The sequence below is a fragment of the Rattus norvegicus genome, chromosome 4 (genome assembly GCF_021556685.1).
Source record: "Rattus norvegicus strain SHRSP/BbbUtx chromosome 4, alternate assembly SHRSP_T2T, whole genome shotgun sequence".
Classification (NCBI taxonomy): domain Eukaryota; kingdom Metazoa; phylum Chordata; class Mammalia; order Rodentia; family Muridae; genus Rattus; species Rattus norvegicus.
Genome location: NC_141537.1, coordinates 36649095 through 36710042, shown reverse-complemented (window position 1 = coordinate 36710042; position 60948 = coordinate 36649095). Strand labels below are relative to the sequence as shown.

At 41.5% G+C, this 60948-nt stretch overlaps 1 protein-coding gene and 1 long non-coding RNA gene across 2 annotated transcripts; one reads left to right on the top strand and one right to left on the bottom strand.

The window, feature by feature from the left end:
- The first annotated feature begins 1281 nt into the window (after window positions 1-1281).
- On the top strand, window positions 1282-49944 carry LOC147994742 (uncharacterized). Its single transcript, XM_087659535.1, has 5 exons — window positions 1282-1512; window positions 3666-3735; window positions 5033-5086; window positions 46890-46973; window positions 47937-49944. The coding sequence occupies exons 1-5, from the start codon at window positions 1282-1284 to the stop codon at window positions 48092-48094; spliced, it is 597 nt and encodes a 198-aa protein (XP_087515661.1). The 3' UTR covers window positions 48095-49944.
- Window positions 39701-45159, bottom strand: LOC147994743 (uncharacterized). Its single transcript, XR_015685944.1, has 3 exons — window positions 44921-45159; window positions 41652-41728; window positions 39701-41520 (listed from the first exon to the last, which is right to left on the bottom strand). It is a non-coding gene; the product is annotated as an uncharacterized LOC147994743 (long non-coding RNA).
- Window positions 49945-60948: the final 11004 nt, after the last annotated feature.

Here is a 60948-nt window from a genome sequence, read left to right as displayed (position 1 = left end):
AATTGTAGTCTAGAGTCATGGAAGTATTTTAAAAAGAAACCTGGTAAAACATATCTTATTCCAAACAACAGTTAATTGGTTATTACAAAATACTGATATTTGGCCTATTACATATACAAATTTTTCAGACAAAATTAATAATTTTACTCTTTACATGCTTTTGTACTTCCTGTATATTTGTGCATATAACCCATAGGAAATGCGCTTAGTGTATTTATAGGCGGTTCATCTAATGAAAAGGCTACATATATGATTGGATCACTTGTTTATTCTCTTGAGTTTCCCCTGCTTCAACACAGACTATTAAATTACGTGCTGTAGCCACTGTTTTAAAAATGTTAAAAAATCAAGCCTTCAATTCATATACTGATAGCCAATGTGTGGCTTGTGGTTTACAATTGATTTCAATTACTTAATGCTTTATTAAAGACAGGTTTTCTACTTAAAATCAATGAGTGATTTCAGTATAAATTGTCTGACAACTCACTGTCCTTTCAGTGCTCTGGCTCAGACAACTAAAGAAAACCATAGACCCAGTTCTTTAAAAATGGTAATGGAGTTGATAACACACCCTCATGAAAAGAGGAAGACTCCATTTGCTTACTTTCAACTCCCAGCCTCACACTGCCAGTTCAGGGATTTCTAGTACTACTAAATCTGGACAATATTTACAAGATTTGACATTTCTAATTAATGCTTATGTTTAGGTAAATAAAGTTTGTGAGGTGCTAGAGAAATGGCTTAGTGGTTAAGAGCACTAAATACTGTTCCTTAATAGACCATTTAAGAACTCAAACTGGATTGCCTGGGCTCCTTAACAAGGGAGGACAATGATACCAGACAGATTGTAGGCCTTACATAGGAACAATTAGTCAAAAAATCTCATTCTTTATATATCCAAAACAATAATGCTGGAGACAATAATTTGATATACAAGTCAATTTATAAATACAAGTGCTCAGTGTCCTCAATTTAATCCTCGAGGACTTACCTTAATTAATAATATCTTTAATATATCTTAATAAATAAAAAGGGGGAGTTATCCCTGTACGCTATATAATGCTCCTTTTATTTCAATTTTAAAATTTGGATGCCAAAGTTTATGGCACCCTACAACTAGGCATACTTCTGCCTAGGTGAAATAGAGAGATCCACATATTGACATGATCCTGTCCAGATATTTTATATGGGGAAGAGGGAATGTTTGTGTTTTTTCTACAGGATGCTACAAGAGTGTGCCAGCTGCCTGAGTGGTTGCTGAGACTTGCTGATCCTGGTTACATGAAGATTCAGCTCTCGTGGTTCGGGTCCCTGGAGTCATTCCTCTGCCCTGAGAGGAAGATAGAAGATTCCCCTTCACCTTTTGTCATCACAGAGATTTTGCCGTTGCTGCAGTCAGTGTTACTGCTACGTGTGTCCCGTCCCACTGTGGTCCGCTCTCTGACTCTCTGTGCACTGCTGCTTGCTGGAGAAGACTGGACTCCAGCTGTTGCTGCCTCCCTCATTTCCCTGGTGACTCTTGCTGCCTTAACTGGTCATTTTACAGACTGTAGCTTCACAGGAATGCTACCTGCGTAAAGCTGCTGTGGACTGGGGAACTCTGCCCTGGTTGTACAGATCTCAGAAATGGTTCCATTGTCTGCTGGTTGTTCCAGAGAAAAATGACTGATCCTGAACTGTCCTGGAAAAGACCTTGACACTTTCGCTGCTATTGTAGCAGCCATTATTGCTGCAGACATTGTGTCTGCAGTGTCTGGAGTTATCCTCCCCCAATCTATTGTTAGACAAGCACAGTGGGTAAACTTTCTGGAGTAGTTACTAACAATTGGAAATTCTAAATTCTATTATAGGAGCGGCTTGACTACAGCCCTTGGTGGTAACAGCTGAGGTGAACCAGATGAGGTGCCCACTACTTATTGGGAGTGGCTCCGTTTGGTGCAGCCCTATGCTGTGGATTAGTATTCATGCTATGGTTGGTTTGCAAACTCAGATCTCAACAGAAACGTGACAAGGCCGTTATCACTCAAGCACTTGTGGCCATTTGAACAAGGGGCCTCCCCTAAAATTTGGTTATCTATCTTCAAGAATTAGTTGGTATCTGAGTTCTCTGCTCTTGCACCCCATGGATCTGTGGATCCATTGCACTGGGATGAGAGAGACTCAATGATCCTTTGATCAGCCCTTCCACATCGCTGAGGTTTCCTCATTGCATGCGATAGGGTGATCAGGACTGTTATAAAATAATATAAAATAAATCAAGACTGTTATAAAATAAATAAATAGGGGATGTAGAGGGCCGCAATAACATTCGCCACCACTAGATGGCGCTGGCTTCCACTGCGCCCCACGTGGAAGGCCGAGCTAGACAAGATGGCTCTGGCCTCCGCCGCGCCAAGCCAACTTCCTTTCAGGAAGTTAACTGTGTGCGCATGTGCAAGAGTGCCTTTGTGCCAGGTCTTTGCCCATTCTGGGGCGTGCCTTATGAGATCATGGGTAAGCGACCAATCAGGTGTGGATGTGCCGCGCTAGGGTGTATATAGCCGCGCCATGTTGGCGCACTGGGGCTTCTCCTTAAGATATTAATAAAGTTTGGTCGCAGCTAGGATTCCTATGTCCCTGCGTGTTTTCTTGCTGGTGAGAAGGAGCACGAGGGACAATAAGTGGATGCAAGAAATTAATTAATAAAAAAATGTCAGGTGGAAACCAATGTAACAACATGATGTGAAAAGGCAGCAAACAATTGAAACTATCAAAGGACAGCAGTGTCAGGGGTAAACCTCAATCAGGAATTGCCATAATGTAGAACTGGACTGATTCACTGTGTTATGACATTGCTTCAGTTTCCCTTTCCTGAAATACCAGGGTGTTTCATGGACCCCACCTCTTTCCTGGGTTAAGCAGAACTTTTCTCTCAGCTTCCTGAATCCATCAAACGTTCTTTTCGATTTCTTGCCCTTTCATTTATTGTTTTCAAGTAGGCAAGTGCCTCCAGAGTAAAAACAACAAACCCCTGTTCATTCTTCTGAATCCTGGCCCTATACTCCCACACTGCCTGTTTATTCAGTACTTTTGCATTGTTCTTAAACAACCTACTCTACAACCATCAGGGGGAAAGGTGTTGGAAATCCATTTTAAAGAGAAGGATAAATAAATAAATCTCAAGAGGAGAAGTGACAAAGAAGACAGGGAAAAGAAAGCCTGGCCTTGTGTATCTTACAGTGGAAAGGGGCAAAATGGAAGCAAAGACCAAAACAGACACCAGCCTGAGTGCCTTGTGAGATAAAATAGAGCAGCTGTACCACAGGATCACTAGTGACATGGGGAAACACGAATCCAGCACGCTAAGGGCTGAGACATACTTGACCAAAGCTGAACACTTCAAACAAAAAACAACTCAAATGAAACCTCTTTGTGCATGTAAGCATTCAAGACCGCCACTATCAAAATAAATAAATCATACTAACATCTGACTTCCTTTTCTCATAAAACAGTGGGACAACATGCTTATGATGTTAAAGAAAACATGAAGCCATGCATTATGCATGAACTACTTAGAAGTATATGTTACGTGGAAAGCAAAGCTGTTGTGAACATGCAACAGCACGTGGCCTGTAATTCCCGAGAGAACTACCCTGGAGGGGATGTGAAAGAATGTTACTTTTTAGAGCAGCTTCCTTGAGAAGACCGTGGAAGAGGCCCCAGCTGAACTTCAGACACAGATGAGCCTGCTGACAGGTAAAAGATCTTTGAACAATTGGACAGCTAAACGAAGTTATATGTGGAAGGAGGTTAATGCATTTCCAGGTACAGATAGAAAGAAAAGGAAACCCGAACATTGTCACTGACCAGCATAGAATTGAGAACGTGGTGTGAAAGAATGTTACTTCTTAGAGAAAAAGCTTAGATCTAATAAGAAGACAGTTTCAGAGTGTTGTAGCTAGGATGTGCACATGGTCCATGGCTGAGCCAGGAAGGTGATCTAGAGGGTTTTGGTGCTTGGTGAAGTTTGCTTTAAAAGATTATTCAGTGACATTTAAGTACCATTACTCACCCCCCAAAAAAACAAAAAGTCCTGTTCCTTGTATCAAATACAACATAAAATCATTTCACGTACTTAAAATTTGCCCCAACTTAGGTCTATTAGAGAAACATTAGAAATACGGTTTATTACTTATAGTCCAATGATCTAGAAAAAACTAGTATCGATTATAAACTTATTTTCTATAACTTTTCTATCTTTAAACAGCTATATACTCATGTTCAAAACAAAACCAGAATTATATGACATATAGGTTGGCCATTTTTTTCATTATTCATTTCTTATTTTTCATCTTTCATTATCAATAAATACTGTACTATATCCCAGAGACCTCAAAACAGATTTGTTATCAATAGAAACGGAGTTTTGTATGTTGCCTTGTATTTTATTGTCTTGATGCTTCTGTACCTTCATTTCATTCAAAGCATTTTTAGGTAATCCTCTCTTATCTGTCTCCGATTGGTCTTTGGATTTGGATGACATATTAGCGTAAGTTTAGACTTGCCAAAATGATCAGTTGCAGTCTCTCCAAGCTTCATAGAATCTGGATATAGATTTTTTTTTTTTACCCTTGAGTGCAGAAGAAAGAGAGGAGATGCAAGGGTCAGAAAGGGAACGGTGGATGCTGAGAAGATAGTAGCTATTAGCAGGTGAGTGCGACATGAATGTATTGTATACACGATGTTCTCGTCCTCTGGAGGAGAAAGGTCATTTGTTCATGACTAAGGATGGAGAAGGCCCACTAGGAGCGGCCAATCCCTTATTAGGAAGCTGAGCTGGCAGAACCTTCCTTTCTCCAGTCTACATCATATCAAGCCTGTTAAAGGGCAATCATTAATCACAAAAAATACTGCTTCTGTTTCACCAAATGAAAGTTTAGCTCCAAATGACCACATGGCTTAATGCAATATCCCCTTAGGCATTTAACTGTATGTGGTTAATTTTTTTCCAATTTTTTTGCAAATGGTCTCCATGATTTGTTTCTTTTTTCAGACATCAACGTGTTTTGCAGGCTTAAAATTGGTGACTACATTATCACATTAAAAGGTAACAAATCATTGCCTGGACTCTAGAGTGTTTTTTGATAAGAAATAAAGTGATGAAAGTAGAAATCTCCTTACGGATGAGAACACTGAAAAAGAGGCTGAAGATCTAAGCATCATAGTTGAATTTCTGGTGTCTACTGTTCCGCAGCCATGACTTTCTTATTTATAAAGTAAGAACGTCAAGAACATTGACCTTGAAGGAGTACTGTGATCAAATGATGTGACACTGCTAAGTGCTCAGTGTTGGTGTCTCCATGTTTTAGCACAGGTTAGCTGCTATGCTGGTGGGTTTATTTTTGCTATGACTGTGATCCTAGAAGAAATATGGAGGTCCCATTATTTTCTCACAGCTCTGCAGGTGACTGTACAATGGGTCTCACCAGTGTCACTCACAGATGGTGGCTTACTCTTTTCTTCTACTCTGTTCCCTGGGTGGGAAAGATTCCATTGTTTCTTCAGGGATCTTTGTGAATAGGGAAGTGTCCAGCTAGGGCTCTCTTTCCTCTTGGAACACTGGTCAGAGCCATTTTGATAGACTCTTTGACAGCTTGTGTTCTGCTCTTGCTTGGTGTCTGATAGGTGATTATCGTCATTGTTGCTGTTGTTTCTTGATAGTATTTTTGTAATCTCCAGCTAAAAACTCATTGTTGTTGCACGTCAGATCCAGGCTCTCAGAACCGTGCTCAACCACATTTCTGTTATAGGAGATCATCAAGTAGAATAAACAAGGTCTGGAATTTAGGCCAATGTGAGTTCAAACCTTAGTACTTGCTGCTGGTTTTGTGACGAGGAGCTCTTATGGGACCTCTCTGTGGGGCACTCTTGTTAGCAATTAGATGGATAAGATAATGCTGTCTTATTAGTAGGGTTGCAGTAAAACGAGAGAGGACAATTGATATGCTTGGACTAAAATCCTTTCTTTTGATGGGTTTTTTTCACTTATACTTTATGTATTTAAATATATATGTGCCTAAATTTGTACATTTCCTTCTCTTTCTTTTATTATTCCAGTCTCAAGTTTGCATTAGAGATATACACAACACTGATTCAAATGTGCTCTCCAGGCATCTTTGAATACAGAGCTTTTTTTAGCTTAGGTAGGTAAGACTCTGAAAACTCATTTTTTTTAATACTCCTTAGGCAATTGCTTTCCTTGGAATAATTTGTTTCTGCGTGCTTGACCTTGGCTTTACTTTCTGATTTTATTACTTAATATAACTATTAGATTGTTTGATTACCTTTAATTAAGTTGAATTGGCACCTGAATACGGAAATACCCTTGTTTCTTGGTTGGCCAAGTTTCTCATTTGCTGATTGTGACAATTCTGTCTTCTAATTTTGCCTTTTACAAATAAATGTGGTACTTCTGTCCTGATAGAAATCTTAGACGTGTCAGTTATAAAATATTTCATTGGGATTAATGTTACAGTCATGGTTATGTATATGTATATGTGTATGTATATGTATATAGGAGTTTTAAAATAGGAAATACTTTTTCAGTGAGTAAAGAACTCACTTGCCTTAAAGTTATCAGAAACCACCATGTTTCACTTGTTACTACAAGTCTCCATCTGGTCTACCCACTCCTAAAACAGAGCTGTATAGATTATGATTATTTAAACATGCTCTTCTTGATCATCCCTTAGGCTCTTGTTTAAAAGCCAAATGTCTCATTTGATTTATATTGCTTTGAATATACTTTCTTATACATATCACTTTGACTTTTAACACTATTTCAATCTCCCCCAGTATTAAAACAGTAAAAGATTAGTAAAGTCATTGCACGTTGAAGAAAGATTGGCAAATGAGTCAATAAGAGGAATCGTAGGGGTATATACATATGAGTAAACATTCTCTGTCTCTATGACTCTCTCCCCCTTCTCCCTTTCACACACACACACACACACACACACACACACACACACACACAAAGAGGTGGAGAGAGAGAGAGAGAGAGAGAGAGAGAGAGAGAGAACTGAGAAAGAGTAAAATAAAGTCTTTGTCCTTTCTAAATTCTGGGCCCTTTCATCCTCCAGGAAGCACAAATTGGCTTTTCTGAATTCTCTGAATTCTGGGCCTTTTTCAGAGGTATTGAGTTCCGTTTTCATAGAAACAGGAAGCTTCTTGTGTTCCAAAGGATATTGGAACAGGGGCCAGGGGTTTAGTATGAGGCACAGAGTGTCTGGAGCAGTGCACAACTAAGATTACTCCTGTGACTATGGCGTTCAATACCCAGGCCTGGGCCTCTGGGACCATGTTGGAGCAGCGGGCTGTCCCATAATGCAGGTTCCCACACACTGCATGAAGAATCTTAAACTGCTGGTGTATGTTTTCTTTGGAATTCAGTGGTCTCTAGAATAGATGTCACCTAGTTGGCTTAATAGCAAACTCCCTGGAGACACATGCTCACAGGAGCCATTGTTTGCTTTGTAACATATAACCCAGGTTTATTGAGTACCTAGCATACATGAAGTTCTTGGTTGACTTTTCAAAGTTGAAGACAAAAATCCTTTTCTTCCTAAAGTTCCTGTTTCTACCTTAAAGCCAGAGGCAGCAATGTTTGTTGCTGGTTTGATGGGGGTGGTAGCAGGGGATATTAAAGGTGATTCTAAGTCTTTTCACCTAAACAACTGGAAAGGTAAGGTTTTATTTATTAGTGGATTGGGGAACTAAGGAAAAAAAAACATGTTTTGAGTAATGTCACACAATTTTTTTAGAGTATGTTAAGTTGAGGTGTCTATTAGAGATGCTGGTTAAGATATCTGGTAGGATATGAAGCTCAAGAAGAAGGAAGATCAAAGTATAGATGCTTCAGTCCTACTTAGAAGGGGGAACAAAATAATCACGGGAGATAGAGGAAGGGAGAAAGCTGGGAGGGAGAGAGGGAGAGGAAAAAGGGGGGCAGGATCAAGTGTAGGAGGAAAGGAGAGGTACCAGAGGGTCAGGAGGGAGGTGTGTAGTAGTGGGGGATGGGGAGCTGGGAGTAGCCAGTAGGAAGCAAGAGGTTCCCAGGACCCAACAGGAATGACATTAGCCAAAATATACAACAAAGGGTAGATATAACCTGTAGAGACCTTATCCAGTGGTTAGGCATGGCCCAGGGTTGAGGGATGGAGCTACCCGCCCATCTCAAAAATATTAAACCAGAATTGCTCTTGTCTAAAGAAAATGCAGGGACAAAGAATGGAGCAGAGACTGAAGGAAAGACCATCCAGAGACTGCCCCACCTAGGGATTCACCCCATCATCAGACACTAAACCCAGACACTATTGCTGATGCCAAGAAGTGCAAGCTGACAGGATTCTGGTATAGCTGTACCCTGAGAGGTTCTGCCAGATGTAGATGCTCGAAGCCAACCATCAGACTGATAACCTGGATCCCAGTGGAGGAGTTAGGAGAAGGACTGAAGGAGCTGAAGGGATTTGCAACTCCATAGGAAGAAAAACAATATTAAACCAACCAGACCCCCTAAAGCTCCCAGGGACTAAACCACCAACCAAAGAGCACACACCGATGGCTCCAGCCGCTTATGTAGCAGAGGATGGCTTATCTGGAATTAATGGACTGGGAAGTCCTTGGTCCTGTGGAGTCTCAATGCCCCAGTGTAGGAGAATGCTAGGGCCATGAGGCATGAGTGGGTGTGTAGACAGGGGAGCACCCTCATAGAAGCAGTGGGGAGGAAGGATGGGATAAGGGGTTTGTGAAGAGGTAACTGGGAAGAGGAACAACATTTGAAATGTAAATTAATAAAATAATCAATTTTTAAAAAGCCAAAAGGATATCAGGGTAGGTAGCTAAAGTTTTGACACAGACGTTTGCAGTAGAAGAATGTGTTCTAAGGGTAGAGGCTTCCTAATGAGTGATTAGATGGCAGTTACAGCTACTTGAGGGGACATAGCCCCAATATTCCACCCATACTTTGGCACAGAACCATGGACATGTTACAGGCAAGATCAGGACTGTGAGTGTAAGGTGTTGAAGTTAAGTCCCAGTTCTGCCTCCCAGCCCCATGCTCCCAGCAATAAGACTCAGACTCAAATTATGCTTATAAATACCTTGACATATAGCGAGTCTCCACTCTGAGAAGATCATGATACCCATTTATTTTAATCTACATTTTGCCAGTGGCTGGTTCCCCGAGCTCAGGTACCGTGTGTTCATGCATCTGTCTCCTCTTTTTGGGCTCCTTCCCCTGCCTTCCCTGAATTCTTTCCCCACCTGAGATAGAAGGTCCAACCTCTATTTCCTGCCTAAGCTATAGGCCATAGTCTTCTTTTTTTTTTTTTTTTTTTCCGGAGCTGGGACCGAACCCAGGGCCTCGCGCTCGCTCACAAGCGCTCTACCGCTGAGCTAAATCCCCAACCCGGCCAAAGTCTTCTTAATTAACAGGTAAAACACCATACAATACACAGAGGATTTCTCTACAGTATGGCACCCATTTGCTATCGATATTGCTCTAATTTAGATGCATAATGAAATTTGAACACTTCCTATAAGACATATTCAGTGAAAATCCCACTGACATTTAATGTTTGTTGTGGCAAATTTAAATCCCCAAGGAATTAAGCAAAAAAAAAATGTGGTGAGCATGATTAGAGCAGAGGAGAAAAACATCTCAGCTTTAATTGAGTGGATTGTGTGGCGTGCCCACTCAGTAGGAGTAGTGGAGAATCTGTGAGCGTCTGTGAGCCTCCTGTGGACTACAATGGGTATGCGAACTGCTGCCCAGAATAGCAGTAGCTGGAACATTGGACCCAGGAGAAGTAGTTCTGAGAGAACTTGCTCAAACAGTCAATCTCTAAGTGCAAAGGAATTCGGAAGTGGTAGTTTCTGATGCTCACGGCTGATCCAGACATTAGCACTGCACAGCACTGAGTTCTTCCGCAAACCTTCTCAAAGTCAGACTGTGATTGCTCGTTTAATGTGACCATTACGGTTAAGGCAAATGCTCGCGGTTGGACGGCAGTAAAGTGTGCGTGTTTGTGGTTAGCGTTTTACCTGGTCTTAGAACCCCTCTTTCTCCACTTCCACTGTGCCTGCAGCCAAGTTTGCCTTGGATGTAGGTACTGGGGATCAAGCTCTGCTTCTCACAGCAATTTCCGAAGCCCCCAAACTTTCTTTCTTTTTAAATAACGAGCTTACATCACGGTTCCTACCTATTTCTCGTACTCATCCCTGGCTGAGTTCTTCTGAAGTTTGCAGTCGTGAAGACACTGCAGGAGCTTTACAGACCTGAGTGGTAGGCATGATGGTACCAACCTGACAAACCATTACAAACCATATCCATTCTGATAGTTCTTTATCAGAAAGTCTCTTTTTTTTTCTGTATCTAGTTCCATTTTTGTGACAGTTTGAAAATGTCCCCGCCAAAGTCCATATGCTACAAATGGTCCCCAGTGCAGTGCTGTGTAGAGGTTAGGACCTAATACGGGTGCTCAGGTTAAAGACAGCACGAGGTCTTTTTGAGAGTGGCACAAGTCACACAGTGCCACACAGTGACTTGTGCCTTTGATCTTGTCATATCTCTACTCAGATGCTCTCTTATCAGGCCCCCTCATTTTCTTTAGGGTTCTTTCCCCCCACCCCTGGAGTTCTTCCCCGAATGGCTTCTCCCGAGATCTGTAAACTCCACTGGGTGTGATGGCTTTTTATGTCTTGTTTATTTTCTGTTTCCATCCCCAGGAATAGAAAACCCAGGAGAACAGGGACTCTGTCCTGTTTGTTGTATCTCTCCAGGCTCTGGATTATTGCCTGGTACACATTACGCATTTCGCAAATGCCTGCTGAATAGATGATTAAGGGAATAGCGTTGCTTCGCCCAGTGAAATCTAAGCAACCTTGTATTTTATTTTTCCTCCCTTTGTAAAATGCTTCTAATACTTAGGCTAAATGGTGCCTCTCTGCCTCTTTTCTAAAGGCAGTGACTACAGTGCTGCGCATTTATAACCCACAGTGCTGCATCCTTAGCAGGAAATGGGAAAAAGAGCTTTGCAGACCTCGTGGAGCCCCACTGAGCTTTGTATAGCAGATCTTCTTTTTTTTCATTTTTTAAAAATGTATTTATTCATTTTACATAACCGCCCCCCTCTCTTTCCAGTGCCTCCTCACTCAGAAACTCCCCCCACTTCCCCTTCCCCTTATTCTCTGAGAAGGGGGAGCCCCCTTCTGGATATCACCTCCCACCCCATCCCCATCCCCATCCCACCACTCCTTACCCTCCTCACTCCTCACCACATCCTTTCCCAACCTCCCCATTCTCCCAACTCTCGCTACCCCCTCAACCCTCTCCGCCCAGCTCCACATCAAGTCACGGAGAACTAGGCATATCGTCTCCCCATGAAGCCACACAAGGCAGCTCAGCTAGGGGAACTGAATCACAGGGGGGCAACAGACTCAGTGACTGTCCCTGGTCCAGTTGTCGGGGACCTGCATGAAGACCAAACTACACATTTGCTAGGAATGCGTAGGGGTGGGCAGTGGGGGTTAAGTCTAACCCATGCTTGCTCTTTGGTTGGTGATTCAGTTTCTTGGACCCCCAAGGGTCCAGGTTAGTTGCCTCCGCTGGTCTTCCTGTGGCTATTCTTTTATGAAAGTCATTTTTTTCAAATGCGTGTATGTTTGTGAGGGGGTATTATTTCAATTTGTCTTTATTATTTGAAGAGAAAGCGTTCCTAGTTTCCTCCTGGGAAACAACGCTAGGTGGTGGTTTTCTGTTTTCTGTTGTATATACATATATATTCTATGAATGTAATGGGCTGGGCTGGCCTCAGGAGCTTATACATTCCTCTCCCCCACACTTAGTTTAGGACAGAGGAGAAGGTCAAGCCACAGTAGAGTCAGGAAAGATGGAAGAAATTTAATTTAAGATGCATCTCTTTGTCTTTCTGCAAAAGTTATTTGCTAATTTTCTAATAAAGGCTTCATCTGTGTGACCCAAATGTAATTATTTAAACAACCCCAGTGACCGTGCCTGGGACTCTCTCATCAGATCTCAGGCACAGCTCACTCAGTGCACCCAGCACCAGCTTCTTCTAATAAAACCTACGTCAATAGGTTTCAAGCCTTTCAGCACTCGGTGCTCAGATATTGATTTCATAACAGCATTCTTGACCCTTTGAAAGCTAGCATTAGCTCTTTAGTGCCCTGGAGTTTGTTTCCTGCCTGTCTCTCTGTCTGTCTGTCCCCCCACCCCTTTTGAAAAAAATTTAAATCGTTTTCTGTTCTCCTCAGTGGTAGTCCGGTTAACTTGAGATTTGCATTGCTTCACGGTTTACCTGCGTTTTCTTTCTTCCTTTTCAAACCTTAGAAACAATTCGTATCTCATCTCTTCACCTTTCATGAAAGAGAAACCCGCCCAAGTGAAATGTTTGTTTGAGCTTCCCTTGACTTGACAATTTTGATTGTTTTTCCTTTACTAATTTAGTTTTCTTTGTATTTAAGATTTCGAAGGCAGACTTTTGTGTAGGGGACGCTTTCACCCTCAGTATAAACTTCATACTTCGGAGGACACCGAGGCCATCTTTCCAGCATTGCTTTGCCATTCTGCTTCCCTGATTTGCATGTGATTCATGTGAAGGTGCATTGGGCACTCTTGTGTAGAAAGAGCTAAGCTCAGCACTTCCCCTGCCCTGTTCTCCCAGAGCCCCACCCCAGGCCTAGGAGAGAGGTGTTATTCTGAAAAGAGATTCAGAGAGCATACCCTCAAGGTGACAACAGTACTTGGCAGAGCTGAAATTAAAGGTAGCCAGTGCCTCCAGGGTTGATGGTTTTAGGCAATATAGTACAAGGCTTCTTTATAATTCTACCTTGGATGGTGTTTTCTTCTTTCACATTCCAAGCCTGTCTTAGCTACAGTTGATTAAAGTCTTACTAAGATAGCAAAGCCTGGAAGCACAGGCTCTGAACCAGATTAAGTAGATCTAGAACCAGGCCCAGCACACAGGAGATAAGTAGAGGATATAACCCTTTGTGTCTCACTGTCTTAGTGTGAAAATGAGAATAATGGTGCTTACTCACAGGGTGGTAACACTTACATAGGTAATACAATGCTTTGTAATATTCACAGAGGTCAGTATGTACAAGGTATGTGAAACAGTCCCTGTCACAAAGGAAGCATGCCACAAACAGAAAATCCTATGAATTTATTGATTCGTTGCACACAGCTACTTAAGACTGTCTTTTCCTTAGAGTGTTCAAGTCTGGTTAGGGGTCATAAAAGCGCTCATGAGGGGCAGAGACCATGCTTAGAAAGGCAGTGTAGGTGCTGGATGGTAAACCTAAGTCTAATTAAAGAGGACATCCTTAATGAGTGGTTAAATGGAACTTTAAAGGCAAACAGGTAGATCTTTCAAATGTGTGCTTTCCCATCAGGGCAGGTCACTGCTCAAGATGGACTCCGTAATCATTTGTCCTTTTGTACTGTCACTCTCCCAGCTCTCTTCAAGAGGAGGTATCTATTTCCTATTCCTTGAATTCTAATTAACCCCTGACATTTTTAAGCCACTGGAATTTGCATAACATGATACAACATGACTTGCAGCCTTAGATCTTAAAAAGCATCGCAGATTCCCTTTTAGTTGTGAGATCAGCCTTTATGAGAAAAGCAACACCTGCATTGTTGCAAGATGAGAAATGGAGTGGAGAGAGATACCTGGATAAGCCCAGGCCATTTCAATCATACTAGCTGGAGTTTTGGGCATGTGATTGAAATGTAGCTCCCTAGATAGTATGATAATATGATAGTGTGATAGTGTGTGTGTGTGTGTGAGAGTGAGAGTGTATGTGTGTTAAAACAGTAAACATTTATCATCTCTGTTTATGTACCCCACTACTTCCAAAGATTACAATCAAGGCATCACCCAGGAATAGGTTTTCATTTGAAGAGCTCTAGGAAAGTGACACACACACAAATGTATATACGTTCAACCAGGTTTTGTTGTATATATTTATATTGGTTTTAGGGCTGAACACTCTGCATTTAACAACCAATAAAGGGGCTCATCCCTTGGAGAGGATAAGTCTCCCTTAGCTACCTGTAGTTCTTTGTCTAAGGGTTGGACCCTGTAAAAAATTTCCCCTTCTGTGTTAACATGTTCATTGATGTTGTCCATTGTTCTGGGTTTGTTTATGCAGCCATTTCTAGGAGAGACTGTTTGGAACAGATTTATTGGTATTTGGGCTCTTATTATTTTCCCACCATCTCTTCGGCACCATTCTCTGAAACAAAGATGCTGGAGCTATGAAGTAGATGTATGGATTGGATCTGTTATGGTTCCCGAATCATAGATGCAAGAACTGTGACATAGATGCACTAATTGGGTCTACTAATCTCTGCATTGTGTCCATTTGTGACTTTGTGATAGTTTCCATCTGATGTAAAGAGACACTTCTTTGATGAGCTATACTTCTTTGAAAAATGTGTCTTGCACACCTAAATTTTCTTTTTTTAAATTATAAGAAGCAAATTAAAATAATAGTGTAGTAAATATGAGCTATACTAGTAACAATCTTTTATCATCAGTATTAAGTACTGTGTATGATAATTATGTGTATGTGTATTATGTATATAAATCTATATGGGTTATTAACTTGAGGAGAAGGGATTCAAGAGAGGAGCTGGAGGAAAAGGAGGGGACAATTGATGTAATTCTATTTCAATTAGAAACATAAAAAAGAATAATGTGCTGTATCACCTGTCAGCACCATATCTGCCACCTGATAGCCCCAAGTCTTCCATCCATCCACAGCCACCCTTTTGAGTAACATCCACACCTTTAAACTCTCTAGTCCTGATCTGCACTGTACAGAAACCCAGTATCACCATCTTCCTCTTCCTTGCCTCCCTACCTCTGTAATTATCTCCAGAGAACTGAGAAAGAATGCAATGGATTAGAAGCAGCCAGGTACCCAGATTGCCTCATGTTCTCACGTCCTACACATCCTGACATGGCCATTCAACATACGCCCATCTTTTTTCTCTAGTGCTTCATTCTGCATATAGTCTGACCTGTTTTTCATTCTCATAAAAAGAAACTATGTTCACTGAAAGATTATTTCCTTTTTCACAGATTTCAGTGTGTTGTGTAGATAGCATATTCACAGAGTCCATGGTTTTTAATAAATGCAAATGTCTATAGTACAAATTCTCATTCCCAGATCATCTGCCCCATTTTGTCCCCTTTCCTGGCTCTAAATAGTTACTTGACTAGTTTCTTCGATATTCCTCTGGGTTTACTTGCACAATATAAGACAATTGAAATAGATAAAACATTTCTTCTCTGTTGAATGTTGTTGGCAAAAACTATGAAGATATGCTGCCTGGACCTACTTTCAAATCTGTGCTGTCATCTGCTCTCTGTGGCTCTCCCCGATGCACAGAAAAGTCCTTTTTTCCCTCACAGAGATGATTTCCATGGTGACAATTGTAAAAATGGGACACAAGGTCTGAGAGGTGAATCATTTTAAAATAGAGTATCAAACCGCGGCATTGCCCTGGTATGTGTGGGCCAAGAATCTGTGTGGATATCCCAGCCTTCCTTAGACTGGACTAGATTTATTTTGTTTTGAGATACCAGGGTTTTGGTATTGTTTAAGTTTAAGGACAGGATTCCAGATAAAGGAAGAGCTGATAATGATTCAAACTTGACTACTCGTTGTACTGATGCAGGGGATGTGACACTGGCCATTATTCTCCCCTTGATCTTGTTGCCATCTGACCAAGTGAGGTCCCTTCAGATTCCTTTCAACTTTTCTTCCAAGTCCTGACATTCTCTCACTGTTACTTCTTCCTTCCCACTGTGCCTTACAACCTCCTAGTCTTTTGCTTATTCTTGAAGCAATTCCATTTTGGGGGTAACATGTGGGGCATTTCTTTGGCAATCCATGGGCTAAATGAGAGACAGATCTTGAACAGCATTTAGCCTATGCAACAAGCTATGGCATAATAATCTGCCTATGGGTGGGAAAGTAGCAGGTTGACACAACCATAATAAAGTGGTATCTCCACTCTTAGATTATCATCTAACAATCATCTCATAGTGCGTTAATGTATTTTATATTCCTATTCCCTTTAATGGCTATGGCAAACACAATTAGGGCTCCTCAGATATTCCATATGTTCCCCTACATTACCTAGACTCTCTTGCAGAATGAGCAGAATTGACACTGTGTCACTTCTGGGTGGAGGTAACTAAAAATCAATGTGCTCTCTTCTATGCCCTTTCCCCCACTGCATATGAAGTATTCCAAGTGGCATAGTTATTAGCTTTACAAGGGACTGACCCATATTAAACTATAATGTGAGTGAAAAATATAACTTTATTGTGATCAGCCACTGGCATTTTAGACATTTGTATTAATGTTTAATTACATATCTATATTACTTAAGCCAACATTCTTAAAATAGACTAATCTAATATATAAAAATAATATATACATATATATTAGGCTATGCAAATATGTCCCTATAAACTGCATTAATTATTCTTCAAATGTCTTTGTTTCTGTTTATACATTTGAAGATCCTAGGGGGTGTATGAGTGAATTCCACAAAGAGTGAGTGAGAACATTAAATATAACTCTTTACTCTGTAGTCCTCTTCTTGCTGCTAAATTCTCAACATTCAGACACAGGTACACTATAGTATCTGGTTCATTTCCAGATTTCTCTAGATCTTTATAGAAAGCTATGTAAATTTTGTTTGAGATTTGTTCTCTTTTTTAGGTGAACTTAGAAATCTGTTTCTGCTGTACAGAAAGTAGACTAAGTCAGAAGCTTTATACTTGACCTGTCTATGGTTTCTAATGACCCACCCAATTATCTGTCAATTAGTACCAATACATACCAGGCCCCTTTCTGGTTGCCTTTCTTCTCAGCAAGTTAGATGTTCTCCCATTGGGTGGTACCGGGTCATATTTCCATCTCTGTCACAGAACAGTATAACAAGTTTCCTGAGTTTCCAATAGCATACAAATGGAATGGCCTTTTGTACTGCAACCTGGAGTCTGAAAGTCCCAGATAAGATGGTGGCCAGGTCATCCCGCCTCAGAAAACACGTGGAAAGAGCTATCCTGGAACCTTGTCATAGCTGGTGATATTTCCTTAGTGTGTGGAAGCAAAACTCCAACCTTCAGAGGGAATTCCTCTAAGCAGGTATCTGTATATAATTTCTCTTTCCTTTTTATCAGTTGTGCTGGATCAGGGGCTCCCTGTCCTCATATCATGCTTTAACTTAGTATATCTATTCCAACCATGTTTCTAAGTACAGCTGTACTCTGAGGTACCAGATCTTTAACACATAAATTTTAGGGCATATAATTCAAGTCCTGTCAGATACCAGTGTGGCCATACACTATGGTGATCAATAACAAAGACCTAAGACTCAGGCTCATTTGTGTTGGAAGCTAAGTTTGCTTTTAAGATGGGGTCCTTCATCTTTCCTTTCCATGGAGGAATCATGTGATCCTTACTCATGTGTAATATGGTGTCACCTAGTCTGTCTCAATCTGGACTACGGCCTCAAAGAGTAAACACAAATAGTAAATGCCAAAATACCTCCACATTCCAAAGTGATTTGTTTGACAAATCATGCCAGACATGTTTAAAGTATACAGAGACATCTGGGCTGGATGCAATCCACCGTCTCTACTGATAAATGACACAATGCTTATGAGGCTACGGAATTTGTTTTAGAGGAAGTTGTTTGGTTTTGCTATCCATAGGAAGAAGAGTGCAGTGCTTTTCTCTCACATCAAGTCAGATGACAGAGACCTTACGGTAACCTTGAGAGAATCATGATGGAATACATGAGTATAAAAGAGTCAATATAGAAGCTGTATGTGGCTGGGAGTGGTCGAGAGAGTGGCTGCAGGGCCTCATGTGCTTTCTCGTGGATAGCAGAACATGACAGAGGTGGATTTCTTGAGCATCCAGTCAGTTAACAAGAAGAACCTACTCTGAGGCCATTTCAAGAATTTCATTCCTCTTGAGAAGGTTTCTTGCCAAGCTGGACCTCTGTCAAAAGAAGATGGCCGTTTTACCCTCTGGTAGAGAAATGGAGGGTATTCATCTTTGGTGAGCGGAGAAAGGAGTTATAGCTGGAAGGCTGAACACTAAACCTATGTTAGGCCCACCATAGAGAGAAATCAGCATCAGGAGTCTTCCATGCCCAGAGGGCTCTAACCCTTGATCACACTCAGAATAGTGCAGTGATTATTATCCTCCCGGTTTTATTATTACTGGCATTCCAAGCACAGAGAATCCTGAGGCAGACTGGCAATGGAGGGAGATAATACAAAGATGGGGAAAGAAGGATTGAGGCAAAAACCTACCATGTCCTAAAATGAATGGTTACATCATCCATGCAAGACATGCCTTGAGAGTCTAAAGGGAGTTTAACTAAACTGGGATTTCAACTAGATGAAGGCATTGTGTTATGATACTGGCTCTGGGCTGAACGTTTTAATTATAAATGTTATAGCATTTTTGAGGTGCTGAAGTAAAAAAAATTAGATGATAAGTCTTTCTTGTTGTCCTTCATAGAATAAGGACAATCCACTCACAACTTAAATAAGACAGGGGAAAAGAATACAGTCCTGTTACACTTTCATGTCACTGCATTCATCCTGGGAGAAAGGCAGAACTCAGTAAAAGTTGCCTTTCATTTTGTGATGACAGTAATTATTGCAGTTATCATTTTGATTGAAGAAATTTATTCTATTGTTTTCTATTCTATTTACTGAAGAGATCTATTCTATCTTTTTGTGGAATGGCTCCAGAGGCATAGAAATCCTCTCAGGAACTCAAGTAGGAAAAGATTTTCAAATAGACGTATTAGATTCTTGGAAAACCTAGAAAGCCAATCCCTAAACCAAGCCTCCAGCAATACTCGTAGGAGACAACCATCAAACTGGTTTGCCTAGAGCTCCAGATTGACTCTAGGGCCCTGTCTCCCATCAACTATGGACAATAAAATATCTACAATAGAAATGCTTGAACTTTTGGGCATTCTATACGGTTGTAGTCTAAGAATGGGAAAGCTACTCTCATGCTGGAGATACTAATTGTAACTCCTCTGAAGCTAGAACAAGAAGCTGAAATGCTTTTGCTTGGAGAATCTAGCACCTACCTGGCCCCACCTAGCAGCAGGGGCAAGCATTCCAGCAGAACCTGCTCTCACTTCTTCCTTTACAGTCAGTTTCTGTCTCACAATCTGAACATTAGCTAAGGAGGAATCTCAGAAACCTAACCACCATAGTTAGGATTCCTATTGCTAGGATGAGACAATTATGACCCTAAATAGCTCAGGTAGGCAAGGGTATATTCCAATTTGCCGTCATCAGGTCAGACTTCATCACTGAGACAGGTCAGAGCAAGAACAAAGACAGAAACTTGGAGGCAGGGTCTGGAGCAGAAGCTATGGAGGGGAGCTCCTTATGACCTGCGCCTCCTGGATTGTTCAGTTTGCTTTCTCATGCAATTTGAGAACCACAAAACCAAGATAGGCATTGCCAAAAGTAAGCTGGGCCTTCCGAAATCAATCATCAATCAAGAAAACTTCTCCACTGTCTTGTCTACATGTCGGTCTGAGGGGAGTGTTTTCACGACTGAGGTTTGCTCTTCTCAAATGACTAGCTAGTGTCAGGTTGGCAGGAAGTCAGCCGCCGTAAGAACTTTTAGCTTTTTAATTTCTTCAGGAAGAAGTAATCGCATATATACTACAAGCCAGCACTTTGGACCTCCTATTCTGATTCCATGCACATGCAAGATTGTAGTTGCCTTTATACCGGATACTGGGTTCATTTTAGCTTAAAAAACATCTTATTCAAGGAACAGTTAGACAATAAAATATGACAATTTTCAATGTATAATCTGAAAAGTTTTGACAGATGATGTATGTATAAACAGCACCACACAAGATACAAAGATTGCTAAGAAATCAAGAGTTTAAGATCAGCTAGGTAACATAGAAAGATCTAGTCTCAGAAGGGAAAACAAACAAGCAACTGTAGGATCTTTCTATCATTCCAAAAATTTCCCTAGTGCTTAGTATTCTGTTGCAGGCAGTCTTCACTTCTCTGATCTACTTTCTGTCACTATCGACTCATTTCCCCTACTCTAGATTTCAATAAACAGAGCCATGCAGTGAGATACAGATGTTTTTAGTGTCTACTTGACTGCTCTTCCTTTCTTCCTTCTTCTCTTTCTTTCTTCCTCCCTCTCTCTCTCCCTCCTCCCCTCCTCCCTTTCTCCCTCCCTCTCTCTTTCTTTTCTGTTTTGTTTGCCAGGAATGCAACCTGGCAGGAACAGCTCCTTAATTTGGACAAACAGTTAAGTCCCAGCTTTGCTTCCTACTAAGTTTGGCCTCGTAAAAGTTGAATGTGCTGAATTCAAATTTCTTGTCGCCATAATGATAATTTAAAGCATTAGAGGAGAAATATGAAAGCACATAGTTGACACTTGGAGCAAGGATGACTGCATTGTTCTTGTTGATAGCCCATCCTTTCCTGTTCATGCTGTTTTTAGTCAAATTTATCTATGCTATTTCTTTCTGGAGGAGAGCTCTAGGGCTGCCTTTCCCACACAGTTGCAATAAAGGTGGCTAGAAGCTAGTCCTCAGAGCATCAGATTGTGTTTCTGGGTTCTTGCTCATACAAATTCTTGCATCTTCTTTTGCCACTAATTTCCCTTATGCAAAATGGGAGTAATGCATAGGCTGGCTGTGGGAATTGAAAGAGATAATACACTTTGTCTAGTGCTCCCTAAGGAGTAGCTATTATTAAAATTGCTATTGTTTCATACTCACACTTCCTGAAGATCTCTCAATGTGGATAAAATGTGCATCAGCAAGTTCTCCCCCTCCTAGAGCATGCTTTTCTTTCATGGCCAATTCATTTTCCTGTTTTAGCCACCTAGGTTCTTTGCCCTCCAACAAAATACACTTGTACCCTCTCACTGGGCCCTTCGTGCTAATCTTTATATTATCAGTGAATCCCAGAATGCGTGGCTTATTAAATGCTTCATTTTGTGACTGGTGGGATAGATTCTCACTAAAGATGAATTGTTTTCTGAAGAGCATGTCTTTATTGGGTAGGCTAAGGTGAAATGTGGTCTCCTCTTCATCAGTTCTGCATCTAGGTCGTGATTAAAGTGCTTGACTGATTTCCTCAGCAGCTTCATTGATCAGGAGTTTGTGAGGTACACAGTACTCACTTGATTTCAAGGGAAATCTAAGCTCTTGCTCACCACCATGACCAAACACCTTATTCTCCAGTGTTAAAGAAATAACACTTAATTCTGTGAATGCATAATTACAGAGTTTTTCAGGAAGGTCATCTGAAGTACGTCATGCATATCACATGGTGTGAGGAGGACAGAGCAGGCCATACCGTGAGGCAGGATATCCTGCCCAGACTCCTGTCAGACTTATAAATTCCTGCTCAGATGGCCTTGGTGCTACAGTGACTGGCGTACATTTAAAATGGCTTTTCATGTAATCACAAAGTACACACCTTTTCTCATCAAACAAATCTTTGTGTAAATATTTTATGAGGAAATTTCAGTGATGCATTAAGTTCAATAGGATACCACCAAGAGCCTCTCACCCACATAAGGCAAACATGACTGGATTCACAGTAAAATGCACACAAACCAGTACTGCATAGATATGCAGTGCTGAAGTTTTACAACTCCTGTAAGCCTAAGAACTGAACATATCATTCTGGACCGTCATGCCCAGGCCCACCGCTGGCGTGAACTTAGCTAGGGGATAAATAAGGAAGGTCTGGTGGATACCCCAGGACTTCCTACACTGCTTACACAATAGGGATGGAATCACTCCCCTGTAGTATATCTCCAGAAAAAAATACCTCCCTAGTCTCAAGTATTCCAATGAGAGAGGCCAGGAATCAGGCATTTTAATCTCAGACTATAGATGTCCATGTCTATGATTTAAAAAATAGAAATGAGTTATTATTAAGGATCAAATAGAACCCCAAACATGATAGTGTCTCTGACAACTTTGTTTTACTTATTACATTCTTCATATTTATTCCATAGATGTGCAGATTTTCAGGACTGCACAAGTCTTATGATAAATAACAGCCATGACTTTATAGCGTGGCGTTGCCAGCAGAACGTCCTCCAGGGCTTCTGACAATCTTCCTTCTCCTTTCCACGATTCCATCTCAACTTTTCCAAGACAGCAGAAAAAGGAAATGAATAAAGGACCTTACTTTTTTAAGCCATTTGGAATTTCTTCCCCATACAGCTCAGCAGAACATTGGGGTATTTTGGGAATATAGATATTTAAGAAATTATTAGGCTGCTCTTAAATGCTTACTTCCTGCTATGCACTATGATGATGCTGACTCTCAAGCATGTGCTAAATTGTTATAGCTTATGCCTTTCTCCTGAACTGGGCTTTCTATGAAAAGAATTTCCCAAAGAATCCTTCCCAACAGGACGTTCTAAGTGGTGTGTTTCCTTCAAATAGACAGTAAACCCAAGTGGTTACATCTCTACCATGTTAGCAGTGCTGGAAGTCTCTGTTTCTGCTCAGAAGCAGTTGAAGAGGATGCAGAAGCATCTGAAAGTCCAGAAAAGAAGGAGCAGGAGAGAATCCTAAATCACAAAATTGGGTGTGGGGATGTGGGCACTGGGGTTTCAATCGGATGTAACCAAGGCACACAGGATGATCAGGATTGCCCCTGCTGTGAGTTATGGAAAATGAGAGATGACAATAAACACCTCATGAAATGTATTTCTCACAGACACAAAAACACACGTGAAGAGAGCAGCCTGGTGATCTGTGATAGCTGTGTGGAGCTGCAGAGAGCCAGCCTTCTATGCCGTACCTCAGTGCTGTGGACAGACCTGTTCACTGCCATATATTTCCCAAGACTGCTTTTTTCAGTGGAGGGCAATCAATTTGAGCCAAAGGTATTAGCTGCCTCCCCAGCTGTTTTATGAAGTTACACAAAAAGCAAGCTACAAAAGAAGGCATTTATAACAAAATACTATTTATAGGCAAGATTAGTAATAAATGATAGAGACTTCTATTTTCTTTTTTTAAAATTTTTATTAATGACTTATTTTATGTATATAAGAACACAGTCACTGTCTTCAGGCACACCAGAAGTGGGCACTAGATCCCATTACAGATGATTGTGAGCCACCATGTGGTTGCTGGGAATTACTTAGGACCTCTGGAAGAGCAGTCAGTGTGCTTAACCACTGAGCCATCTCTCTAGCCCTTTATTTTCAAATAAATGAAATCTCAGCCCTCCGGGCTGAAATTTCACCAGTCATGAGACATCTATCTGAGGCAGGAATGATACCATTCTAGATGCAAGACGTTGCTATCTATACAGTTGGCACCAGATAGCCAAAGACCCCAAGGACTAAAAGTAGAATCTCATCATTTAAAGACAAAGATGAAGCATCTTTTCTTTATGGACAAGACACAGGCCTCGCTGAATTCATTCACTCTATTTTCCAAAGGTACCATGTCCATAAAATATTTTAGCCAATTTTACTATTTAAATATCTTTTTAACTAAGCAAAGCTTCCTGTGCTGTTTTGGTGGTAATTGGTAACCGAAATTTGAGGTTTGGTTGGGGGTTTCTGTTTGTTTGTTTTTGTTTTTTATTTGTTTGTTTGTTTTGGTTTTTTAGACAGAATCTCACTATGCTGCCCAGGCTGTCCTAGAACTTGTTATGTAGACCAGGCTATACTTGAACTCAGAAGAAATCCACCTGCCTCTGTTTTCCAGGGAGGTGACTAGGATTAAGCAACTGGTAGTAGTCAGAGTTCAGAAAGGAGCAACAGGAATGGAGACACCACTTCTCAAACATGAGCTTTTCTACTAGCATATTGGTGCCATGCCTGGAGTGGTAAATTAAATTTCACTTCTGATCTTCAAACCATGCCTTATGTGTGCACACTTCTGTTTCAGTACTGTTTTATTGACTGGACCCTGGTAACAGGGTCTTGTCTATCTTCTAATGAGAGTGGGAAATGAAATGTCAGCTTTATTCTAGGAAGCCTTGCATTTGATATGGTTGGACTATTACCAAGGAAAACAAGATAAACAAATACGTTATGATCTTTGGAAGGGTTCCAAGGCAGACAAGGAACTCAACCTAGTTGCTCAATACTTTCACTTGTACTGCAACAAATAAGTTCTCCTCCACCCCTCAGACTGGGAAACCTTCCAGTAATGAGAAAGAGTCCCATGCCTTCCCAGAAATGGGTCAGGGTTGTGGCCAAGGGGTTTAAGGGTAGGTAGGTAGAAGAAGGCCAACATTTTCTTCCACCAATTTTTTTCATGTTTTAAGTTGCATGAGGATATTGCCACTAGTGCATGTCCTTGGTCTGGCAGTTTCAGCGTAATCTGGGAGCTTGTTAAGATGCTGGCTGTGCATTTTAATGAGCTTGTAAGATGGATCCCATGTGCAGCAAAGTCTGAGAAGCATTGTTTTTGGATGCTTTTCCCTTGTCCCTCAAAACACATGTACCAGAACTTCTGTAATTGGGGCCAAATGGTTTCTCCTAGCAAGTAAATCTGAGAGAAGTCATTAGCAAGTGGTACACTGTTCTTGCAAAAAGTTAACTAGAGTTTCGTGTAGATTGGCTCTTTATCGTGTATGAAAAGTAGTTATATCCTTCAGCTTATTACCAGAAGACTGTGTTAAAAGTGTATCTACTAAGAAATCTAATTTTTGAGAAGTGAATTTGAAAATAGAATAAAAAGAGTTTGAATGGAACCACATTATATGGATGGCTAAGGATGCTCCCAAGTCCTAAGTTATTAAAGGAAAATCCCAAAGCCAAGATTAGACTACCTTCATTAGTTGTTGGTCAGAGAGCACACTGAGGCCCCCAAAACAATACAGTTAATTGCTACTGCAGTTGATTGCCCACCCGAACTAGATAGTAAAATCCTGCCGTTGAAGATGCCAAAGACTTTGGTCACAGAACCTAGAGAAATCAAGCTGGAAGTGGGTTGGAACCTTCTTACTCATCTGTGGATGCTGTATGTAACAATACCAAATGTCCAGGCAAAATGTGCCCAGTGGTATATTAATAGCACCTCTTATGGGGGTAATCAACTACTTTCTCATTGGATGGAATGCAGGAAGGGATTTATGATACTCTAAACCTGGTCCAAAGTCCATGCTCAGAGATATCATATCAAGGCCCTAGTGGGGAAGCTACTGCTGGTAAACACTAAATGCTAAATGGATGTGATGTACCTTTCTGATTGCCTCTTAGATAGCTATGCTTAGACTCATAAAATAGTGCTGATATTAGTTTTGGTTAGAGAGGATTACTTTTACAATGGTCAGTAGTGGTCATTGACACAAAATTGGTCAAAGTAGTGGGAATAAAAGACTTTTTGGTGTCCACCCATAAGTAGGACATCTAAATAACCCCCTCCAAGACCCTGAGAAGAGCACAGAAGACGGGATGCAAGAGACAGAAGAATTAGAGGAAGTAGAACACCACACTGAGTTCTGGCCATGACATGGCTACTGCATTATTAAACTCACTGTACCTGTGATAACATATACATGTTCTGTGCAAGATTGGCCCATCAGTATTCTGCTGTGAAAGTGGGAGGGGGCTCCTGGCCCTTACTTTGTACTGAGAATTTATACACAGTGAATAGTTGATGGGAGTGAAACCTTGAACAATGACGCCACCAGTGGAGATGCTAACATGGAAGGGGGAAGGGTTGTGGGGGTCTCAACCATAGACAACTTTGGTGAACTAAAATGCTGAGAGAAAAATGGTCTTCTACAGGGACGTGCTGACCAATCACTTATCTAATACCAAGGGGTCTGCCCTGGAGTCATATGCATAGAAGTAGCATTGGACTGACAGGGTCTTATTTATGTATTTGGAATGTGTGTGTGTTCCCATGTGTGTGTGTATGTGTGTGTGTGTGTGTGTGTGTGTGTGTGTGTGTGTGTGTGATGTATGTGTGTGTGCATATACGTCTAACAACAATTAAAGAAATAGAGACCATGAATTTGAGAAACAGAAAGGGGGTACATGGGAGAGATTGGGTATAGAAAGGGGAAGCGGAGAAATGAAACATTATAATTTCAAAAATTGTTTAAATTATAAGCAAAAGAATTATGAAGAGAGCACTATTTTCTTCAGTGGTATAATCACTGGTAAGGTTCCCAATATCCTATAAAGAGACTCTTACCTAAGTTTCTATAAAAATGAGCAAACAAACAAAAACTGTACTGTAATTCAATGGGTCACAAATAAAGAGAAACATCCACCTGAAAATATAAGGGACGTACTTAGAGTTCTAAGGAAGGAGGTTAGTGGAGGGGGGGGCTGAACAGAGGAACATGGATATGCTTGAAATACTTTATGTACATACATGCAGGTCTCAAAATGATGCCTATTATTATGCATAATTATGATATACTAATGAAAACATTTTTAAAAAGTTGGACATAGGGCAAGGTTGATGAATCAGTCCTATGATACAGCTATACAGAACAGGAGGCTTCACGATGTCATTGTACAGTGCAGCTGGGGGAGACAGCAGTTACCACAAATTTCTAAAGCCAGCAGAAAGGATTCTGAGTTTTCATTACAAAAAAGTAATAACTATTTGAGGATATATATATATAACCCTGTTAAGTGGGATTTAAACATCATTCAGTGTATGTATCAAACATCACATAACACCCCAATAACATGTATAACTTTCATGTTTTGCGTACTAGACAGAGCTTCGATGAAAAAAAATATAACGAGCTTCAAAAATCAAACTGAGAGGACCCTGTTGATGCACAGTGGGAAAGTTTCTCCCAACTTTCCAACATTTTTCTAAATATTCTTTTGTGAATACAAGCCATATTATAGTGGAAACACTGATATGAAGGTCTATGTTCTTTTGACTTTACCCCCCCACACACACACATTTTTTCTTTTGTTTTGTTTTCTTTACCTTTCATTTCCTTTCTTCCTTTCTTTCATTCTTTCTAATACTCAGTTAACAATCTCAATAAAATGAGATTCCTACCTTCTATGGGAAAGAAACAGTGAAGAATCTGCATGGTTTTGAAGGCACCAGAGTGAAGCTTCTGCAGTTCATTCCACACACTGCTCCACTCCCAAGAGACAGCAGGCCACTCTCATTTGCAAGTATTGGTTTTAATCATTTACTTTTGAAACTCCAAAAAATTGAATGACATTTATTTTGTTTTAAAAGTATTTTCCTATTGAAACTTGGCACAGAATTTTAATAAAGTTTTCATGTGGTAATTGAAATGATTTCAGGCAGTCTGGGATAGGATCCTTTTGGTTTCCGCCTGCAACGAGAGCTGACCCTGTGACACAGCTCTCTGTACCCAGATTCCAGGGTGGGAGAGCTGGATTTTCAGAAGTGCGGACAATCCTGAGAGCAAAGGTGAGACCACCACTTCTGTTCACATTCCTGGCCCAAGAAAAACCTTCCTGGAGCCCTCCGGACACAGGAACCTAGGAACAATCAGGGAAAGGATCCTTCCAGTCTTTGCCTGCACCCAGAGCTGAAAATCAGTCTCCAGGAGCACTGACACACCTGAGAGCAGAGGTAAGACCACCACTTCTTCTCCAAGGGACTCAACTGGAGCCCTCTGGACAAAGGAACTGAGGAGCAGTCTGGGACAGGATCCTTTGGGTTTCCCCCTTCATCCTGAACTGACCCGGTGCCACAGCTCTCTGTACCCAGATCACCCTGGGAGAAAGCCAGTCTCTAGGAGTGCTGACACACACACAGGCTTACTACAGGAGTGTCAGGCCACTGTCATAGACAGCAAGACCAGCTAACAGCAGAGATAAGCAGATGGAAAGAGGCAAGGGCAAGAACCTAAGCAACAGAAACCATGGCCACTTGGCATCATCAAAACCTAGTTCCCCCACAACAGCAAGCCCTAGATATCCCAACATACCAGAAAAGAAAGAGGCTGATTTAAAACCACAACTCATGATGATGTTAGAGGACTTTAAGAAGGACATAAATAACTCCCTTAAAGAAATACAAGACAGCAAGGTAAACAAGTAGAAGCCCTTAAAGAGGAAACACAAAAAGACCTTAAAGAATTACAAGAAAACACAACAAATGGTAAAGGAATCAAACAAAAGAATCCAGGATTTAAAAAAATGGAAATAGAAACAATAAAGAAATCACAAAGGGAGACAACCCTGGAGATAGAAAACCTAGTAAGAAAATCAGGAGTCATAGTCATAAGCTTCACAAACAGAATACAAGAGATAGAAGAGAGACTCTCAGGGGCAGAAGATAACATAGAAAACATCGACACAACTGTCAAAGAAAATACAAAAAGCACAAAGTTCCTAACCCAAAACATCTAGGAAATCCAGGACATAATGAGAAGATTAAACCTAAGGATAATAGGTATAGAAGAGAGTGAAGACTCCCAACTTAAAGCGCCAGCAAATACCTTCAACAAAATTATAGAAGAAAACTTCCCTAAACTAAAGAAAGAGATGCCCATAAACATACCAGAAGACTACAGAACTCCAAATAGATTGGCCCAGAAAGGAAATTCTTAATAGTCACATAATAGTCAAAACACCAAATGCACAAAACAAAGAAAATATTAAAAGCAGTAAGGGAAAAATGTCAAGTAACATATAAAGACAGACATATCAGAATTACACCAGACTTCTCAACAGAGAATATGAAAGCCAGAAGATCCTTGGTAGATGTCATACAGACCCTAAGAGAACACAAATGCCAGCACAGGCTACTATATCCAGCAAAACTCTCAGTTAAAATAGATTGAGAAACCAAGTACTCCATGACAAAACCAAATTTACACAATATCTTCCCACAAATCTAGCCCTACAAAGGATAACAGATGGAAAACTCCAACACAGGGAGAAAAACTATACCCTAGAAAAAGCAAGAAAGTAATTGTCTTGCAACAAACCCAAAAGAAGAGACCCACACAAACGTCATTCCACCTCTAACAACAAAAATAATAGTAAACATCAATCACTCTTCCTTACTATGTTTTTGTATCAATGGACTCAATTCTCCAATAAAAAGACATAGACTAACAGACTGGATACATAAAGAGAATGCAGGATTTTGCTGCATACAGGAAACACACTCCAGTGACAAAGACAGACACTATCTCAGACTAAAAAGCTGGAAATTAATTTTCAAAAGCAAATGGTCCCAAGAAACAAGCTGGAGTTGCCATTCTAATATTGAAAAAAAATCGGTGTTCAACCAAAAGGTATCAAAAAAAAAAAAAAAAAAAAAGACAAGGAAGGACATTTGATAGTCATCAAAGGAAAAATCCACCAAGATGAACTCTCAATCCTGAATATCCATTCCAGATGCAAGGGCTCCAACATTCATAAAAGAAACCTTACTAAGCTCAAAGTACACATTGCACCTCACACAATAATAGTGGGAGACTTTAACACCCCATTCTCATCAACGGACAGATTGTAGAAACAGAAACTAAACAGAGACACAGAGAAACTAACAGAAGTTATGACCCAAATGGATTTGGATTTAACAGGTATCTATAGAAAATTTTATCCTAAAATAATAATAATATACCCTCTTCTCAGCACCTCATGGTATCTTCTCCATAATTGACCATATAATCAGTCATAAGACAGAATTCAACAGATACAAGAAGATTAAAATAATCCCATACATCCTATCAGATCACCACTGACTAACGCTGGTCATCAACAACAACAACAACAACACGAAAACCCAAATATGCAAGGAAGCTGAACAAGGTTCTACTCAATGATAACCTGGTCAAGGAAGAAATAAAGAAAGAAATTAAAGGCTTATTAGAATTTAATGAAAATGAAGGCACAACATACCCAAACTTATGGGACACAATGAAAGCAGTGCTAACAGGAAAACTCATAGCTCTGAGTGCCTGCAGAAAGAAACTGGAGAGAGCATATACTAGCAGCTTGATAGCACACCTAAAAGCACTAGAACAAAATGAAGCAAATACACCCAAGAGGAGTGCAGGGCAAGAAATAATCAAACTCAGGGCTGAAATTAACCAAGTAGAAACAAAAAGAACTATACAGAGAATCAACAAAACCAGGAGCTGGTTCTTTGAGAAAATCAACAAGATAGATAAATCCTTAGCCAGACTAACCAGAAGGCACAGAGCGAGTATCCAACGTAATAAAATCAGAAATGAAAAAGGAGATATAACAACAACAGAACCTGAGGAAATTAAAAAAAAAATCATCAGATCCTATTACAAAAGTCTATACTCAACAGAACTGGAAAATCTGGGTGAAATGGACAGTTTTCTAGACAGGTACCAGGTACCAAAGTTAAATCAGATCAGATAAAACATCTGAACAGTCCCATAACTCCTAAAGAAATAGAAGCAATTATTAAAATCTCCCAACCAAGAAAAGCCTAGGACCAGATGGGTTTAGTGCAGAATTCTATCAGACCTTCATAGAAGACCTAATACCAATACTGTCCAAACTATTCCACAAAATAGAAACAGAAGGAACACTACCCAATTTGTTCTATGAAGCTACAATTATGCTTATACCTAAACCATACAAAGACAGAACAAAGAAAGAGAACTTCAGACCAATTTCCCTTATGAATATCGATGCAAAAATACTCAATAAAATCCTCACAAACCAAATCTAAGAACACATCAAAACAATCATCCATCATGATTAAGTAGGCTTCATCCTAGGGCTGCAGGGATGTTTCAATATACAGAAATCCATCAATGTGATCCACTATATAAACAAACTCAAAGGAAAAAACCACATGATCATGTCATTAGATGCTGAAAATACATTTGACAAAATTCAACACCCCTTCATAATAAAAGTCTTAGAAAGATCAGGAATTCAAGACCCATACCTAAGCATAGTGAAAGCAATATATGGCAAACCAGTAGCCAACATCAAACTAAATGGAAAAAATCTTGAAGCAATCCCACTAAAATCAGGGACTAAACAAAGCTGCCCACTCTCTCCCTACTTACTCAATATATTACTTGGAGTCCTATCCAGAGCAATCAGATAATGAAAGCAGGTTGAAGGGATAAAAATTGGAAAGGAAGAAGTCAAAATATTACTATTTGAAGATGATATGATAGTATATTAAGTGAGCCCCAAAATTCCACCAGTGAACTCCTATAGCTGACAAAAACTTCAGTAAAGCGGCTGGATATAAAATTAACTCAAACAAATCAGTAGCCTTCCTCTACTCAAAGGATAAACAGGCTGAGAAAGAAATTAGGGAAATAATACCCTTTGAAATAGCACAAATAATATAAAATACTTTGGTGTGACTCTAACCAAGCAAGTTAAAGATCTGTATGACAAAAACTTCAAGTTTCTGAAGAGAAATCAAAGAAGATCTCAGAAGATGGAAAGATCTCTCATGCTCATGGATTGGCAGGATTAATATTGCAAAAATGTCCCTTTTGCCAAAAGCAATCTACAGATATCAAAGTCCAACTTAATTCTTTATAAAGTTAGAAAGAACAATTTACAAATTCATTTGGAATAAGAACAACAACAACAAAACAATAGCAAAACTATCCTCAACAATAAAAGAACTTCTGGGGGAATCACCATCCCTGACCTCAAGCTGTAGTACATACAGAAAAGTAATAGTGATAAAAAACTGTAGGGTATTGGTGTAGGGACAGGTGGGTAGACCAATGGAATAGAATTAAAATCCCAGAAATGAACCCATACACTATGGTCACTTGATCTTTGACAAAGGAGCTAAAACCATCCAATGGAAAAAAGATAGTATTTTCAACAAATGGTGCTGGTTCAACTGGAGAGCGGCATGTAGAAGACTGCACATCGGTCCATTCTTATCAACCTGTACAAAGTTCAAGTCCAAGTGGATCAAGGACATCCATATAAAACCAGATGCACTCAAACTAATGGAAGAAAAAGTGGGGAAGAATCTTGAATACATGGGCACCGGGAAACATTTCCTGAGCAGAACACAAATGACTTATGCTCTAAGATCAAGAATTGACAAACAGAACCTCATAAAATTGCAATGTTTCTATAAGGCAAAGGACACCGTCATTAGGACAAAACAGCAACCAACTGATTGGGAAAAGATCTTTACCTATCCTACATCTGACAGAGGGCTTATATCTAAGATATACAAAAGCTCAAGAAGTTAGACTACAGAGAATCAAATAATCCTATTAAAAATGGGGTACAGTACTAAACAAAGAATTCTAAACTGAGGAATATCAAATGGTGGAGAAGCACCTAAAGAAATGTTCCCTTTTGCCAAAAGCAATCTACAGATATCAAAGTCCAACTTAATTCTTTATAAAGTTAGACACCTAGTCATCAGGGAAATGCAAATCAAAACAACCCTGAGATCACATCTCACACCAGTCAGAATGGCTATGATCCAAAACTCAGGTGACAGCAGATGCTGACGAGGATGTGGAGAAAGAGGAACACTCCTCCATTATTGGTGGGATTGCAGACTGGTACAACCACTCTGGAAATCAGTCTGGAGGTTCCTCAGAAAATTGGACATTGAACTGCCTGAGTATCCAGCTATACCTCTCTTGGGCATATACCCAAAAGATGCCCCAACATATAACAAAGACACATGCTCGACTATGTTCATAGCAGCCTTATTTATTATAGCCAGAAGCTGGAGAGAACCCAGATGTCCCTCAACAGAGGAATGGATACAGAAAATGTGGTACATCTACACAATGGAGTACTACTCAGCCATTGGAAACAATGACTTCATGAAATTCATAGACAAGTGGATTGAACTAGGAAATGTCATCCTGAGTGAGCTAACCCAATCACAAAACACACACACACACACATACACACACACACACACACACACACACACACACACACACACACACACGGTATGCACTTACTGATAAGTGGATATTAGCCCAAAATCTTGGATTATCCAAGAAACAATCCACAGATCACTTGAAGCTCAACAAGCAGGACAACCAAAGTGCAGATGCTTTAGTCCTTCTTAGAAATGGGGAACAAAACTATTCATAGGAGAATATTTGAAGACAAAGTTTGGAGCAGTGACTGAAGGAAAGGCCATCCAGAGTCTGTCCCACCTGGGCATTCAGCACATATACATACAGCCAGCAAACCCAGACAATATTGCTGAAGCCAAGAAGTGCATACTGACAGGAGGTTGATATAGCTGTCTCTTGAGAGGCTCAGCCAAAGCATGTCAAATACAGAGGTGAATGCTAACCATTGAACTGAGAACATGGTCTCCATTGGAGGAGTTAAAGAAAGGATTGAAGGAGCTGAAGGGGGTTGCAACCCCATAAGAACAACAATACCAACCAACCAGAGCTTCCAGGGACTAAACTGCGTTTGAGGCCAGCCTGGTCTTTGGAGTGAGTTTCAGAATAGTCAGGGCTACACAGAGAATCCCTGTGTCAAAACAAACAAACAAACAAACAAACAAACAAACAAACAAACAAGCAAAGGCAAAAGAAAGAAAAAGCATTTATGTCCTCATTAGAAAATAAGTCACTACTGTGCAATCCAATCCCCATTGCCTAAACTGGAAAGCCATTCAGGCGAACTCTCGGTTCTAGCCCACTGCACGCAGTTGCTTCTCTCTGAACACTCATTAGCTTCAGTCTCTGCGGATAGACTCCTCATCCACTGAGGTGACAATGTTACCATCCCATGGACTTTCTTGACTACAGACAAACTATGCTTTTTGTTTGAATTCATGGTGGAGAAAACCTGTCAGTGGGAGTCTTTCTCCTCGTTGAATCACAATGACCAAGGCTTCTGACCAGTCAGTCCGCAGACTTCTCCCAATCTCCAGTCAACCAGCATAAAGATTGCCTGCATGGTCTAATCTGCAATTTCTAGGACTGGGAAGGAAAACATTTCCTAATGATGCCCTCTAATTCTGGCATTCCAGAGTCTTCGGAATCACAGCTGGATTGGCCTGTACACGTTCTATGACAGCCTGCTGCCAACGAGTCTTTATATTACAATACCCTTTAAAAGCCCCATTGACTTTAACACAATTACAAGCTTATGAAAAACTCCGAAGAAAAGTGCAAAGAAATCCCATTACAGTTTAGCCAGATTCCTGAAGTATAGACATTTTAGTATGTTCACTTTATCCTCCATTCTCCTTTCTCTGTATCCTTATAGACAGGCATGGAGGAAGCAACTTACGAGATGGACCAAAGCATATTCATAGACAAATACTTTACCTTTGTGACCTGTTTGAGAGCAAACTGCTCATGTGATGCCCTTTTGAACCCAGATACTCATATATGTATTTCTGAAAAGCATATTCTCTCACATAACTGCAGGAAAAATATTAGTTAGGAAGCTACCAGATATACTAAATATAAACTCCATTTGCCAATTATTAAAAAATAAAACTCTCTTTTAGCCAAAGATATTTCTAGGGCTGGATGAAATGTAGTTTAGTGGTAGAGTAATTACATTGCTTGTATGTACCCCTGGATTCATTCCCCAGCAACACACAGAAAAAGAGACAGAGAGGCCAGGGGGAAAGAGAGGGAGGGAGAGAGAGAGGAAAGGAGACAGAGAGAGGAAAGGAGGAAGAAAGAGAGGAAGGGGAGAGAAGGAAGAGGGATAGAAGACAGAAAAATAAAGAAATATGCAGATCCCATTGCATTAGACTATCTTTAGTCTCCTTTGGTGGGACTAGTTCTCTCTGTGTTTTGTAGGATTGACAGTTGTGACCACTGACAAATTATTTTGTAAACTGTCAGTTTGTGGATTCAGTTTGTCCAGTGTTTCCTCATGATTACCTTGGAAAGAATAGTGTAGCAATGGACGTGTCTGTCAGTGCCTTATCGTCAGGCATGCGATGTTAGTCCATTCCATTATTGTTTCATTTGTAATGACCGATGCTGAACGATGACTAGATATCAGGTTCAAGTCTCTAACACAGCCTGGAAAGCACAGAAAATGAATACATAATGACGTCAAAAGAAAGAAAACATTCAGAGAGCGCAAGTATACTTCAAGATAGGAGAGACTTTCCAACTGATGGCTTCTGGGATTTAAGAGTTACTAGACATAAAACAATAAAATTTATGCTACCAGAAGACAGAAGATAAGAAATCCTCTTAAAAATTAAAATAGCGGTTGGGGATTTGGCTCAGTGGTAGAGCGCTTACCTAGGAAGCGCAAGGTCCTGGGTTCGGTCCCCAGCCCCGGAGAAAAAAAATTTTTAAATAGCTCTAGGCTCTAGAGCAGGGCATTTACCAGTACTGTTGTTTACTTCAGTGCGCATATTGTCAAACAGCCGTCTATTTACGCTTAGTCCCCTGGATTAGTACTGTTCTAAACTTTGGTTAGAACAGCCTTGTTCTGTAGTGGGCAGCAGTTAAAGCAGGGGCTCATAATTGGTCAAAGTGCTGAGCGTCCAACTCTAGAGAGAACTTCTGTACTGACCCAGTGAGACTAGGTCAGCATTTTGTAACAAGAGGCAGAAAGAACATAAGGGCCGGAAGATGTAGAGTGCTGTGAAATGTGACCTTCTAGATGTCATGTGACTACGGTACTCTCACCGCAGCCGTGGGTGCACAGAACCTGCACCCCATCAGTCCGTATCCCAGCAAATAGCACTAAGAGGACTCAGCAGGTTGGGAGAAAATTCAAAAAGAAGGCATGACAACGGGAAAGAGACTTGGGGCGGTGTGGTGTCAGACGAGGGGAGGGAGAATCTGCAAATAGACATGATCGAGACATGTTGAACACGCACTGAAATTGTCGAAGTAATAAAATCTACTCTGCAGAGGAAAATTGCAACTGTGATGATAAAAGAAAAAGATACAAACGTAAAGATGACCAACAAACTCTCGTAAAACATAGAGTAATAAGAGAAGAGGGTAAGGGATAAAGGACAGGGGATGAGTGTTAGGTCACACTGCATACTGCAGAAGATATTAAATGAGCCAGCACCAAGATTCATACGAGTTCCTCATAGCCATAAAGGAAAAGGAAGTTCCAAGGTAGTTCCCGACTTCAGTTGCCTTGCCGGGAACGCCAGTCCTTCACCTTCCCTGTCTTTCTCTCTATTCACCAAATGGCTTCTATTTATTCAATAGCGGGGTCATTATCCTAGACAGCTGGTAAAACTGCAGCCATTGCTTCTTACCCAGCCCATAAAACAAAGTGAGGCGAGAGGGAGTTCTTCAGAGCTGTGGCCCTTTATTTTTAAGCAGCTTTTGGATGATCTTGCTTCCACACACAGCACTGTCCCTTCGAAGGGGCAGCAGTAGGACTAGATAAAAACATCAGGATGTTTTCACTAAGGAAGGCCGACTTTGTATTCAGTCAGACCTCTGGTAAATACTGCCGCATGGCTTAATAGGCAACATAATTACCAGAGCAGAAAGGAAATACAAACCACTAAATTAAAAATGGCCTAATAAACATCTACCAAGATGCATTTCATATACAATTATAACTCTGAAATTATGACAACTAGGTCTAAAATCCACAGCTCAGTTCCAAACAAATCATCATGTTTAACAAATACACACACACACACACACAAAATGCTTTAAAAAATGAAGACTGTTAGTGTAAACAAAAATGTAATAAATTTCAGGATTAGGTTTCTAAGTGACAGTTTTTCTGTTAACTCTTGTTATAAAAACAGCTTTTGAGGGATGAAATATTGGCAACAATTACCTAAGTATGAATGTATTAGTGTCTACTACAGCTGCAATAAATTATCACAAACAGTAGCTTACAGCATTATCTATGCCTCATATTGTATACGTGTGTTGTAGACACACATGACTGCATACGCGTGTTGGGGTCGGTTTATTTCAGTCCCCACTATTCCTTTAATTGTGAAAGCTATTTCTTGTTCTCGGCATGTTCTGGTTTTGTTTTCTACAGTGTCTTTCTGTGTAGCCACGTCTGGTTTGCACATGGGACACCCTGCCTCAGCTTCCCAACTGCTGGGTTAATTAACCCTGCAGAGAGTGCCAGAGCAGTGACATTAAAATTCTTTACTCTCAGTCTGCAGGAAAGCACCGTGGCCTGCTGGCCTCCAGAGCCAGTGGTTTTCTTCCAGCCCCAGAAAACCCCAGCTCTGGTCTCACTTGTCCCAGCTGCTCCTCTCCTGCTTCCCATTCTTCCTGTTCCTTGGGGTTGCTTTCTGGCAGGAACCACACACAAATATTTGTTCCTCTCCTTTGTCACTGCCCGGATGTCACCCTTGGCTAATATTTACATTTCTGGAAGGTTGCACTTAGCACTGTTTAATACTGGGCTTTGTTTATAAGGTGTGAAGAGTTGTAAACTGAGTTTTCACCTTTCTCTCTGCATCCTGGAAAACCTCTGAATAATTCTATGTCCTTTCACCTTTCCCCATGCATTGAGAAACCTGAGCATTTAAAATAAGTTAAATGACCCAATTCCTAATTTCTAGTTTCTGGCCAATAAGTCAGAAGCTAGTTGGTAGGACTGATTTATTTTTCAACGAACTGTGTGCAGATATATTGGAAGTTACAGACACAACGTGATTCCTAAGAACCCGAAATGGAGGAACTTTCTTTTCCTCCCCCTCTTTCCTTCTCCTCTCCTAGCTCCTCTTCCTCTTCCTCCTCCTCTCCCAGCTCCTCTTCCTCTTCCTCTTCCTCTCCTTCCTCCTCCACCTATTACTCCTCCTCCCCACCCTCCTCCTCCTCTTCCTACTCCTCCTACTCATTACTGGTACCGAATGTTGGGCTTTGGACATAGTAGGAAGCTGTTCCATAACATTCTGAGACTCTCAACCTAAAATGAGTGTGTCAAGTCAGATGCATAAATACCCACAATATACAGGGATCAAAAGTAATAATAAATTAAGGAAACACCGAAAAGACTGGGATTCTTGATTGCTGCTGAAACTATCGGTTTTTTAAATGAGACTCATATGAAAACAAATTTTAACACAAATCCTTGGCAGACTGGGAAGCAGATTAGTGAACTGAATGTAACCCCATTTGGGTTTTCAGAGCTGCAAAGTTAGCTCTTTCAACAAGGAACCTGTAGATTTTCTTGACAGGGGAGAAGTCTTCTTCAGGGACAGAAGTCAGTGCCAAAGAGGTAGGCTCTCAAAGGAAGGGTAAAACTAGTACTTTGTAGCCTAGAATTTATGGTTTGAACGGGGTTGAGAAATTGATCTAGAACTATTAAAAATGACACTGGTTTGGAATGGTGGCATGTCTGTAATTCTAACACTCAAGAGACAGAAGCAGGATTGTGGCCATTTCCAACCAACTTGACTGCATTGGGAGACCCTGTCTCAAAGCTAAAGGGCAAGTTGTGATTGTTATTATCCCAAAGCCATACTGCCACTTGTTCGTAGAAAAGGAGAACTTCATTTCAATTTCAGCTGCTTGGGCTTTGCTTTGTTTATTTTGTTTTGAGACACAGGTAATCCTGTTCTGCTCAGGCTGGGTTGAAACCGGTGGCCCAGCCAGGCATAACAGCAAACACACATTCCCAGCACTTGGAGGCAGAAGGATCAGGAGCTTCTTGTCTATGGGAAATCCTATTTGAAAAAGCAAAACCCAAAACAAATGAACCACTGGCCTTAAGCCATATTCCAAGCAGCCTGAACTACAGGCACACAATACCACCACAAGTTCCATCATCAGTGTATCTATAAATCTTCATGTCGGAGTGGTTACCACACAGTGATGCACATGCACATATGCAAACACACACACACACACACAAACACACACACACATACACACACACACACAAACACATGCACAGATACACACACACAAACACACACACACATACACATGTACAGATACACACACACAAACACACACATACACAGACACACAGACACATACACAGACACACAGACACATACACAGACATACACACAGATACATGCACAAACACACACACACACAAACACACACATACACAGATACACAGACACACAGACACATACACATACAAACACACATACACAGACACACACAGAGATACATGCACAAACACACACACAGACACACACACAAACACACACACAGACACATACACATACAAACACACATACACAGACACACACAGAGATACATGCACAAACACACACACAGACACACACACAAACACACACACAGACACATACACACAGACACATACACAGATACACACAAACACACACACAGACACACACACAAACACACACACAGACACATACACACAGACACACACACAGATGCACACAGACACACACACACACACACATACACACACACATACACACACACACACACACACACACCTGCTGTTTGGTAAGCTTTCCCCTAAGATGCAGTTCACAAGATTCTTCAAGGTGAGCCATAAAATGTCAAACAGGAGATAATACCAAGTCCTCTCAGAAAGACACAGTCTTTCTCCTAAATGTTTCTGGAGATACTCCTACCTTTCATTTCACAAAATAAAGATCTATAACCAACAGGCTACTTTCTCATGCTGTGCCACATAGTAAATTATCCCAGTTAACTTCATGTTTAGTAGAAGGCATGCATATCCACCATGTTTTGCTAGATAAGATATTTATTTGGCAAATTCTACTGTATTCATTGACTTTCATTATCCAATTTTGCCACTTTTACTGCCTAATATATAATAATAAACTTTTGCTATAGCATCCTAGTAAATGCTTTTTAAAGATAACTGGTCTATGAGCATAAAGCTGCTTTTTCCATGCCATGAGAGAATGTCTAACAGAAACAGCCTGAGGGAGGGAGAGTTATTCTGGTTCAGGGCTCAGGGGATACAGCTCGTCACGGTGGAGTGGGATGGCAGTGGAAGTCACTTGCAGCTGTGACAAAGAAGCCTGAGACAGGTGGTTACATAGAGGCAACGGCCAGGAAATAGCTAGGCTAAAGAGAGGCGTGTTAAGGCAAACACTCAAGGCCCACTTCCGTGATCCGTCTCCTGCACTAGGCTCCATCTCCAAAAGATTCCCCAGCTTCATAAAACTGCACCACCAGTGGAGGCCCAGGGTTCAAATATCAGAGTCTGTGCGGAAACATTTCAGATTCAGACTAAAATAATAAGATAATTTTTGATACACTATTAAAATGTCACATTCATTATGAAACAGATTTAAAATAACATTAGCAAAAGTGTCCTGTAGATAAAAACATGGAAAACCTGATGATTTTCGTGCACTTCTACATATTTACTTATTAATTCATCAAGAATTTAGTAGAACCCTGTTCTGTGTTAGAAGTGGGGAAAACGAAGGCTAATGACATACAGCAGCTGACTGCCTAGGGTCTACTCTATTCTAAGGAGGAAATATAGACCCAAAGATACACCATTACAATACTTTATAGGAAGTATGTGATCAGAATATTGTATACACCATTACAATACTTTATAGGAAGTCTGTGATCATAATATTGTGAAGACATGGGAAGAGGCCTCCCTCCCAATCTTGATGACAATATATAGAGGAGCTAAGCTTGGGGCAAGCTCATTCTGGTACAACACACATGGGCTGGCTAGGCAAAGTGTGAGTCTTAGTGTGGTTGGAGGGCAGGCATGATCTTTATACTGCCTGTGAGTTATCTAGGAAGAGCTAGAGACAGGAGTCAAGGGGAGGGGCACAGCATGAAAGTATGAGGTATTGCTTTCCAATGTCCCTAGAGGCTGTGTAGTAAGGACACACCCCTGGGTGACAGACAGACACCCGAGGAGGCAGAGGAAAGTTGGCTTATGAACAACCTCCATTAGCAGAAGCTAGAGACTCTCAAAGGCAGGCAGGAATGTTTAGTCATAGAGCACAGCCAGAGCCCCTATAATCGTTTAAAATTAGCTGAGAGGTGTCCCACAAAATCTGCCTGGGTAGCTCCCCTTAAAGCACTGCAGAATTTGGCTCTTCAGGGCTTGAAGCACTTCGTGGGAACAGAAAGGCTGCCCTTGTGTCACAGGAGACAGGCTTTCCAGCACCACTGGTAAGTGGTGATTTTTGGTTTGGGAAGTCATACGCTTCCTCTCAGGTCTCAGCTCTGCCACTGTGAGAAAGAAAGCATCTTCAGTGCTGGTGCTAAGTACAAAGTCATTTTGGTTGTGAAACTGAGACAAGTTATTTAACTCTCCTGTGAGGAGAGACATTCTAGTAGACTCTTTAAACAATGGGCCCCACATAATGAACATTTGTACAGGAACCCCATGCCGGGAATGGGTATTGATAGCAGGCTAAGCTTCCACAGTGTAGAAACAGTGGTTTTTCAGGAAAACTCCATTTTCTAAGCAGCTTTTGACTCCATTTTGAGAAACAGAAAGATGACAGCAGGCCCTGGAAGGTCCTGAGACTGAACCACTTCACACAGGCTAATAAACAGCTAGTTCCTGGGAATAAAAAGAGAGACACCGTTTAAGGCCAGTGGGGAGACTTGAAAAAAAAAATAGAACTATAAAAGCAAGTTAAAATCATATTAGGGAAAAGATGCTTACTGAACATAGACCAAGAAAACACTTACCCTATGAAGTGTTGGGTACTAGCACTGGGATGGCATGTGATGAACCAACCTCTCTTCATCTTAGTCTTAAATGTCACCTTATAGTAAAGACAAAATAGGCTCATTCGTGTTTATGACTGAATTTCTGTTTCTCCAGGATTGGGCTATGCCCCACCTGTAACTTTAACTACAAATAGTTCTGTACGGCCTGTTCCAGGAAATGACAACCATGCCTTTGTTTCAAACGTTACAGCTGTCATGCAATTTTACCTTTGCTTCAAACAGCTATAACGACTACCTGTTGTTATGACTACCTATGGCCACCTTCAATGATATCTTTGTTTCTGGAGGTCATGAAGACTAGGTTGTTGTGCTTTTGTTGTGTTTCTATAACTGTGCCTGTTTTGCCCACCGAATCCCCCAGTTGGGAACCCCCTACCCCTGAGCTATAGAAACCTTGTCTTCCACATGTCCAATGCTGACCCCCTCAAACCCTGACTAAGGGGGAGGCAGCCTGTGTATATAAATTTAAGAGCTTCCTTTAATTAATTTCTAGCTTTAATTAATTTGACCATGTTGATCTGGCTCGGTGGTCTTTTTCCTCCTACCTTTGGAATTAACATGTGGGATACAAATCAGCCTATCATTACCTAATACCTGGTGTGTATGTAAAGGACCAATGACTCCAGACCATTCTTGGAGCTTTGCCTGGATTAGGTCTACTCAGCTGCTTGCCTGTTCATCCTCCTGTCTGGGTCTGAGCCTGACCAACCACTTCCTGCACAGACTTTCTCTGCCCATCTTTAAAACCTCTTGAACTCTCCTTTTTAACTTGTATCCATCCTGTAATCCACATATAGTTAATATGTACAGTGTGCTATGTGATGTGCGACATGAGAACTAATATTATTTATTTCAACAATAATGAAAATATCTGCATTTGCTGTGACTGGTCTGCTGAGGCAGGTGAGTTATATGATGAATCGCTGTCATTGAAACTACTAGACCTTGTGACTTTGTTAGAAGTCAATAAATTCTGACACCTGGAAAGATCCATGATATTCTCTGTGTTTCTGTAATAGCTCATGCCAGAGAGAAAGGGGTGAAGCCTTAGTGATAGCCAGAGGAGATCTGTTCCCCAGGAGGAATGCTGACAACATACAGGATAGACTGAGAGACAAGAAAATAATATGTCAATATTAGGACAATACTTTGACCTGGACAGCCAATTACAAATACCCTTGGCTCTTTTTAAAAACCCAAATCTATAGCTAAGGAATGATGAATGACTGAGAAACACCTAAAGAAATGTTCAACATCTTTAGTCATAAGGGAAATGCAAATCAAAACAACCCTGAGATTCTACCTCACACCAGTCAGAATGGCTAAGATCAAAAACTCAGGAAACAGCAGATGCTGGCGAGGATGTGGACAAAGAGGAACACTCTTCCATTGTTGGTGGGATTGCAGACTGGTACAACCATTCTGGAAATCAGTCTGGAGGTTCCTCACAAAATTGAATATTCCATTATCTGAGGACCCAACTATACCTCTCTTGGGCATATACCCAAAAGATGCTCCAACATATAACAAAGACACATGCTTCACTATGTTCATAGCAGCCTTATTTATAATAGCCAGAAGCTGGAAAGAACCCAGATGCACTTTAACAGAGGAATGGATGCAGAAATGTGGTAGATCTACACAATGGAATATTACTCAGCTATCAAAAACAATGACTTTATGAAATTCATAGGCAAATGGATGGAACTGGAAAATATCCTGAGTGAGGTAACCCAATCACAGAAAAACACACATGGTATTCACTCATTGATAAGTGGATATTAACCCAAATGCTCAAATTACCCAAGATGCACAGAATACATGAAACTCGAAAAGGATGACAAAAATGTAGTTGCTTCACTCCTCCTTTAAAAGGGGAACAAGAATACCATTGGGAGGGAATAGGGAGGTAAAGTTTAGAACAGAGACTGAAGGAACACCCATTCAGAGCCTACCCCACATGTGGCCCACACATATACAGCCACCAAACTAGATAAGATGGATAAAGCAAAGAGGCACAGGCTGACAGGAACTGGATGTAGATCTCTCCTGAGAGACACAGCCAGAATACAGCAAATACATCGGCGAATGCCAGCAGCAAACCACTGAACTGAGAACGGGACCCCTGTTGAAGGAATCAGAGAAAGGACTGAAAGAGCTGAAGGGTCTTGAGACCCCATATGAACAATAATGCCAACCAACCAGAGCTTCCAAGGAGTAAGCCACTACCCAAAGACTATACATGGACTGACCCTGGGCTCCAACTGCATACATAGCAATGAATAGCCTAGTAAGAGCACCAGTGGAAGGGGAAGCCCTTGGTCCTGCCAAGGCTGGACCCCCAGTGAACATGATTGTTGGGGGGAGGGCGGTAATGGGGGGAGGATGGGAAGGGGAAGCCCATATAGAAGGGGAGGAGGAAGGGTTAGGGAGATGTTGGCCTGGAAACTGGGAAAGGGAATAACGTTTGAAATGTAAATAAGAAATATCCAATTTAATAAAGATAAAAAAAAATCTGAGGCCAGACCCTGAAGATAGATGAAGAGCGGTCACCAGATCGCTATATTTTATCCTCTTCCTAGTGTGTAACACTAGATAAATCTCCTTTCTTTGTGTTCACTAGTACTTGCCCTCTTGATTGATGAATTGAAGACTGATAGCTGAACCTACTTTATCAGGACTTCAGGAGCACAGGTTTTTATCTTCCACATGCCCCAAACAAAGCAAAATCTCTAGTAACAGTGACACTGGCAGTAGAATCAGAAGTGGTAAACTGTAACCTTGAGCATGGGTTTTGTTTTTTCTGATGAGAGAATAATTTAGAATAGGTGAGTGCCAGCCTTATAGTGGAAGATGAGACTCCAAAAGGGGGCTGGTTAGGCCTATTGAACAACTAAATCAAACAATTATTGGGTCTTTGGGAACAAATGCAGTGGACACAAAGAGACCTGAAAGGAGAGGAGGTGATCTGAGAGAGCCAGAGCCAGAGCCAGAGCCAGAGCCAGAGCCAGAGCCAGAGCCAGAGCCAGAGCCAGAGCCAGAGCCAGAGCCAGAGCCAGAGCTAGGATTTCAGAGTTGGGCCAGTTCTAAAGGTTAAGATCTTGGATCCATTCTGTGGATTATCAGGCTGAAGAGAGATTCAGGAATTAGGAAACAATATTGCTCTGGGGCTATCTACATAGCCCTTCAAATGTCTCAGCATTTAGAAGGGAAAGGACCTTACTCACCAATGGCTGTCATCAGCGAGTGACAAGCATTGAAGAGGAATAAAAGGCAGAACAACAGAAATTTGTAAGTATTCTCAAATGGAGACAGGAGCAGGAGGCCCATTCTGGGCCTGCAGATGCCTGTCTGGAAATCACAAGTGATTCAGCCTCTGTAACCAGGGAAACCCATTCATCCACATCTTTGCAGGCAAGGCAGGTCAGGGTCTGTTGCTAGAGATAGGGCAGGGTCAGCTGTTATTGCTAACTTTTCCTTTCGGATGTGTATCATGCTTTCCAGTGACACAGCCCTATCAACAGAATATTCAACCCCTCTCTGCCTTCTCATTGGTTTCTTTTTATCTACTCAAGTTGTAGTTTCAGTTAAAAGTAAATTGCTCTAACCGCTTTCTCTTTCAGTAGTAAGGCACGCACAATGCTTGTCCAAATGTGTCTTCAGAGTAAAACTAGGTGTCTATTTAAAGTGCCAACTCCCTGCAAGAGCCTCTTCTCCCAGCTCTGTCTGGACACCTGTGACTAAAGCCCAGGACCAAGATTATTTGAGTGGAGGACTCAGCAAAGAGGCCATAATAGCCAGCTTAATGAAAGAAAGGAATTGCACTATGTGCAGTTATTTAAATTTATGCTTAGCATCATTTTAAAATATCCTCCATGGTCTCATTCAATATAACCATCCCCCCTATTTTCCCAGACACCAAAGCTTCATATTTGGCACCAAATATGAGCTGACATCTAAAACAACAGGTACAAACAGCACAGATGTTTAGATTAGAGATGTCAGCACCCAAGGCTGTACTAGGCCCTCAGTTCCTAAGCCTTAGAGACAAACTGAAGCAGAAGTACTTCTCAGCAGCTGAACCCAGAAGGGAATAATCCCTGTCAGCTTTAAAGTAGAATATTCAAGAAGGAAACAGTATTTGCTGTCTTCCTTCTGTGTATCCTGGGCATGAGTCTGACCCAAAGGCTGATATTAGTCCTCTCCAGTAGACAGTAATACATATGATATAATAGTATGAATATGAGATATTTCTCAATCAATTTTGGTCATCGAGGGCTTGGCAATGGCTGTTGTCTATAATGTTAGTCCCAGGTTCCACAGCATAGAAGGAAAATGGTCATTTGATCCCATTCACCCCTGCACATCACCTCCTCCAAAAGACTAGATGAGTCTCTGGTCTCATTCTTATACTTTCTTATTTCCCACTCAAATTGACTTGCTCAGGAGCAGCCAAGCCCAAGGGTAAGTTGAGTCTGCAAGAGCAATATATACCCAGAATCAAGACTTGACATTAGTGAAGAAAGATGGAGTCGTTGTACTGCTTGACTGCAGGCTTAAGAAAAGAAATAAGCATCAGTAAGTGAGTAATGAGATTTGATTCCAGGAGATGTGTAGGCAGAGCTGAGACTTGAGGGGAGATTTTACTAATTCACCAGGTAGGATCTCAGAGTCAGTTCCATTAGAGTATTAAATGAGCATGTGGCAAGTGCAGGAGAGATGGTCTGTGGAAGAAAACTCATACATGACCAAAAGAAACAGGGAGGGAATAGTCAGGGATAGAAGTACGGTTCAATGGAAGAACACTTTCCCAGAATACACAGAGTCTAGGTTCAGTCTCTTTCAATCAATCAACAAAAATCCCTAAGCCTGCAACTAGAATTGGTTTTATTCAGTGACTTTGTCCATAAAATTATATTGTATTTTGGCTTATGTTTGTGTATTATCACAACCTCACCACATTTAATAATCTCCTCTGTTTATTCAATACTAGGTTTGAGACAATTAAGCTTCTCCCTACATGTTTTGGGGATCATGAGCATCATGCCATAGCTCACAGCCTCTGAGATGATCCCTACTGATCCCTGTGTCCTCCTCACATTCAGAGTGATTTATCTCTCATGAATAAATTGTGGTGGAAGTGAAGGAAGGTCTCTGCTGAGGGTAGATTATAAAATGCTTGTGCTTCTGTCCCAGGGTTCCCTCTTGCTCTCTTGCTAGCTGGCTCTGCTGGAAGACATCTGTCATGCTGTGACCTGCTCTGTGGACATAGGCTAGATGGTAAGGGATTGGAAGAAGTCCCTGATAACAGTCAAAATGGCTGCCAGCAACCACACTTGGGGCTTGGAAGGAATGATTCCCTTATTTGAATCTTCTGATGAAAACCTATTCCTGGGTGCCTTGATTGTAATCTTACGGGAGTGGCAGTGAAATCATAATCTGAGATGATAAATGTTTACTGTTTTATGCATGCGTGCATGCATACACATGCACATACACATACATGAATATATACACACAAATAAGTAAATGGATTTTGTTTTACATAGAAAAGAGGAATTGTCTAAAAGTGGGTGTGATAGTTATGTGCTATCATCTGCAGGATGGGAAACAGCGGGCAGACCTTGGAGGTATTCTGGTCAGGCATCCTAACCAGTAGGTGATTTCCTGGTTCACTGAGATTTTGTCTCAGACTTTAAGGTGGAGAGTGATAGAAGACGAAACTAACTTTCATCTTTGGCCTCTGCGTGCATACAAAATGTCACAAGGGTTTCCCTGGTTACTTTCAAATGTTCAACAGTATCTGGATGGACAGTAAGAGCTGTTTTGAAACTGTGGGGGGTGCATGAATGAAGTCACAGCGAGGTGTCTTAGCAGGGGCTGCCAGACTATTGGGTGTCTAAACGGGAGATCAAGGAGTGTCTCATACAGTCTGCTGTGTGTCCTCACACTAGGGTTAAGTCTTTATATAAGCTAGCGTGGGATGACTTGATCTTATGAGAAGTTGCTTTATTAAATGTTTTTCAAGCTTTTAGAGATTCTGCCTGCTTCTGTTGGAACTGAGTAAAAATATTAGCTTTGCCAACATTTCTTACCAATTACTTTTTAACCTTTCATTTTATCACATTTCTTCTCTGTTAAGTAATGATCTCTACCCTTTTTAATTCGATAGTCTTTCCCTGTAATAACTTCGCATGCAGACTCCATGTAAATGTGGCCTCTTCCCTTTTTCTTATTTTCCAGCTCCTCCATCCAGAACCTCCGTGTCTACTTCCTCATGCCCCCTTTGCTGGATTACTGCACAGCTTCTCTGCAGGACTTCCTCAGTAGTTGCCAGTGAGGGCTCTGAGCTGTGCTCTAACAGCGCTTATTATAACAGTACTTCATTCAAGAAATTATAGCTGTTATTTTTATAAGCACCCAGCACGACTGAGGAAGACAGATAAAGCATGCCTGACACGACAGATGAAAAGGGAATGAGCTAGGGAGAGGCAAGCAGTTACTAAAAGATAAAAGGATATAGATGCCCAAAACAGTGGAACCAACAAAATGAGCTGGTAGGTCAGTGGCATTTAGAAGCTGATTTAAAGCTTAAGGAGAAGGTGGATTTGGTGAGCAATTATACGGAGGGCAAACAGGTCTAAGGAGCCAGGAGGCTGAATTAGATTTTCAAGCAGAAGACGCCCAGTAACCTGAGCTGCTGGTATACAGCATTTGCATTGGAATAAATAAACTGCAATGGTTACTTCTCCTGGCTTCCAGTCTAGGGGAAATTTAGATAGAATGGGTGTGATGGTTTAAAGATAGAAGGAGAAAGGTTGATTTATTCTTGGGGTATATCATCTGCCTAGTTCATAGCCATCTTGTGTGGAACTTAAAAGGTCAGTCATGGGCAGAATCTCAGCCACAATTAAAGAGAAGTAACCATCACTTTGGATACTCCCACTCCTTTGCAAAATCCCCAGGACTGTCCAGAAAGCAGTGGCTTCAGTTTCTTGCCCCTGCCCTTCTACCCAGTGCCTAGAAACCACCTCGACCATAGCATGCAACCAAAAAGTTCCAACCTCAGAATGCAGCTCCTTCTGGAAAGCTGTTCTGTGTTCTTTTGGCTCCTCTGAATCTAGGAGAGAATCTGTAGGTATCTATGTTACCTTCAGCAGATCTGGTTGCATGTTGCAAAAGAAAGTAGCTGGAGGATGCCCTACTGTGGGGAGAGGGAACTTGTAGAGTCCACCTCCAGCAGAAAAACAGGTCATTAAGTGGAGGGATATGATTGCCATCCCACAGTCAAAAACTCTGACCCAGAATTGTTCCTGTGTGAAAGAACTGCAGGGACAAAAGTGGAGGAAAAGGAGGTCCAGCAACAGGCCCATATTGAGATCCACCTGAAGGGGAGGCCCCAAGACCCTGCACCATTACTGAAGTTATGGTATGCTCACAAAAAGGGGTCTATCATGACTGCCCTCTGAGAGACCCAATAAACATCTGAAAGAGTCACATGCAGATATGTGCACCCAACCAATGGACAGGAGTCGCTGACCTCTGTGGGTAAATTAGGGAAAAGCTGGAAGAAGCAGAGGAGGAGGGCAACCCTACAGGAAGACCAGCAGACTCAACTAACCTGGACCTTGGAGATCTTTCAGACACTGAGCCATCAACCAGGCAACATACACCAGCTGTTATAAGGTCCTCAACACATATACAGCAGAGGACTGCCTGGTCTGGCCTCAGTCAGAGAAGATGAACCTAACCTCCAAAAGACTTGAGGCCCCAGAGATTAGGGAGGTCTGGTGAGATGGGGGTAGAGGGTGGAGACATCCTCATGGAGACAGGGGCTGGGGTAGGTATGGGATGTGCAACAGTCAGATGGTGGATGGGGAGGGGGATAAAGTCTGCACTGAATGAATGAATGAATGAATGAATATATCTTGCTGAGATTTAAAAAAAAAGAATATAGCTCTAAGACCCTCCTACGTTAAAGTCATTTAAGCCCAGAAGAAACCAGGATATTGTGTTTTCCTCAGTATTGCTACACCAGTATCCAAGCTACTTGAGTGTGGGTGGGAGCTATGAAGTAGAAAGAGGACAGGGGAGACTAATATTTCTGTCAGTTCTCCTCCACCTCATTTATAGGGTATCTTTCTTACAGGTAGGTATTATGAAGAAAGAAAAATGTCAATCAAAAAGTCATATGTATGTATGTATGTGTGTATAAAATAATGTTAATAAAACAAGATGAAAATTTGCCCAGACACCCACAGCCAATGAATCAACTGCTGTAATTTTCCATTTTCCTTTCCAACCCTATGTGCAATTTCTGATGAGATTTGTAATCAGAGAACAAATACAATCTGTCATTCCTAGGTTCCAAGGTTTTCAGCGCTAATTCTCCAGCCTAAATAGGTTGAGTCATCATCTTTAACGCTGGAAGAAATGAAGCCTAAGCCCTGGGAATGTCTAAGAGTCTCATAAATTTGGTTCAGTAAGGAATTGCAGGAGAATGTGGTTGTAAGTGGGTAGCAGAGAAGGAAGTGTGCATTTCCCTTCACATCCCTTCCTGGGGCTTTGAAGGCTACCCTGTTCCACGGTGTGGAGTCAACAGGAAGAGAAAGCACCAAGGAGTCATTAATAGCCATCGTCGCTGCTGCCACCCAATGTACAAGGATGACCACTTATGCAGAGGTGTCACTTCGGCCCTTTCTGTCTCCTTTGGTTTGTCCTTAGCCAGGAATCTTTTACTGTATAAACAGACGTCCTGTCTTTATAGACTTCATCCCAAAAGCATTTGAGTTCTGGCCTCTGTGCTCACACAGAGAAGCAGGGAGCTCTCCTTCCTCCTGAAGACAACATTCCCTTCTTCCTGGCCATCCCCCCAGGGATGTCTACTCATCTGCTTCAGCCTCCATCTGAGATGAGGCTCTGGGTGATTATTCCTTTCGACTCACACACTCATAACCGCCCTCATCCTCACAGGACACTTGGGCGAACTCAGTGTGGAAGCAGACACTGTGCAGAGGCAATGGACCAGTCTCTTAGAGTTCCCAGGAGGTTGTCCTGAGAGTGTAGCACTGCATACACAGGAAGGCAAGCACAACCTTTACGTTTTCTTCCTGCAGTTGGCACGCTCAGAAGTATGTATATGGATATACATATATATCTCCAAATACATAAATTCGAACTGCTCAGCCTGTATATGTGTAGCGGGAAATTCTAAAGAATGCACCAACCTACGCTAAGTGTGGCTACTCGCTGGCACCAGCAGTCTCACTGCCGCAATGGCCTCAAAGCACCTATGCTGTCGCCTTGATCTCATCTCTCCCACTAGGTGATTCAAAATCTCTCCACCCAACTCCCTAAGTTCCTATGGTGGGTGGATGCCATGCCGGCCCCACCCATCCAACTTCCATGGCTGGCTGGGTTACCACACCACCATACCTTTCTCTGGAATTCAGTCCAGTCGCTGTGTGAAGGAAAACACCGCACAATCTTAGTTTAGAATCAACAGGTAACACAATTGCTGGACGCAACAAACAGGATTCTAATCTGTAAGCCATCTAAGTTAAATCCTTCAGTGTAAAATCCTGGTGGATCTGCCATTTAAACCTGGAGCCTATTGTTGGCTACATTTTTTCCTCTCTCTGCTCTCCCTCTCTAAAAGCCAGACAGTTTTTTCTCTCTTCTCTCTTCCCTCTCTCCAACCTGGAAGTCCTGCCTACTCCTCCTGCAATGATGTGTTCCTAGAAATCTTTATTCATTAGGGGAAGGTTCACAAGAAGCCACCTGAGTACTGATTCACTCTTCGTCCTAGGTAGCCCCTCTTGGGGAAGCAAAATTGGCATCAAAATACAAACAGCACCAGGACTTCCCAAACATATATGCATTCATTTTTGAGGCTGATTGTAGAGGGCCGCAATAACATTCGCCACCACAAGATGGCGCTGGCTTCCACTGCACCCCACGTGGAAAGCTGGGATAGCTTTCACCATTACAAGATGGCGCTGGCCTCCACCCCGCCAGCCGACTTCCTTTCAGGAAGTTAACTGTGCGCATGTGCAAGAGTGCCTTCGTGCCAGGTCTTTGCCCACTCCGCTAGGGTGTATATAAGCAGTGTCACTCTGGGGCTCGCTCTCTCCTCTTCAAGATGCAATAAACGCTTTGCTGCAGAAGGATCCTGGTGTCCGCGCGTCGTTCTTGCTGGAGAGACGTTGGGCGCGCGATATTTGGTGCCGAAACCCGGGACAAATGCCACACCATCGCCGGCGCCGAGGAGAGCCTTCGCTCGCGGAGAGGGTCCAGAACTGCAGGTCGAGAGGTAAGCTCTGAGAGGCATGTTTGGTCTTGATACAGCATGTCAGAAACAGAGCGGGATGAAAGATTAAAGAGCTCAAAGAGAAAAGGTGCACATAAGAAAAAAGGCCCTTCCAAGGACTTTAGATCCGAGGAAGCGAGAGATAGGGGAAAGGACACCCGGGGAGAGAAACAGGGAAAGGAGGAGAAAGCCCCGAAAAGGAAAAGCCTTTATCCGGTAAAGGAGTTAGAGGCTTTGGGGGCTTGATAGTTCAGAAACAGACAAGCTTAGCCCCTCTGAGGAAGAGGATTTAGAAGATGAGGCAGCTCGCTATGAAGAAGAAAGATATGGGCCTAGGTGGAGAGCCACTGTGAAGAAACTGAAAGTTATGGATCCTTTGTGGACAAGGCTGGTAATTTTGTTTATTTTTTTCTTTGTGTGGGAAGCCGTTACAGCCGTTAGGACAGGTCAGAGCATCCTTGCAGAGCAACAAGAAAGTATGTCGGAGGGAGAAAAGGTCTTGAAAGAAAAAAAGAAAAGAAAAGGAGATAAAAGGAGCACAGTATTTTGCGAGAAAAATTTTGTCTTTGTGCTTGTAGAAGGTGTGATTAGGCCCTGGAAGCTTCGCAGAGTCATACTGATCAGATTTGATAGAGGTAGACCGCCTGAAAAATGTATTCAGGAGAATCAAACAAAAGGACATCTCAACGCCCATGCACAGCTTGATGGAGTTAATGTAATTGGGTTGTGAGTGGAAATATTCAGTACTGTGTTTCATTTCCATAACATTTGTGAATGTCAGTCGTGCTGCTCAGATATCCTGTAATATATCTCAGTATCTTACAGGAATTTGGTTTCAACACGTTGATGGACTAGTCCAGGAATTGAGACAATCCATCATCCATATCAACTCCACTCGAGTGGATGGTCACCGTGGAAGTGGTGGGAAAGGGGAAATCCTACCTCTCTGCTGACTCCTATTGGAATCTGGGTCCCTTTGGTGGGACACCATCTAGTTTTTCCCCTTTGTCTATTGTCTGTCCTTGGTGCACCAAGTTGTCCATGTATGTCAGTTTATGTCTGTGGTTCTTGCTTGTAGTTGTTTAAATGTTTTATGTTTCATGTTCAAAAGAAAAAATGGTAAAAACTTTATCTGCTGGTCGTTCACATCTTGATTTGGTTTTAATTCGTTTCAAAAAGGAACAAATGGATAAAAAGCAGTTTCAATCGGCCATTAGAGGCCTAAACCTGTAGCTAAGAACATAGGTCAGCTGGAGAAGCTGCCCTGGGCCTATGCGTCTGCACGAGCTGATCTTAAAGGCACCAGCAGCTCCTCAGCTTCTTTGGTACAAGAGCTGATAGCTGTTTCTCTTAGAAAAATCCCTGACTTATTATTTGACTCAACAGGTGACAAGGTGCTTCTCTGAAAATCATAGCTAAAAAGGTAAAAATGGTGTTTGGTCTAAATATTAAAGATATGTGTAGCCACTTCAATTTGTTTCTCATTGGTTTTAAATGTGTAAATATGCTCTACTTGCCTTGGTCATAGATTGTTGGCTTTTTAGTTATTGGATATGGTTAAAAAGTTATAACATTGGTAACAGAAAGTTGACATAAAGCTGGTAATTTGGATGGAGTCATTCTAGATAACATGTGGCATGAGCCAATCTAGGGAAACAGGTCTAAATTGAGATAATATTTTTATGGAATTCTTACTCTAGAAACCAGGCTTCTAAAAGAATTTAGGACAATGTCTCTTTGTTGAGGTACAAGAGACTATGCCATCGTGTGTTCATATATAGTAATTGGCAGTCAAACTTGTACTAGATTGTTAGAGGTTGAGTTTTGCTTTCCATAATTGTGGTTTGCCCTGAAGCTATCTGTATTTTGATGCTAATTTCATTGCCCCAAGAACAGTTGCATAGTCAGTACTCAGAACTCAGGTGGCTTTCCAAAATTGTGGCTGTGCTCTGGTGTTACAAAGAGAACTTAAAGATTGTGATGAAGGATTGCCAGTGTTACATTGACTAACTCAAACTTATTTTTAATTAAAAAAAAATCAAACAGGTAGAGATTGTTACAAGATTTACAAAGGATTGATGAGGTTTTGGAACTTGTGAGAACATTACAGCCAGTTTACTTACTCCAACTGCCATTTCAAGATAGATTTAGAGGATTGCTAACAGCCTTGTATTAGGTAATTTTGTTGCTTCTTCAATGTAAAAGGTTAGAACTTAAATCTTTCAGTGTATATGGAAATTTTTACTACAAACCTTTGCTCTCAAAATGAGCTTTAATATTTGGGGAGTAGCTGTTACACTACTCCAGAAAAGAATATTTGAAGCTAATTTTAAGCTTCTAAGGATACGTTAATTGGCTAAGTACCTCACCCTACCAGAGGACTTAGGTCTTTGTTATGCACATTGGAGATAAAGCTTCAGCTGTGTTAATACAGAATTGTAGACTAGAGTCATAGAAGTATTTTAAAAAGAAACCTGGTAAAACATATCTTATTCCAAACAACAGTTAATTGGTTATTACAAAATACTGATATTTGGCCTATTACATATACAAATTTTTCAGGCAAAATTGATAATTTTACTCTTTACATGCTTTTGTACTTCCTGTATATTTGTACATACAACCCATAGGAAATGTGCTTAGTGTATTTATAGGTGGTTCATCTAATGAAAAGGCTACATATATGATTGGATCACTTGTTTATTCTCTTGAGTTTCCCCTGCTTCAACACAGACTATTAAATTCCGTAGTTTAGCCACTGTTTTTAAATCAAGCCTTCGATTCATATACTGATAGCCAATGTGTGGCTTGTGGTTTACAACTGATTTCAATTACTTAATGCTTTATTAGAGACAGGTTTTCTACTTAAAATCAGGGAGTGATTTCAGTGTAAATTGTCTGACAACTCACTGTCCTTTCACTGCTCTGGCTCAGACAACTAAACAAAACCATAGACCCAGCTCTTTGAAAATGGTAATGGAGTTGATATGAAAAGAGGAAGACTCCATTTGCTTGCTTTCTATTCCCAGCCTCACCCTGCCAGTTCAGGGATTTCTAGTACGACTGAATCTGGACAATATTTACAAGATTTGACATTTCTAATTAATGCTTATGTTTAGGTAAATAAAGTTTGTGAGGTGCTGGAGAGATGGCTTAGTGGTTAAGAACACTAATTACTGTTCCTTTATAGGACATTTAATAACTCAAACCGGATTGCCTGGGCTCCTTAACAAGGGAGGACAATGATACCAGACAGATTATAGGCCTTACATAGGAACAATTAGTCAAAAAATCTCATTCTTTATATATCCAAAACAATAATGCTGGAGACAATAATTTGGTATACAAGTCAATTTATAAATACAAGTACTCAGTGTCCTCAATTTAATCCTTGAGGACTTACCTTAATAAATAATATCTTTACTATATCTTAATAAATAAAAAGGGGGAGTTATCCCTGTATGCTAAATAATGCTCCTTTTATTTCAATTTTAAAATTTGGATGCCAAAGTTTATGGCACCCTACAAGTAGGCATACTTCTGCCTAGGTGAAATAGATAGATCCACGTATTGACATGATCCTGTTCAGATATTTTATATGGGGAAGAGGGAATGTTTGTGTTTTTTCTACAGGATGCTACAAGAGTATGCCAGCTGCCAGAGTGGCTGGTGAGACTTGCTGATCCTGGTTGCATAAAGATTCAGCTCTCCTGGTTCGGGTCCCTGAAGTCATTCCTGTGCCCTTAAGAGGAAGATGGAAGATTCCCCCTCATCTTTTGTCATCACAGAGATTTTGCTGTTGCTGCAGTCAGTGTGTCCCGTCCCACTGTGGCCTACTCTCTGACCCTCTGTGCGCTGCTGCTTGCTGGAGAAGACTGGACTCCAGCTGTTACCCCTGCCCCCTTCATTTCCCTGGTGACTCTTGCTGCCTTTACTGGTGTTGTCATTTTACAGACTGTAGCTTCACAGGAATGCCACCTGCGTGAAGCTGCTGTGGACTGGGGAACTCTGTCCTGGTTATACAGATCTCAGACATGGTTCCATTGCCTGCTGGTTGTTCCAGAGAAAAATGACTGATCCTGAACTGTCCTGGGAAAGACCTTGTTACTTTCGCTGCTATTGTAGCAGCCATTTACTGCTATAGCCATTGTGTCTACAGTGTCTGGAGTTACCCTCCCCCAATCTATTGTTGGACAAGCACAGAGGGTGAACTTTCTGGAGTAGTTGCTAACAATTGGGAATTCTAAATTTTATTATAGGAGCGGCTTGACTACGGCTCTTGGTGGTAACAGCTGAGGTGAACCAAATGAGGTGCCCACTACTTATCGGGGGTGGCTCTGTTTGGTGCAGCCCTATGCTGTGGATTAGTGTTCATGCTATGGTTGGTTTGCAAACTCAGATCTCAACAGAAACGTGACAAGGCCGTTATCACTCAAGCACTTGTGGCCATTGAACAAGGGGCCTCCCCTAAAATTTGGTTATCTATCCTCAAAAATTAGTTGGTATCTGAGTTCTCTGCTCTTGCACCCCATGGATCTGTGGATCCATTGCACTGGGATGAGAGAGACTCAATGATTCTTTGATCAGCCCTTCCACATCGCTGAGGTTTCCTCATTGCACGCGATAGGGTGATCATGATTTCCCCACTAACTCATCTTCTGGCTGGCCTCTTTTTAGAGTTCGCCCTAGGTCATTAACAGTTACTGTCACACGGCACTGTGGTATCCAGAGACGGGCAACTTTCCTCATGCACAGTACACGGGGCCCGGTGGCGATAGGGTTACCCTCCGATAAGGCTGTGACATAGAGGAATGACCTAAGACAGGAGCCACAGCAGATGGATGTAACTGCAGGGACCTAGACCAGCCTAGACAATAGTTTATTGTTATTAATTAATAAAATAATAAGGGGGAGATGTAGAGGACCGCAATAACATTTGCCATCACAAGATGGCGCTGGCTTCCGCTGCACCCCACGTGGAAAGCTGGCATAGCTTTCACCATTACAAGATGGCGCTGGCCTCCGCCCCGCCAGCCGACTTCCTTTCAGGAAGTTAACTGTGCACATGTGCAAGAGTGCCTTTGTGCCAGGTCTTTGCCCACTCCGGGGTGTGCCTAATGAGATCATGGGTAAGGGACCAATCAGGCATGGATGCGCCGCGCTAGCGCTAGGGTGTATATAAGCAGCGCCATTCTGGGGCTCGCTCTCTCCTCTTCAAGATGCAATAAACTCTTTGCTGCAGAAGGATCCTGGTGTCCTCGCGTCGTTCTTGCTGGCGAGACGTTGGGCACGCGACAGCTGGTAGCCCTTAGAATAATGTAAAGGTGGCTGACAAGGAGTTCTGTACCTGTGTATCTCATTCCAATGCCTGGCCAGCAGAAGGGCTGGGGATATCATAAATTCTGGGAGCAGAGCTAACAAGTTGTCAAGAACAGGTAGTTTACATCTTCAGAAATTGTAACTGATTATGAATATATCCAGGGGCCTTCACCTACAACTTTAGGGCCAAATCTGGTTTGAATACAGTCTCATTTCACACACACACACACATCCCCACCACACACACATTTCCATATTGCTTAGTGCTATGATGGCAAGCTCTTTGGACAGACAAATGTAGCCAGCAAAAGCTGAAGAATTCACTATCTGGCCCTTTGTGGGAAAGGTTTTGCTGACTCATTGAATTCATTGTTATCAGTTACCAGCCATGGACTTGCAGACACCTATTAAGTTATTTTAAAGGACACCTATGAGTTTGTGAGATTTTTATTTTATTTTTTTTTTTTTTTGGTTTTCGTTTGTTTGCTTTTATTGTTGTTTTGTTTTTCTTTGCTTTGTTTTATATCTTTGTTTTTAACAGTGTGAATATATGTAGTTTCAAAAGTGAATTTTCAAATTTATGTTCTGATAAGTAAAATGATTTCCGACCTTAGAGTAGTTTTACTTTTATGTGTATTTAGTTATTAAAAATAAAAGTTATAGTGTGAATTTCTAGGAGGTTTACTCATTAATAACTGAAAAATATTGATCAGTTTGAGCCAAAAATGCCTTAAGAACCATGAAAGTTTTATTTTATACATATGAGATCGATTACAGTGCATTTGGTAGTTTTCCATCACGTAACGAAATGCCTGAGAAAACCAACTTAAAGAGGGGACTTTATTTTGATTTGTGGTTTCAGGTGGTCACTACTTGTTCCTGTTGTCATCAGTTGTCCCGCTATAGACCTGAGACAGAATATTATGGTGGCAAGAACATGACAGAGCATGACTGTTCTTATCATGGTGACTGGGAAGTGGATTGGGCTAGAAGAAGTGAGATAGAGAGACACAGGAACAGAGACGTCAGGGTCTGAGAGAACAATTCTACCTCGAAGGCTATATACCCAATGACCAGGCTCCTCCTCCTCCTCCTCCTCCTCCTCCTCCTCCTCCTCCTCCTCCTCCTCCTCCTCCTCCTCCTCCTCCTCCTCCTCCTCCTCCTCCTCCTCCAATCTCCAACACTTGTTTCTGTGTGCTCCCGTGGGAGTCCCGCTGGTTTGTGCACCAAGGATTAATGTACGAACATTTCCATTCTTGCCATCAGTCTCTGTTTATGTTGTTTAGTTTTTAATGCCTAGGTTGCAGTGTTAGGAATCCTGTCACAAACATTCATTTATCACACTTTTCTGGACTGTGCATCTCTCTAAGGAGCAGGGAGGGAGGGTGGCTAAGCAATGTCGTCGTGTGTTCAGACGCCAGCTTTGCAGATGATTACCTGCTACTTTTGTATCATCCTAGAGATCTAAAGATTAAAAGTGACAAGCATACCTGGACCATGTCCTTACTGGAGAAAAATCACATGGAAGACTGAACTACAAACCATGTGTGCCTTCATCCCCTTCCGGGTTCTGGGCAGCGCTCAGTGATCCCTGTACTCTGCACCTGGTTAAAGCCCTTTCGGGAGTTCCTTTCCTGGTTTTCCGGACTCTCAAATCACTTGGCACTCGGAAAGCACACATTCAACAGACAATCTACCCTCTTTTATTTTATACAGGAAACAGAAATGCTCAGATAAAATGCAACCTTCCGAGAACACCTTCCATGGCCAGTATTTCCATAGCACTGCTTGTACCATTCCTAGAGATTGCACGCAGGCGGCTTCAACTTTAAAAATAGGCACGCAAATTTTAAATCTTGTGCTTGTTTCAGTCCACTGCCTCCTTTCCTGTGTAAACAATAACAACTGAAATAGCCCATTCCTGTAGTCCTTATTTGCCTTGGGGTTCCTCAACAAATTCAGTCTCTAATACTAGGAACACCGAAAGCCTTTACCTACCTCTCTGCCTTTCTGAAAGTTTTCAGGTCATGGAGGGTGGGGTAGACCCTCCAAGACACGCCCTTTATTTGCAAGAATGCTTTTTGTGGAGTCTAAAGTCCACTCTTACTGAAACGGAATCCCCTGGAGGCTCGGCGATATCCAAACTGCTGAGTCACATACTGAGTCCTTCCAGAAGAACCAAGCTGGGACCCGAGGGCAAGCACATCTAAGTGCTTCCAGGTGACGCTTCTGTTCCAGGGGACATGTGAAAGCTAGGGGACTGTGGAGTCTCAACATTACCAAACACAGAGCAGGTGCCCCGAGACGGTAGCTCTGGGGAGTGCCAAGTGCAACAGTCAAAGCAAATGAGTGAGTCACTTTGCTACCAATTGCAGAAAAGCTCCAGCAGAACGGCAATGCATGTGATCAAAACTTCTATGCTGGTTCTCCGGTTTGCCTTGTCAAGTTCAATCCAGCCACTTTCTGAAGTGGAAATGTGGAGCTGTGTAGGATTTGAAACTTGAAAATCGCTACTTGTTTAAAATTAAGAGGAAGAACCAACACAAGATGCAGGCAGGAATTATGAAGATAATTTACATTTATCTTAAAAGAGATGTGAACAAATATAATATGAAAAGCTTAAAATGAGGCTCTTTCTCTATAACCTAACGTTACCATCCTTCTTGTTACTCTTCCTCCTGTCCAGCCCAGCACTAACTCATCTTCTTTTCCTGCCTCCTCCTCTCTTCCCCAGACTCTATCTAGTCTGATCTAGAATCTATCCTGCAGCATCAGAGTCCATACCTTTTCTCACAAGCGCTTGTAAAAAACTGACGAAATGTCTAGTCTGCATTCAAATTGCCAGACAAGCAGGGTTTAAGGGGGCAGGGACAGCTGAGAGGGAGCTGCAGCTGACTGGAACTGCTGCCTCTGCCTCTCTCGTTCTTTGGGACCTCACTCTGCTTAGGTAATTTGCAGAGCCCCATAAGCTCTGGTCTGTGCCCCCATATCTATGAGCGTGGAGAGGAACATTTGGCTGCAAACTGAAACTAGCCTGGCAGAACAAAACAGGAAATTCCAGTGCCAGGCAAACCCTGTTTATGTCTCATTTCCTATGTTATTTTTTTTCTGAAATAAATATTTTGAAGGGAAATTATATTATGTGGTATATTTAATTTTTTCCATTAAGTTCTAGTGGAAAACATGGTCTGGAGTCCCCAGGTAGACATGTCATATACTAGTGGGTTCCTTTACCATTCAAGAAAAAAGACAGGACAGAGGGGAGTTGAGTGGAGCCAGCTGAGATCATCTCTACCTAGTGGTTGAGACCCAAGACATGGGGAATGGATCTGTGTAAACTCTGATGCTGTTTCCCATAGAGGCACCATCCTCCTTCACAGTCCTTGTCTTTGTGTGCACTCTGTGCTGTTTTCCCATGGAGACACCACACCCATTTCTATTGTCATTGCCTTTGTGTGGTATAGTCCAAGCAGTTAAGCCTGCAGTCTCTGGTTGGGTTCTGGATGGGGAAGCAGCTGGTGAAAGGGGCAGTCTTCCGAGCCCACTCCCCTCCAGTTCTGAAGCTGCCCTCATGGCCATAAGGATATTTTGGTGAAAAGGAAAAGCTCCCTGCCCAGAATCTCATTT

Bases quoted from the DNA above. Each gene is read 5' to 3' on its own strand.
- LOC147994742 (XM_087659535.1), top strand. From the start codon at position 1,282: ATGAAGATTCAGCTCTCGTGGTTCGGGTCCCTGGAGTCATTCCTCTGC. The intron at 3,736-5,032 runs GTAAAAGATCTT...TTCTTTTTTCAG, and splicing joins ACAGATGAGCCTGCTGACAG to ACATCAACGTGTTTTGCAGG. The intron at 5,087-46,889 runs GTAACAAATCAT...CTTCTGTCCCAG, and splicing joins CTACATTATCACATTAAAAG to GGTTCCCTCTTGCTCTCTTG.